Raw genomic sequence first — 72,089 nt, forward strand, 5'->3', positions numbered from 1 at the left:
CATCTGATCAAACCTGAACAATGTCCTAAGACTGCCACAGCTTACGAAGCAACTGTACCAGTGCAAGCTATGTTTCACGATTCTTGCGGTGTTTTAGTAGTATTAGGTGTCGTTGTGCTCTACGGTCAACTATAGTGCATTTAAAATTAGTTGCGACTTATGACGTTTGGCACAGCGGAGTGGACGTGACGCCGTTGCCCAGGTAACACCAATGGCGAGCAGGCTTTCCCTACCACGCCACCAGCACTTCGACTGGTAAAGCGCCTCTGTTGCCACATCGTGGATAAACATTACCATGTGGTGTCGCGCAATAGATGCATCTATGTTCGTCATCTCTCGTTGGAGCGTGGTATTTTCTGGTGCTGAAGTGTTATGCCCTCATCAGGTGTTATGAACAAGTGTTTTTGTGTTGGATTTGAATTAATAAAAACAGTGCACCACGTCTGAAAACACAAAATTCACAATGAAAGTGGACGTTCAGGAACACATTAAATGGCTTTGAAAATAATGTTCTGCTGCAAAATATTCCTCCGAATTAGACAATAATAATGTACATTGCGCCATACCACTATGTTGCGATGGATAAAGCCACAACAATTCGGCGGATGAAAGCGGATATTTCGCTCTGGGTACAAAGAAATGTTCAACTTAGTGAATGGCTCTGAGCACTATGGGACTTAACATCTATGGTCATCAGTCCCCTAGAACTTAGAACTACTTAAACCTAACTAACCTAAGGACATCACACAACATCCAGCCATCACGAGGCAGAGAAAATCCCTGACCCCGCCGGGAATCGAACCCGGGAACCCGGGCGTGGGAAGCGAGAACGCTACCGCACGACCACGAGATGCGGGCTCAACTTAGTGAAGTTGAAGGCATCATGTATAAGGCGAAGTTAATGGAACTTTGAATGCTGTACAAGCCACAAACCCCCTCGGTACCAGGTCGACAAAATGGCTGACGCTAAAGGACACAGTTTAATCAGAATTTGTCATAATCACGCTAATTTGAATCCGACTGAGAATACGCTCAGTGAGGCTAAAATGCTGAAAAAAGAAACCATTTGAAACGTTGCTCCACAGGATAAGTCTCGAGCTGTCAGCCATACCAAGAAGGTAGTTGAGGAGAGATGGATTCACGAAGGACTATGACGAGCTTTGAGTAACACGTAGCTTCTCTTGTTGGCATGTTAAAATCTGCTTCTTTTCTCAAAACAGAGCATACTTTACAAATATTTATCTCACGAAGAATCTAATGCAGTCGAAATTGAGACAGAATCATGAAATAGTATGTTATTGAAACAGCCCATTCGCAGAAATCCCATTCTCAGAATAAAATAAAAGACTAATTTCACTTATATTGTCACAAAACTCACAGCAGTTCTCATTTAACCAGCTATCGATGACCCTTACAAATTACATTATTTCACTGAAAAAAAATGTAGTTGCTCGATTATCGCGGCGGATATGAAAATATAGTATATTAATCATAAGTCAAAACACTTTGCTTTTTGTGTGTCATCATTTGCAAAATCTTGTTTCGATATTTATTTGATAAGTGGGATTTATAACTATTACTTTCTGGCGTTTCAGCTGGAGCCTGCTTGCATGACGAATTGGTTTACATACATTCCATTTTCTCGAGACTACAGACAGAGCCCTCCAAGTTTAAATAATAATTATACATTTCATATAAGACAACATAGGACCTACCACACACGAAATGCTAATTCATAGCTACCATTATTTTTCATTGCAAACTTTAAGAATTTCTTGCAGCAATATCGTAATATCACAATATCTATGAGCATTAACGGAATCATATGGCCGGCCGCTGTGACCGAGCGCTTCTAGGCGCTTCAGTCTGGAACCGCGCGACCACTACGGTCGCAGGTTCGAATCCTGCCTCGGGCATGGATGTGTGTGATGTACTTAGGTTACTTAGGTTTAAGTAGTTCTAAGATCTGGGAGACTGATGACGTCACATGTTAAGTCCCATAGTTCTCAGAACCATTTTTGGAATGTATGCAGTTCGTCATGAAGCTGATGAATTAACCTACAACATGTGCGACAATCAGATGTTTTTAGCCGAGAGTTTCTTTACAATCCTTTGAGAAAGATCGCAGACCGGCCAGCTTGCGCGGCTTTTTTCTCACGCAGCAGCTGGTGACGCACCCAGCTCACTGTAGCAACTACGCTTTCCTCCACTCGCTCCGCGCTGAACTGTCAAAAGTCGCAACTAATTTTTAACGCACTATAATGCATTCTAGTCAACGTCGCCATCCGATTTACTGAGCACCCTTTCATCCGGCGGTCCAGAGACACAGGGTTCTGTAGTTAGTATTCCTTTATAATCATCGTCGGTAGACTCGAGCACCCAGAAGCGCTTTGTTCCCCGTTGTCGAGTCCCAGAGCGAGTGGAGGCTCGTACGTTTTCCTCCTCATTATTGTCAAAGGGTCCCAGAAAAGCTTGTGCCACCAAACTGTGTCCAGATTGTAGCTCATGACATCAACGACGACACTGCCATTTCCATAACGTCATTTGTTCTGCATGCTGGAAGCCGGATCGTGAGTCAAGAACGACTATCGACGTGTTGCATGCTACCGTGCCAGTAGCCATAGCGCCAGCAGATGGGAAAGTAATGGAACAACTGTGGACAAAGGCGAGTCGTATCTCTGTTTGACGACACGTGCCGACTCATTAGCTCATCACAGCTGAGACCCCCTCAGTGCAAAGTGCCGACGTACAGTGGCCAAGTGTTTGATGACAACTAACATTTTTGCCTTTGACGCTTTTGCGCTTTTTGGGTTTTATATTCAGGAACCGGTGACTCTAGTTTCAACTGTGATACCATTCACAGAACTTGATACATTATTTGTGCAGTTTAAGCTGCTGTTTGAACCAAAATTAGATTGCGCAATAGGGAGCAAGGCCCGTGTATTCTTAAATCAGTCGGCTGTGCCTAAGTTTAAAGACCTCGTCCAGTGTCTTCCACTACGCGCGAGCAAGTTAGAGCCCAATTACACCGAAGAGCCAAAGAAACTGTTACACCTGCCCAATACCGTGTACGGCCCCGCGAGTAAGCAGAAATACCACAACACGACATCTGAAGTAGTGGTGGAAGGAACTGACACCATGAATACTGCAGGGCTGTCCATAAATCGGTAAGAGCACGAGGCGATGGATATCCTCTTCTGAACTGCATGTTGCAAGGCATACCAGATTTGCTCAGTAAGGTTCATGTCTGGGGAGTTTGGTGGCCAGCGGAAGTGCTTAAACTCAGAAAAGCAATTCTGGAAGTGTAGGGTGTCGCATTGTCCTGCTGGAATTTCCCAAGTCCGTTGGAATGTACAATGGACATGAATGGATGCAGGTGATCAGACAGGATGCTTACGTGCATGTCACCTGTCAGGATCGTATCTAGACGTATCAGTGGTCCCATATCACAACAACTGCACACGCCCCACACCATTACATAGCCTTCACAAGCTTGAACAGTCCCCTGCTGACATGTAGTGTCCAGGGATTCTTGAGGTTATTCCATACCCGTACACATCCCTGTGGTCGATACAATTTGAAACGAGACGCGTCCGACCAGGCAACATGTTTCCAGTCATCAACAGTCCTATGTCGGTGTTGAAGGGCCCAGGAGAGGCGTAAAGCTTTGCGTCGTGCAGTCATGAAGGGTACACGAGCATGCCCCCAGCTCCGAAAGACCCATATCGATGCTGTTTCGCTGAATGGTTCAGACTCTAACACTTGTTGATGGCCCATCACTGAACTCCACGTTCAAACTCACTTGATTCGTGATGACCTGCCATTGTAGCAGCAGAAACCCATCTAACAACTGCGCCAGACATTTTTTGCCTTATATAGGCGTTGCCGGCCGCAGCGCCGCATTCTGACTGTTTACATATCTCTGTGTCTGAATACAAATCCCTATACCAGTTTCTTTGGCATTTCAGTGTAGGTGGTGTCCAGAGTACTGGAGCTACACTCCTGGAAATGGAAAAAAGAACACATTGACACCGGTGTGTCAGACCCACCATACTTGTTCCGGACACTGCGAGAGGGCTGTACAAGTAATGATCACACTCACGGCACAGCGGACACACCAGGAACCGCGGTGTTGGCCGTCGAATGGCGCTAGCTGCGCAGCATTTGTGCACCGCCGCCGTCAGTGTCAGCCAGTTTGCCGTAGCATACGGAGCTCCATCGCAGTCTTTAACACTGGTAGCATGCCGCGACAGCGTGGACGTGAACCGTATGTGCAGTTGACGGACTTTGAGCGAGGGCGTATAGTGGGCATGCGGGAGGCCGGGTGGACGTACCGCCGAATTGCTCAACACGTGGGGCGTGAGGTCTCCACAGTACATCGATGTTGTCGCCAGTGGTCGGCGGAAGGTGCACGTGCCCGTCGACCTGGGACCGGACCGCAGCGACGCACGGATGCACGCCAAGACCGTAGGATCCTACGCAGTGCCGTAGGGGACCGCACCGCCACTTCCCAGCAAATTAGGGACACTGTTGCTCCTGGGGTATCGGCGAGGACCATTCGCAACCGTCTCCATGAAGCTGGGCTACGGTCCCGCACACCGTTAGGCCGTCTTCCGCTCACGCCCCAACATCGTGCAGCCCGCCTCCAGTGGTGTCGCGACAGGCGTGAATGGAGGGACGAATGGAGACGTGTCGTCTTCAGCGATGAGAGTCGCTTCTGCCTTGGTGCCAATGATGGTCGTATGCGGGTTTGGCGCCGTGTAGGTGAGCGCCACAATCAGGACTGGATACGACCGAGGCACACAGGGCCAACACCCGGGGAGCGATCTCCTACACTGGCCGTACACCACTGGTGATCGTCGAGGGGACACTGAATAGTGCACGGTACATCCAAACCGTCATCGAACCCATCGTTCTACCATTCCTAGACCGGCATGGGAACTTGCTGTTCCAACAGGACAATGCACGTCCGCATGTATCCCGTGCCACCCAACGTGCTCTAGAAGGTGTAAGTCAACTACCCTGGCCAGCAAGATCTCCGGATCTGTCCCCCATTGAGCATGTTTGGGACTGGATGAAGCGTCGTCTCACGCGGTCTGCACGTCCAGCACGAACGCTGGTCCAACTGAGGCGCCAGGTGGAAATGGCATGGCAAGCCGTTCCACAGGACTACATCCAGCATCTCTACGATCGTCTCCATGGGGTGAATAGCAGCCTGCATTGCTGCGAAAGGTGGATATACACTGTACTAGTGCCGACATTGTGCATGCTCTGTTGCCTGTGTCTATGTGCCTGTGGTTCTGTCAGTGTGATCATGTGATGTATCTGACCCCAGGAATGTGTCAATAAAGTTTCCCCTTCCTGGGACAATGAATTCACGGTGTTCTTATTTCAATTTCCAGGAGTGTATATCCCCAGTGTCGTCCATCCCGGGAGCTAAACACACATTTAAATTTTATTATTATGGTTAATGAATTTCGATACACATATTGCGTGGGGAATCTGTATCCCTTGTACATGTTAATGAGCATTGTGAACGCACCGTTTCTGCAAGAAGGGACGGTGATAGAAGTTTGGTCACGCTTTGTGGCGCCTGCTCGTTCGGCGATGCTCCATGCGGTTTTGCCCCTGCCTGAGAGACACGCTGGGCTCCATGGAACAGCACACACCGCGAAAATGTACTACTTCACGAAAGAGGCGATAGTCAAAGAATGACTCCCGTTATTTGGTAGTTTGTTTGACACAAGTAAGCACCATTTCCATGTCCAACATAGGCCAAACTGCATAGGATACGAAGTCCACGAAAGGTAGATGATGCCGGGAAGGGAGAGATGCTCCAGATAAGCAAGTCACTAATCCATACACAGCATCGGAATTATTACACGAAGCCTCCCTCTGAGCCGGCCGCTGTGGACGAGCGGTTCTGGGCACTTCAATCTGGAACCGCGCGACCTCTACGGTCGCAAGTTCGGAACCTGCCTCGGGCAAGGATGTGAGTGATGTCCTTAGGTTAGTTAGGTTTAAGTAGATCTAAGTTCTAGGGGACTGATGACCTCAGATGTTAAGTCCCATAGTGCTCAGAGCCATTTGAACCATTTTAACCTCCCTCTGAACATCCGTCAAACTCAGCAGGGAATATCCCATTTTGGCGACCTGTTTAAAGGTCATGAGACATTTCTGTGTGGGAGAGAAAACTGACGACAAATAGTGAAAATAAACTGTAATTTTCGACTGATATTTTCGTAAAATAGATCGTGGTTGTCCTGGACAACAAGATCAACTACCAGCTTGGGGGCTGTGCATAAGCTAATATTAGCACTGTATTGAGGAAAATAAGAAGAATTAGTTTCTGTGGTAACCAGTGTTAAATTTATTAAGCAAGTTTACCATGAAAAGGATTATTTAAAAGTCCACAAGTTGAAAGATAGTCGTCAGCGGTGACTGTGGGTCGTAACGACATATTTCCCTGACATCCCGATCGGCCGACTGGTGTTCCGTCTCCGGCTCATCCCAGCCATCACAGGGCGCGCTGAATCCACGCACCCACCTTCAGCTACACAGTTTGCCTGGCACATCGTCACTGCGATGTAAGTAGTTCAATGAGCGGTGTCTATATTGCTTTTAGTCATTTATTATGTGATAATTGTGTTGGTGTTGTGTGCGGTGTGGGCATTACGAGTGGTTTGACAATCGGGTTATTCGTACTGTTGTAGGATATTTGATTCTCTAATACCAAATAGTTATAAGTTACTGTCCTTAACATTTAATGCCTGTTGGGACCAAAACCACGGAGACTAACATTCCAGAATCGTTTAAGAATTTCAGGGAGAATTTAAACGTTAAACTAGATGCAAACCATGAACGTATTAAGACCTCAAAAGACTTGCACCAGGCGATCGGGTCTACCCGCCGCTAGGCCCACGCCAAACTACGTTTCATTTTCATTTAGCCTTTGCTATCAATTTCTTTCTTAGAAGGGTTGCCTGAAATGTTGGTTACAGACAACGGACCACAGTTTAGGGGTAAGGACTTTGAACAGTTTTGTACCGCCAATGGTATCACTCACCTTTACCAGTGCTTCGTTTCATCCTCAGCCAAACGCAGAAGCTGAAAGATTAGTGCGTACGTTCAAGCAACAAATAAATAAACTACACTCATGCTCATAAATTAAGGGTAATCCTGATACATGGTGAAACAACACTCCGGTGGGCTGTTTGAGGGTTTAAATCACCTCGGGGTATGACCATGCGGTGGGTTTGACCTGCGGTCGTCGCACGGTGGCGCTGGCAGCAGTCCACATACGCAGAGGTGTGTCTGTGCACGTCAGAGTAAGCGGCAACGAGTAAGTGTGCAGACGTTTTCAGACGTGCTAATAATGACTGTGTGTTGAAAATGGCTCAAAGAACGCATACTGATGACTTTATGAGAGATAGAATACTAGGGAGACTGGAGGCTGGTCAAACACAGCAGGTCGTAGCACGGGCCCTCCGTGTGCCACAAAGTGTGATCTCAAGATTATGGCAACGATTCCAGCAGATAGGAAACGTGTCCAGGCGCTGTAGTACGGGACGTCCACAGTGTACAACACCACAAGAAGACCGATATCTTACCATCAGTGCCCGCAGACGGCCACGGAGTACTGCAGGTAGCCTCGCTCGGAACCTTACCGCAGCCACTGGAACAGTTGTCTTCAGACACGCAGTCTACAGACGACTGAACACACACGGTTTATTCGCCTGGAGACCTGAAAGGTGCATTCCACTGACCCCTGGTCACAGGAGAGCCCGTAATGCCTGGTGTCAAGAACACACTACATCGCCATTGGAACAGTGGTCCCAGGTTATGTTGACGGATGAGTCCAGGTATAGTCTGAACAGTGATTCTCGTCGGGTTTTCATTTGGCGTGAACCAGGAACCAGATACCAACCTCTTAATGTCCTTGAAATGGACCTGTATGGAGGTCGTGATTTGATGGTGTGGGGTGGGATTATGGTTGGTGCACGTATACCTCTGCATGTCTTTGATTGAGGAACTGTAACAGGTCAGGTGTATTGGGACGTCATTTTGCACCAGTATGTCCGCCTTTTCAGGAATGCAGTGCTTCCCACCTTCCTCTTGATGGATGATAACGAACGGCCTTACAGAGCTGCCATCGTGGAGGAATAACTTGACACAGAAGATATTAGGCGAATGGAATGGCCTGCCTGTTCTCCAGACCTAAACTCCATCGAGCACATCTGGGGTGCTATCGGTCGACATATCGCTGCACGTCTTCAAACCCCTACGACACTTCAGGACCTCCGACAGGCACTGGTGCAAGAATGAGAGGCTGCTCGACCACCTGATCCAGAGTATGCCAACCCGTTGTGCGGCCTGTGTACGTGTGCATGGTGATCATATCCCATACTGATGTCGGGGTACATGCGCAGGAAACAGTGGCGATTTGTAGCACATGTGCTTCGGGACGGTTTCTTCAACTTATCACCAATACCGTGGACTTACAGATCAATGTCGTGTGCGTTTCCTATGTGCCTATGCTATTAGCGCCAGTTTTGTGTAGTGCCACGTTGTGTGGCACCACATTCTGCAATTATCCTTAACTTACGAGCATGAGTGTACGTGCTTCCACAAAGGGGGCAAGCGCTGTTTCTCTTCCTGGCAACGCACCGCTCCCAGGCCCGCGACGGTCCGTCCACTTCTACATGGCCGGGGCCACTGCACGCTGTCCCAGTTGCTGCACCCACCGCAGCAGCCGTCTCCTCCCACGACCCGCAAATGTCGCTTGGCGCCTGACGAGTCTATTCTTTCCAGTGTTTCTGTCGCACCAGGAACTGGGAGAGAGGAACGGTTCTTCGAAATTTTGGCGCTTGCGTGTATTTAATTCACGGTCCTGCTGGGTTGCTGCGCCACCAGCAGAACCAGATTCGTGCTTGTCGATTGCGCGGTTTTCGACGGATTTTCTGTCCCCAGATTCGCATCCTAGCGGGATCTTGCAGCCGGCGTGACCGCCCCCGGTGTGTCTCTTCCGTACCGCCTGCGAAACCGATATAGCTGGACCCATCACCTTCGCCACTGCAGCAGCTCAGCTTCCCGGCGCTCGCCCACGCGCCCGCCGTGGACTCGGCGCCTTCGCCGTCGTCGTCGCCGTCGCCACCGTCATCGCTGTCCTCTCAGTTTTTCGTCGGACCGGCCCAGGGAGCGGTTAGGCGCCCTTTGGGGAGTTATCCGAGCGACGTTCTCCTCGGAGCGCAGGACGGATGTCGGGGCGCGGCCGGGGGCTCGGCGTCGGTCCCCAGTTGCGGCTCCCCTTGCTCTCCCCCTTCCCCCCCCCCCCCCCCTTCGTTCTCATAATGTGGCTCCCTAAACGACCACGGTGAGGCGTTTGTGGGGAGGGGGGTGGGGGTGAAGAAATGTGCGGTCCTAAAGCAACAACTGTACACCGTCCAGCGCAGCTCTGCTAAATGGCATCAAGGAGGCTCTGACCCGCATGCCAATGAGAAGAGCGGGCAGCGCCGTATCTCCACGAAGACAGAGTTCACTGACCCCTGTCAACACTGATTTAACCAGCCGCCCATCGCTGGTCGGCCCAGTTCTCTCACAGACTTCGAAAGCATCAGTGCTGAGTAATAGGAAGACGATACTTAGCCTGCGTTCTGTCAGTAGTAATACCGTGTCAGTGTAATTGCATGTAGGAGGCACAGGAAGCCACTTCATAACAAGAAGTTAAGTTATGTTTCTTTGCTATTTATTTAATAAAATTGCAGCCGCGAGGGATTAGCCGAGCGGTGTAAGGCGCTGCAGTCATGGGCTGAGCGGCTGGTCCGGGCGGAGGTTCGAGTCCTCCCTCGGGCATGGCTGTGTGTGTTTGTCCTTAGGATAATTTAGGTTAAGTAGTGTGTAAGCTTAGGGACTGATGACCTTAGCAGTTAAGTCCCGTAAGATTTCACACACATTTGAACATTTCTGATTTAATAAAATTGCAGCCAAATAGCCATATACAGTTACTTTGCTTAACATTTTACATTTACATTTTACATTTTTGCATATTCATTTATCGATTTCACTCTTTTACTGCACAGTTCTATGTGATATCGTTCACAGGCTTCGTTACACAATTCACATGCACATGTTGTGGTTGGGTCGTGATGAGTTTTGTTTTTGCAGATTAGATTATGAAAGCCGTGAATAGAGAGCCTAGTTACATGTCGCTGTAGCTGTACCAAGTTTGGTGCTGTCCATGAGCGGTTCGTCATTGCTTCGGTGCCATAGAACTCCGGCCATACTTTTTCTCGTTTGTCCTCCATGATCTTCAGTTGCTTTCTGGAAGCCCTGGTGTGTGGCATCATATATCATATATCGAAGTCTGATGTCTTCAATTAAGAATGTCTCTCTCGCTAACAGGTACACTAGATCTTGTTGTCTTTGATAGACCTAGTGCTCTTTTTAGATAGGTCGATTTTACCTTTTCTAGTGTTTCTAGTTTTTTTTTTTTTTTTTTTTTTTTTTTTTTGTGTGTCAGGAGGTCCCATATAACCTCCATCCCATAGGCCAGGATTTGCAAGATTTTTGTGTTGAATAATATCATGGCTGTTTCTAGACTGAGTAGGCGGATGTTTTTGGTGTCCTGCATTGCTATTATTGCTTGGGCTGCACGTTCTGTTGTATGTTTTGTGAAGCATTTGGCTGTTGGTTGCAATGTCACTCCTAGGTATTTGAAGTCTGATGAGATTTTTTTTTTTTGTCCTCTGATGCTGATTTCCGCATTCTTGGGTGTTTTGCCTCCTTTTCTGAAAATTACCATTTCTGTCTTTGTTACGTTTATGTGTAGTTTGCTATTTAGAAATAAAGTGTTCAATTAATCTGCAAGTGTTTTGTACAGATCATCTTGGATTCCTGTCATCGGCCATCGCAGTTTCTCTCCTTCCTTGTTTGTGTTGGTACTGATTCCCACAGTAGCCGACACAACAAGTTGCATCTCTACCCGCCGGTGCACGTCTCCGCATTCTTCGTTCACCCATATCATCTGTGACCCGTGGTGAATCACACTCGTTTAAGCGCCGGTTTTGGATAGCGCCATTTTGCCGTACTCGGTATACTTTAATACTTCAACCACGGCGGCACGCGAATGGTTTATATACACTACTGGCCATTAAATTTGCTACACCACGAAGATGACGTGCTACAGACGCTAAATTTAACCGAGAGGAAGAAGATGCTGTGATATGCAAATGATTAGCTTTTCAGAGCATTCATACAAGGGTGGCGACGGTAGCTACAACTACAACGTGCTGACATGAGGAAAGTTTCCAACCGATTTCTCATACACAAACAGCAGTTGACCGGCGTTGCCTGGTGAAACGTTGTTGTGATGCCTTGTGTAAGGAAGAGAAATGCGTACCATCACGTTTCCGACTTTGATAAAGGTCGGATTGTAGCCTATCACGATTGCGGTTTATCGTATCGCGACATTGTTGCTCGCGTTGGTCGAGATCCAATGACTGTTAGCAGAATATGGAATCGGTGGGTTCAGGAGGGTAGTACGGAACGCCGTGCTGGATGCCACCGGCCTCGTATCACTAGCAGTCGAGATGACAGGCATCTTATCCGCATGGCTGTAACGGATCGTGCAGCCATGTCTGGATCCCTGAGTCAACATATGGGGACGTTTGTAAGACAACAACCATCTGCACGAACTGTTCGACTACGTTTGCAGCAGCATGGACTACCAAGTCTGGAGCCCATGGCTGCGGTTACACTTAACGCTGCATCACAGACGGGAGCGCCTGCGATGGTGTACTCGACGACGCACCTGAGTGCACGAATGGCAAAACGTCATTTTTTCGGATTAATCCAGGTTCTGTTTACAGCATAATGATGGTCGCATCCGTGTTTGGCGACATCGTGGTGAACGCACATTGGAAGCGTATATGCGTCATCGCCATACTGGCGTATCACCTGGTGTGATGGTATGTGGTGCCATTGGTTACACGTCTCGGTCACCGCATTGAAGGCACATATAACAGTGCACGTTACATTTCAGATGTGTTACGACCCGTGACTCTACCCTTCATTCGATCCCTGCGAAACCCTACATTTCAGCAGGATAATGCACGACCGCATGTTGCAGGTCCTGTGCGGGCCTTTCTGGCTACAGAAAATGTTCGACTGCTGCCCTGGCCAGCACATTCTCCATATCTCTCACCAATTGAAAACGTCTGGTCAATGGTGGCCGAGCAAGTGGCTCGTCACAATAGTCCAGTCAGTACTCTTGATGAACTGTGGTATCGTATTGAAGCTGCATGGGCAGCTGTAGCTGTACACGCCATCCAAACTCTGACTCAATGCCCAGGCCTATCAGTTCTAGTATACTATATTTGTCCAATGAATACCCGTTTATCATCTGTATTTCTTGTTGGTGTAGCAATTTTAATGGCCAGTAGTGTACTTTCTGAAATGCTTCCAACCTTGGCTAGGAATCAAACGACCATGCCCTTTTGGACGTCAGATAAATCGTTTAGTTTTCGTATTGAGACAACGGCTACACTGTTTTCCGCGTCCCCCGACCAGCTTTATTTACCCTCCACTGGCGGTTTTGGCACCTGCCGCTTTTGAGTGTTTATTGCACCTTGACGTCGTACACGGGAGGTGGTCACATTAATGAGACTGGATCATGTAACATAGTAATGCTACTTTTTTGTGTGCTTCAAAACGATAGCAAAAAGTACAGCCGATAAGAAAATTCACTAGCACTGGATCTACGAACATCTTAGAGTAGTGCGTGGTGGGATAAATCATCACTCAAGAACGGGAGAACAGGCTTTCCGCTAATAAATCTCGTAAATCACAGTCGCACATGAAGATGTCGAACATCTGCCTAGTTGGAATATTCGATTTGCACAACAGCAATGCTCGATAACCTTTTAAGCATTTACTACATCGGTAAAGTCTCAGCCATTATAAACTGACGAGTGGCTTTAAAATAATGTTTATCTTTTACTAGAACATTGATATTTAACCTTTCGACATTACGATGATGAAGGTGAAATGTTTGTATGTGCCCTGTTATTGCATACGCTTAGTAAGAGATGTCTTCGCTATGCATTTTAAAGCTACAGCTTGCATCACCACATCCTGTAAACTTAGTATTAAACTTAAGTCAGAAGTACTTGTTGACCTTACATACAAGAGAATCTATCCTGAAGCACTGAAAGTTCTGTAATAACTTTATCCTGCCGTTTTACGTAAACTATGAAAGTCGAGCCAAAGACACTGACCATGTGTAGCAGGAAGTCATTGCAATTTTAAACTGTAAATGCCTTACGTGAAGATTTGTTATGTCTAACTGGCTGTAAAGTGAATGTTACGCCGAAGAACCGTAGTCGTACCTGCATAAACAGCCAGTTTAAAGGTAACCCGATGCGGAACTAGATGATATTTATTCCTGTGCTTCGATCGAGATAACGAAACTAGTATTCCCAAGTCAGAGTGGCGTTATTTTCCCTTGCAGGACACATCTGTAGACCGTTACTGGAGTGAGCGACTTTAACGACGCAGCAGATGCTTCAGCGGCAGTTGTATTCCCACCAGCTCGGGGTAATGTCCGCGCTGTACTTTTACTCAGGCGGGAGAATGTTAACTGTTGCAGTCTTAGTTTAGCTTTCAAGTTTTGCTTATACAGGGTGTATCATAATAGGTAACAGCGAAAACTGACACCGGTGTAATTTTATGGTAACAGAGGCAGCAACATTGCAGTAAGCACGAGCTGTTTGCAAGATCATTGCAAATGTGTGGTTACGGGACGCCAATGTTTTGAGAATGAAATATCACCCAACTTGTCACATTTCTATTTGGAATGTAAACTTTTCAGTTAAGTATCCGTCTAGTCGAGCTCATACTTCACCCATGGTCTACATCAGCTAGAAATAGTATACTGGCACTGCTTTAGCACGTTACACATTATAAATATCAAAGGAGATGTTGCACGTGCCGCCTCGGCATTTTGATGCAATACTACACGCGTATCTGCAGCGAGAAACTAATTATATCAAACATCTCAAAACCATCAGTTACAGCGAGTACCTAGTGATAATATTGTATCATTCGCTGCTCCAGTTCTTCAACAGTACCGACGGGAGCACAGTACACTTCATTTTTCAGATGACGTCAGACCTACAAATGCAGAGGATTGAGGCCAAACTACAGGCCTTGTTCAACTATCCATCTTGGACCATACTGGCGCCATATACAGGGTGAGTCACCTAACATTACCGCTGGATATATTTCGTAAACCACATCAAATACTGACGAATCGATCCCACAGATCGAACGTGAGGAGAGGGGCTAGTGTAATTGGTTAATACAAACCATAAAAAAGTGCACGGAAGTATGTTTTTTAACACAAACCTACGTTTTTTTAAATGGAACCCCATTAGTTTTGTTAGCACATCTGAACATATAAACAAATACGTAATCAGTGCCGTTTGTTGCATTGTAAAATGTTAATTACATTCGGAAACATTGTAACCTAAAGTTGACGCTTGAGTACCACTCCTCCGCTGTTCGATCGTATGTATCGGAGAGACTGAATTACGTAGGTTTCCAAAGGGAACGGTGATGGACCTTAGGTACAGAAGAGACTGGAACAGCACATTACGTCCACATGCTAACACCTTTTTATTGGTCTTTTTCACTGACGCACATGTATATTATCATGAGGGGTGAGGTACACGTTCGACGGGCGTTTCATAGGACGTGGAGGACGCATAAATTGGCCAGCCCGTTCTCCTGATCTTACACCTCTGGACTTCTTTCTGTGGGGTACGTTAAAGGAGAATGTGTACCGTGATGTGCCTACAACCCCAGAGGATATGAAACAACGTATTGTGGCAGTCTGCGGCGACATTACACCAGAAGTACTGCGACGTGTACGACATTCATTACGCCAGAGATTGCAATTGTGTGCAGCAAATGATGGCCACCACATTGAACATCTATTGGCCTGACATGTCGGGACACACTCTATTCCACTCCGTAATTGAAAACGGAAACCACGTGTGTACGTGTACCTCACCCCTCATGGTAATGTACATGTGTGTCAGTGAAAAAGACCAATAAAAAGGTGTTAGCATGTGGACGTAATGTGCTGTTCCAGTCTCATCTGTACCTAAGGTCCATCACCGTTCCCTTTGGATCCCTACGTAATTCGGTGCTCTCCGATACACACGATCGAACAGCGGAGGAATGGTACTCAAGCGTCAACTTTAGGTTACAATATCTCCGGATGTAATTAACTTTTTACAATGCAACAAACGGCGCTGATTACGTATTTGTTTATATGTTCAGATGTGCTAACAAAACTAATGGGGTTCCATTTAAAAAAACGTAGGTTTGTGTTAAAAAACATACTTCCGTGCACTTTTTTATGGTTTGTATTAACCAATTACACTAGCCCCTCTCCTCACGTTCGGTCTGTGGAATCGATTCGTCAGTATTTGATGTGGTTTACGAAATATATCCAGCGGTAACGTTAGGTGACTCACCCTGTATATCGTCTTACAACAACAGAAAATATGACGATGCTCCATCATTTATCTACCACTTTCCCCAGCCGAGGATGGATGAAATATGAGCCCAGTTAGATGAGAACTATGGAAAAGTTTAAAGTTCAAATGTGTTTGTATCAAATGGAATAATGGTTACTGTAACCATTTTAGCTTCTCGTGTCGTATACTTTCAGCTGTGTCAGATTTTGGTGTTGTTTATGATACACCCTGTACAACAATACATAGTGCTGTTTTGTAATGTGATGTTCCTGTTGAGTGCCCTTAGTCAGCTGACTCAGGAATCTGCTTATTAACTTCCCTGTCTACTGTGAAGTTTAACAAGAAATCTGCGCTCTTTTCGCTGCTACGTATTTCAGAATTGTTCCTCGGACAATTCATTAAATAAAGCAAAATTTTGGGGAAATATTTATCAGATGCAAAATACATTGCTACAAGAGTCCCTGAGGGTACCATTTAGGACAACTATCGTTCATAATATGCAGCAGTGGTTATACGCAAGTTCTTAGACGTGTAAAGAAAGTCACATCGCTTGTAACACCAAGGTTGTGATGCAGAAGGTAACTGCAGCAGTACAGAATGATAACGTATCTTTTTCAGCAGCAGCAAAACAATTCAATATTGCAGGTAATACGCCAGACCGAAGAGTTCTAAGGGTAAATAGAAGTGCAGTTGGCAGAAAAAGGGTTATGGGCAGGTTAAGGGGAGTGTTCAGTGAAGATCAAAAGTAAGAATTCCTTAATTACATTTTTGAAATAGAAATGGAATTTTTTAGAATTACAGTGAATGACCTGCGACGATTAGCATTCCAGTTGGCAGATCACAACAAAATGCCACATCCTTTCAACAAAGAATCTGAAATGGCAGGCAAGGACTGGGAGGATAAGAAGTGGGGTCGTGAACTGTATACTGGATGTGAAGAGGACGATGACAACATCAAGATCAAATTTTGTACATGACTTAATATTGTTTCTTAGCGTATAAACTGTGAATAAATTAGACTGAAATAGTAACTTATAATTAATCGTTGATTTCTCTACTTATATCATTAAGAACTGTTGACCTTTCTGTGCCAACAATTTATTGTAACACATTTCTTTCTCATTTGTATTATTGTTCTCCTAATAATAATCAATGACGAAATAAAAACTATAATTCTAGTCTTTTTCTAAACATAAACAATTTATTTGAGAATTGTGGCAAAGATCTGGCCACTTTACCCCCATAAGGCAGGGAAAAGTGGCCACTATGTAAACATTCAGAAAAACGTTTATAAACCAATAAAATATACTCTTACGTTACTGTACATATTTGGTGTGATACCTTACACTATGTAGATTCGAGATGTATGTACCACAAGTTTCAGTAGCAGCCATGGATTCATGAAAATTCAATTTCACTTAGAGTGGCCATTTTATCCTTCCTTCCCCTAATAATCTTTGTCCGCGAAACATGTTAATGAACATCTAGCATCAGCGTGAACTTTGTGATGAAAAGCGCAACATCTCTTAGACAGTTCTGAAGTTGAACCGGAAACTGACTACACTGAAGAAGTTGATGATTATGAACCTGAAACAAGTGAAGACATTGTAAACGAGGAGCGATTAGTGGAAGAGGATTCGTATGCTGATCTGCATCAAGCATCACCTGTTTCATAACAGCAAACACAGTTGCAAACGTCTACAAAGATGGTTGCTGAGGTGGATCCGTGTGGGAGAGGAGGTCCCACTGCTTACGCTTGCGAACGTGAAGACATCTCTGTCGCCGGTGCCTTCAGTCTGAATTTTGACGAAGCAATGCTACGTCTCACGAAGACACACAGAGTCAAATGTTAGAAAAGCACTAAAAAACAATGACTGGACTGTGTCACTTGAGGAAATGGAGAAACTAACTGCCACCATGTGCGCTTGGGGTGTCATTTGTGCAAAAGGTATGTCTGTGGATAATCTGTGGTTGCACTCTTGGAGGCCTACTTCTATCGAGGACGTTATGCCACGGGACAGATTTCTGGAGCTTCTCAGACATTTCCGTTTCGGTGAACAATCGACAAGAGCTGAACGCCTTGCAGCCAACAAATTAGCTCTTGTACCTGAAAACTGGGGAAAATTCATTGAGAGTAGCATTTGTTCTCACCGCGCTGGAGAAAATACAACCACTGAAGAGCAACTATTATCAAGCAAAATAAGATGCAGGTTTACTTAATTCATGTCCAACAAACCAGACAAATATGGTCTAAAAACCTGGTTGGATGTCAGTGTAACGACTAAGTGTATGTTAATGATTGTCCATACATTAGCAAAGAGGAAACGCAAAGAGGGAAACAACCTCTTGGAGAGTGCGTCGTGTAAGTAGGCTGTTTAGGTTTTTATATTGGTAACGCCATGTAGCGCTCTGTATGAAAATCACTGGCTGTGCTGTGGGCAGTCTGTGACTGGGTGGCATTGTTGTAATATTCGCTATTGTAGTGTTGGGCTGTTGGCTGTTAACAGCGCGTAGCGTTGCGCAGTTGGAGGTGAACTGCCAGCAGTGGTGGATGTGGGGAGAGAGATGGCGGAGTTTTGAAATTTGTAAGACTGGATGTCATGAACTGCTATATATATTATGACTTTTGAACACTAGTAAGGTAAATACATTGTTTGTTCTCTATCAAAATCTTTCATTTGCTAACTATGCCTATTTGTAGTTAGTGCCTTCAGTAGTTTGAATCTTTTATTTAGCTGGCAGTAGTGGCGATCGCTGTATTGCAGTAGTTCGAGTAACGAAGATTTTTGGTGAGGTAAGTGATTTGTGAAAGGTATAGGTTAATGTTAGTAATGGCCATTCTTGTGTAGGGATTTTTGAAAGTCAGATTGCGTTGCGCTAAAAATATTGTGTGTCAGTTTAGTGTTGATCAGAATAGGTAAAGAGCGAAATGTCTGAGTACGTTCAGTTCTGCTCAGCTGTTTGAAAATCAAATAATGTAAGAGGTTTATCATCGCAATAATTCAATAATTCTTCTAAGGGGACGTTTCATATGTCGACCCTTAGCCGAGTATACCTCACTGGAATCTTCTGATTTTTTCTTGTAGTTTGTGTAATTAGTGTAGATTTTGTTTACTGCTAGCGCGTAATTGTAGAGAGAATCTCCTTTGTAGTTGCAGTCTTGCATTGTTGTACAGTAAAACAGGTGTGGCACGCATGTAAATTTGCACCAAGTATTTCGCAGCTGCGCTTGCAATTAACTAGATATTATTTTCAGTGCTATGTTAATGTGTTCTCTTATTTTTGCTCTTCAAATTGTGTTTTTCTGTGTTGTCGTGTGAAATATTGTGACAATAATGGCGTGTGAAAAACGTAATACTAGGCTCCAAAGTAAACTGAGAAATGACAGCGAAGACGAAAGCAGTGTGTTAGCGCCACCATGTAATGAATTAACTAATGTTCAAAGTAGTTATTTGGTAATTGTGCATAGGGAAATGGAGCGGGCTGCAAATAATGGTGTAGGCAGTGAAACAATTAGTAAACAGGGAAGCATTATCGATCGATCGGTGGGCAACAGCTCGCCTCAGGAAATGACAGGACACAATCTTGCAAATACTGTAGATTCAGGTTTTGCGTCCTCACCGTTTTCTCAAATAAATCAAGACACATTTTCTGCTTTTCACAATGCGAATATTGCCGGTTCTAATGCACAGCCGAATAGCAATAAGGAACATGTTTCAGACACCAGTGCATTGTTATTACAGTTAATGCATCAAATGGGACAAAGGCTACAAAAGTTAGACACAACACTTGAACAAAATCAGAGACAAACACAGCAAAAGCTTCAAAACTTAGACACCACACTTGAACAGACACGTGAAGATGTAACTACTGAGTTAGATAACATTGAATCGAAATGTCAAAAAGTCTGTAATGACGTAAAAACACAAATTTGTGAGCATTTCTAACCTATTTTTTCACGTCATGAAAATGTATTACAGAATCACAAAGCAGCCATAAAAGAACTGCAAACTATTGTTCATGAAAATCACGACACCTTGCAAGCTAAAATTGACTCAGTTGCATCTACCGATTCGGTTACGCAACTTGCAAAAACACAGGAAAACTTAAAGGACACAGTAGATACGATTTCAACACAAATGGCCACTCTGAAACTTGGTTCAGAAAAACACACAGAGGAAATAATTTCACTATCGGATAAAGTAGCAGAACTTTCAGGTCAGTTCACTAACTTATCTACAAAGGTGGATGATGATCTGAATGACACAAGACCTGTAGCCATCACTGACACAGAAGAGTATGAACAAATTAAGAAATTCAAACAAAATCAGAATCAAATTAATACGCAACACAAAAGAGAAATCCGGGAAGTACAAGATCAGTTGGCACAAGTAATACAAAAATTACATATTTCAGAGGACACTCGCGCTCCAACACGGGAAGAGGGACTTAGAAATACGGAACAACCACAAAATAATAACACAGGAAACTTCAGAAACTATGAAAGAAATTGGCAAGGTGCACCGAGTTTTGAAATGGAACCGCCGAAACGACGTAACAGTGACCGATATGCGACTCGCCGACATGATGATTTTGACTATAAGCTGTTCATTACTACACGTAAATTTAAAACATTTAAGAATCCTGGCAACGACATTCATCCACAAGCGTAGCTCCATCAATTCTCTCATTGTTTTCCTCCCAACTGGTCGTTAGAACACAGATTAGAATTTATGTGTGGCTACTTAGAGAATGAACCAGCTGTAAGAATGCGATCGGTCATTCACGATTGTCACAGTGAAGGAGAATTTTATCATGCCTTCCTCTCAGCATATTGGTCTCAAGCTACGCAAGACCAAGTAAAACATAGCATCATAATGATGAAACATTTCGAACAATCGGAATTTTCCAGTCTTGTGAAATATTTTGAAGACGTGTTGCACAGGAATCAGTACCTGTCAAACCCATACAGCCCCTCAGAACTCATCCGCATTTGCTTAATCAAATTACCTGAACATTTACGACATATTATTTTGGCAGGACGTTGCAAAGACGACGTTGAAGCTTCTCAGGGACTCTCACAAGAATTATAAATTGACACTGACAATCGCGGAACGCGAAAACAGGAACACAACAATTACAGGTCACATCCGTCGCAATTCCGCGATGAAAGAAATAACTGGACACGACAAGGCTATTCTCACAACACAAATCGTGATCGAAACAGACACCACCCGTATGACAACCGTTGGCACAAGAGTAATAGTTACAGAGAAAGATCGCATTTCTGTAGTAATGAATATGACAGAGACAATCATAGAAACAGACAGTATGGTAACCAGAACTATTATTATCAAGGGAGAGAGAATAATTTCAGACGCAACAGTTCAGCGCGCAGTTACGATTCAGGGAGAAGTTCTCCACCACGTGACGGACAAAGAAGAAACTACGGAATCTACCAACATGACGACAGACGATATAATCGTAACGACAGACTTGAATTGCATCAAAACTGGCGAGATTCAAACAGAGTAGGGCACTCTCGGCAAGGTGAATTTGTAGAAGTTAGGCCTCCTAATCCCAATAAGGACGCGCGCCAACAAAGAGACAGACAATGACTTGCACCGCAGGCAGCCACCTTCGCCGGCTAGCTGGGAGAAAAATAACATAGCTAACCTTGAGAAAAATTCCAGTATTCTTTACCGACGTATACCGCATGATAATTACGTTCAAGTTGAAACTCTGAGTACTGGATTGCACCACATTTCACATGTAAAACCGTTTATTGAAAGAGAATCTGTTTTTAACTTAGTCTTTGCCATAAAACTTTTCACTTTACATTACTAATATGCTTTGTCAGACTTAGAATCTGTTAACATGCAACAATGTTCGAAGTTAAATATCCAGTCAAGAACCAAGAGAACTTATTTAAACAGAAATTACGAATGCATTGTTATAGTGAACAGACGATTACGTAACGACTATAAGGCTTACATACTTAGAACATATACTGGTACTGCTAATGAGATTTTACTGCAACATTTTGGTTTACTTGAAAATACATTCTGGATTTAAAGTACTTTCTGTGAGATACCAGATGACACAGTGGTTAGTTTATGTGACAGCTACACGATTGTATCACGATGCTACTAATGAGTGACAATTTACAATGTTGCTTTTGCGGTGTTTCTGTTTCATATCTCCACAGTTTTTCTGAATTATTCTGGAAAGTAAAACATGTTCTAGTAGTAACTTTAGTGGTATAGCAACAATAAGACAGCCTTTTTCGTGGCACAACAATACGTTACTGTACAGTACTTTCTTCATCACGCCAATAAGCATAATAACTACGATATCTATACGCAAAGCATTTCACTTTTGTTTATCATGAGGTAAGTACATTGACTTCTGCAGAACTTAGCTTTCGGAGGACGATAACTACGACACTTCCACAGAGATTGTGTTGCAACAAGACGCACAGTTTAGCGCTACAGTACACGTATTTGAGTGATTAATTTTGTACTTAAAACATTTAATTTTAAAGATATTTGAAGTACAATGATACAAAGGTTTCCCGTGATACATTTCATTCCATTTCTGTAATCTGTAACACCTGAGGGTATTATTCATTTATCCTCAGTGGGGTACACGCCTACTTTGTGTACCATGTGTTTGGCAAGCACAAGGAGCCCTAGTTAATATGGTATTTGCTTATACAATTTTACACATCGGTACCATATTTCTCTAACACATAAATTACACAGCTATCTGATTATTTAACAGAGAAACAAACATTTTTTTACTACATCAGTGACACATGTTTACGCAATTACACAGTTGGGTAACTTCACATTTATGAAATTGTATTTTGTCTGTACTTCGTGAACTGTTCATATTTTTTCGGAACCATTGTGATACTACGAGAGATTTGAATGATGTATTTGGTATGGGGTCACGATTTTTAAAGTACATTTGAGGTAGATGACACTTTTGACATGAGCAGAGAATTTTTTTTCGGGTTTGAAATTATTGGAGGAAGCTACGACGATTTTGAGAATTGACTGAGGTGTTATGATGTTATTATTACGATGACTATGTGTATTATGCTGTTGTGGTATGTTTATGATCAATAAGCTGATGCTATATGAGTTATTTGATTATGCTACATATCTCTTATGATGAAATATTGAAGAAGTGTCGACGAATAAGGTAAGAAATAATAAGTAGTGGTTAGGGACACTGGTTTGTGAAAAAGGTTGTTGGAAACCAAGAATCGTATTTTAATAGTTATGAAATGTATGTAAATGCGTGAATGTATCACAATGCCGACGAAAATTTTTTGGACACTGTTATATCAATAGGATTTTATTTCTACAGATTTGTAACGCAAATTCTTGACCTGTGAAATATTTTTATATGAGACTGTCACTGTAGCGGAAACTGCTGTCGTAAATATTTCGGTAAGAAAGTTAAGTGACCACCTTCACGTAATGCGTCGTGGGCACCCAGCTGCGCGACAGACGCCTGGGAAAAAGCCATTAGTGTGTGCCTTTCAGAGGCACAGGTGGAGAAAAAAAGAGAGACTATTAACCTCGCTATTGACAGTTCTTTGTGGAAAGCATCGCAAAGACGACATGCTCAAATTTGAAAACATGATTACAATGTGGAGCTGGTAATTTATGATATTTACTAAAATGCCTCATGAAATGATGAGAAACATTTCACATCTCTTGTCTTGCTAGTTGAAAGATTGTTTACTGCATTATGAAATGCCATATGGCTAGTGAATGATGTTTCACGCCTTGCTTTGCCTATTTTGTTTAATATCTAGTTTCTAGCTGCACTGCAGCATTGGTTAAAATAAAATTTTATAGATGTACTAATATAGATACTTTATGCCTACAGATCCAGTAAATAAATAATTTAATGATCTACTTCCAAAAAAGAAAAAAACGAGGGAGCACAAAAAGACATTTCCCTTCACAGGAAGTGCATAGATAATTTTTGTCAATGACATGGTACATTTTTGGTACAGTAAGTAAAGGTGATGCATCACTCTAGTGTTAAGATGTGACATAGGTATTAGAAATGGCCATTTTAGTGTAATATTTTTTCTGCTTTAGCTATGTCATGTTTAGATATAAGTTATTGCATTTGCTGCTGCTGTTTGCCAGGCATAGTGCTACTAAATTTCACTTTACATTACTCTGTTAAGCCAGTTTTACTACGAATTTATTTTTCTTGTTTGCTGCGCATTGCCTTATATTAGTTGTAATATAGCATTTGCTTTGCTAATTTATGCTGCTTGCTTTGCCATTTGTATTTTTTATCATTGCTGTTTGTGTTAATTGTTTTGTGCTGCTGCATTGCCTCGTTCCTTAGTTTAGCATCTGAGCTCAGTAGATTTAAGTTAGCTTAAGATGAGGTAGGCTATATGAGAGAACGAGTTGTGATGAATTGGAAGAAATGCATTGAGAAGCTATAAGAAAATGGTTTGGCCAAAAAAGTATTTTGAAAGAGGATATGAGCAAAAAAGTAGGGTTTAGGGACAACAGGTTTAGGTAGGATTTTCTTGGAAATAAATGATGAGGTAAGATAATGGAAAATAAATAATGAGGTAAGAAATATGTGAACATATAAATACAGAAAGCATGCTTGGATAGGATTTTTTTGGTGGAAAAAAATGTTGAAATAAGACAAAAGATCTATGGAATGAAGTTTTTAGGTTGGACTGCAGTACCAAATGTTACACTGAAAACAAACCCTGCCCTTTCCTCTTGTGTTATTCTGCTATGTGTTTGTGTACTCTTGTATATTTGTGTTTTTCCTGTCTTTATGTGTTTATCTGATGAGAGTTACATTGTAGAATTTTTCTGATAATATGTTATTTTCTTTGTAAAGAAGTTTAGACATTATTTATTCTGTTCTGTTTTAATGCTCATGTGTGAAGGTGATGATTCAAAAGTTATTCTGATCTTTTATGTATTTAATTATGTCATAATTTCTGTAACACTGATGTATATGTTTATTTCTACTCTTTTGTAAACCCTGTGTTACTACAAATGTTATCTGTATTGTTATGTTCTTTAATGATGTACTTTGTACCTTTGTAATTGTATTCTTATGTTGTAAAATTGTAATTGACACCAGATTATCATATTATTAACTTGTAAGTTCCATTTCACTGCACACGTTTCTGTTGGTCATAGTATATGCACAATATGTGAAGAAAATGAGGATTGTTAGTGTTTGCACGTGTGTTAATAATTCAGCAAGGGACTGGATAACAGCATTGCTGGTTCTAAGGACATTTCAAAAAAAATTTTTTGTGAGTGCACATGTGGTGGTTCATGGACTTGCTATATTGTCCGCAAGACTCTTCGATGATGATTGTGCACCTGCACAGTCACAACAGATGGCTGCTGGCCGTCTCTACAATGACTACAGTGGCTCTCATCTTTGATGGTCCACCAATACCATTATTTCTACAAGGACTACAGTGGGTGTGCACGTTTGATGGCCCACCAATACCGTAATCTCTACCAGGACTACAGTGGGTCTACTCTGTGATGATCTACCTACCAATATTCTTCAAAACTTCGATTGACTCTGCTGTGGGTTTGCACTGTTGTGGCCCATTACCTGTCTGCATGTCAAGAGTCAGCACTGTCTTTGCGTTGGAAGGACAACACTACTTCTTCAAGACTGCATGGAATTCCACTATTTCCGTGTGCATTTTCTTTTGCTGCTCAGACTTTGAGAAAAACACTGCAATTTTACTGTGATGAGTAATCAGGACTGTCTTAATTGACTGTGAGAAAATTTTAGCTTTTGACCAACATTGTATCAATAAGTGTGTGCATTTGATTTCTTTGTTATTGTAATTATAAAATTTTTTTCAAATCTGTATTGGCCACTGCCCAAAACAATTTGTAAAATTTTTTGTGGGGAGCATGGGGGCTATGTAAGTAGGCTGTTTAGGTTTTTATATTGGTAACGCCATGTAGCGCTCTGTATGAAAATCACTGGCTGTGCTGTGGGCAGTCTGTGACTGGGTGGCATTGTTGTAAAATTCGCTGTTGTAGTGTTGGGCTGTTGGCTGTTAACGGCGCGTAGCGTTGCGCAGTTGGAGGTGAACTGCCAGCAGTGGTGGATGTGGAGAGAGAGATGGCGGAGTTTTGAAATTTGTAAGACTGGATGTCATGAACTGCTATATATATTATGACTTTTGAACACTAGTAAGGTAAATACATTGTTTGTTCTCTATCAAAATCTTTCATTTGCTAACTATGCCTATTAGTAGTTATTGCCTTCAGTAATTTGAATCTTTTATTTAGCTGGCAGTAGTGGCGATCGCTGTATTGCAGTAGTTCGAGTAACGAAGATTTTTGGTGAGGTAAGTGATTTGTGAAAGGTATAGGTTAATGTCAGTAAGGACCATTCTTGTGTAGGGATTTTTGAAAGTCAGATTGCGTTGCGCTAAAGATATTGTGTGTCAGTTTAAGGACAGTCATGTATAATTTTTCAAAAGGGGACGTTTCAGTCGCTCTGCATCTCATGGAGCCATTTGTAAATCAAGGAACAAATGTGACGACAGACAACTCCTATAAGTCTCTTCAACTAGCTAAGATATTCAAAAAAAGAGAACTTCATTGCTTGGTACAACGAACAATATCAATCACGAAATCCCTTATGAAGTAAGGAAGCCCGATACAGAAATATACGAGGGTGAGTCAAATGAAAACCTTAAATTTGTAATAACAAATCAAAATCTCGCGTCGTTATCCTGTAAGTTGTTAAGCCGTGCTACAAATAGCGTGCAGAATGGCCTGTAGGTAGCTGCATAGTGAAGATTCACACGTATCTTCGCAGTATCAGTTTAAAGATGGCCGCCCCACTTGCGACTTGCACCAGGGAAGAACAGCGTTCTGTTATTCGGTATTTGCGCAGTGAAGGTGTGAAACCTATTGAAATTCATCGACGAATGAAGGTTCAGTACGATGATGCATGTTTTTATCACAGCAACAAGTCTACAAATGGAGTAGTAGGAAGTTCGCAAATGGTGTGACTTCAGTGGAAGATGCTCCTCGTCCAGGTCAGGCACAACGAGTTCTGACTCCACACAACATTGCAGCAGTTGAAGCCATAGTGAAGGAAAACCGCCGAGTGACACTGAATGACTTTCCAGCATGTTTACAGATTAGTCATGGGTCAGCACACCACACTGTGCATGTTACGCTCCAGTTTCACGAAGTGTCTGCAAGATGGGTGCCACAGCATCTGACTCCTGAAATGAGAGAACGACGTGTTGATGCTTCTGAAGAACTTATTCGGCGCTTTGAACGAGAAGGCGATGGATTCCTTGCAAGAATCGTTACTGGGGACGAATCCTGGGTTCACTTGCACCAACCTGAAACGAAGAGAGCGAGCAAGGAATGGCGCCATTCCTCATCACCAAAACCAAAGAAGTTTCGAACAGGACCATCAGCAGCGAAGGTTATCCTGACTCTCTATTGCGACGAAAATGGCGTCATTTTGGAGCATTACAAGCCAGAGAGACCACTGTCACCAGTGTATCATACACAAATCTCCTAAAAATCATCTGCGGCCTGCAATCAAATCAAAGCGACGTGGATTGCTGTCAGCAGTGTCCTTTTCAAACATGACAATGCAAGGCCTCACACTGCCCGTACAACAGTTGCAACAATCACAGACCTGCATTTTGAATGTCTCCCTCATCCACCATACTCATCAGACCTTGCCCCAAGTGATTTAAATATGTTTGGACTACTCAAAGAAGCAATGGGAGGAAAGAGTTTCGTTCTGATGAAGAGGTACGCCACGCGGTGCATGAGTGGTTGCACGGACTACCAAAAGAATTTTTTTCTAAAGGAATTTATGCATTTTGTTAGCGCTGGAGGACTTGCATTGAGCGTGGGGGAGATTATATTGAAAAGTGGTACAGCTTTGTACCACTTCTGCACAATATATAACATTTTAAAAAATATTTAAGGTTTTCGTGTGACTCACTCTCGTACTTCACCACCATCCCACGCCATAGAGGCAACACAGGCTGCACCGTGACTGTATACCAACGGAAGAAGAATAAAAATGTCATTCTAATGAGTACGCTACATGCTGAAGTAGCAATAGCCAGGGAAGGAAAGAAGAAATGTACAGTGCAACAAAGTACGGGCTGGACGTGGTTGATCAAATGACTCGTAAATATACAACAGAGGTTGCTTATAGGAGATGGCCGATGCATGCCTTCTACAACATCTTGGACATGGCGGCAATAAATGCATGTGTTATCTACAACACAGTAACGAACAAGAAAATGTAAAGGAAAAAGTTTGTATTTCAGATGGCGAACAAACTATGGGGAACGAAAGAGCGAGAACATTAGGGAAGGGAATACGTTATTTTTCTTTTTTCTTTTTTTGTGTCATCAGTCTGCTGACTGATTTGATGCGGCCCCTCGAATTCCTCTCCTGTGACGACCTTTTCATCTCAGAGTAGGCATTGCAAACTACATCCTCAGTTATTTGCTGGACGTGTTCCAGTCTCTGTCTTCCTCCACAGTTTTACCCTCTACAACTCCCTCTAGTATCGTGGAAGTTATTCCCTACTGACTTAACAGATGTCCTATCATCCTGTCCCTTCTTCCTGTCAGTGTTTTCCATATATTCCTTTCCTCTCCGATCCTGCGGAGAACCTCCTCATTCCTTAACTTGTCAGTCCACCTAATTTTCAACGTTCTTCTGTAGCACCATGTCTCAAAGGCTTTGAGTCTCTTCTGTGCCGGTTTTACCGCAATCCTTGCCTCACTATCATCCAATGGTGTGCTCCAAACGTACATTCTCAGAAATTTCTTCTTCAAGTTAAGACCTATGTTTGGCACTAACAAACTCCTCTTGGCCAAGAATTCCTTTTTTGCCAGTGCTTGTGTGCTTTTTACGTCCTCCTCTCTCCGTTAGTCATGGGTTATTTTGCTGCCCAGATAGCAGAATTTCTTAACTTCGTCTGCTTCGTATTTATCGATTTTGATGCTAAGTTACTCGCTGTATTTATTCCTACTATTCATTACTTTCGTCTTTCTTCGATTAATTTTCGATGAATATTCTGTACTCATTTACGCTGCTCATTTCATTCAACTGATCCTGTAATTCTTCTTCACTTTCACTCAGGACAGCAATGTCATCAGCGAACCTTAACACTGACATTCTTTCAGTCTGAGTTTTATCCCACTCTCGAAGATTTCCCTCATTCCTTCTTCGATGTATAGCTTGAACAGCAGGGTGGAATTGCTACACCCCTGCCTTACACCATTTTTAATCTCACTATTTCTTTCTTGGTAGTTCACTCTTATTATTCTCTCTTGGTTATTGCATACGTTGTATATCACCTGTCTTTTCTTATAGCTTACACCTATTTTTCTCAGTATTTCGAACTACTTGCAGCATTTTACATTGTCGAACGCTTTTTCCATGTTGACAGATTCAATGAACGTGCCTTGATTTTTCTTCAGTCTTGCCTCCATTATCAAGAGCAACATCAGAACTGCCTCTCTGGTGCCTTTACCTTTCCTAAAGAAAAACTGGTAGTCATCTAACACATCCTCAATTTTCTTTTCCATTCTTTCACATATTATTCTTGTCAGCAGCTGTTAAGCCGATTGTGCGATAATTGCCGCATTTGTCGGCTCTTGTAATCTTCGGAATTGTGTGGATGATGTTTTTCCGAAAGTTTCAAAAACAAAACAAAAATGGCTCTGAGCACTATGGGACTTAATATCTGAGGTCATCAGTCCCCTGCAATTTAGAACTACTTAAACCTAACTAACCTGAGGACATCACACACACCCATGCCCGAGGCAGGATTCGAACCTGCGACCGTAGCAGTCGCGCAGTTCCGTCCGATAGTTTGATGGTATGTCAACAGTCTCATACATTCTACACACCAACGTGAATAGCCGTTTTGTTGACACTTCCTCCAGTGATTTCAGAAATTTCGATGGAATGTCATCTATCCCTTCTGCCTTATTTGATCTTAAATCTTCCAAAACTCGCTTAAATTCTGATTCTAATAGTGGCTTCCCCATTTCTTCCCTGTCGACTCCTGTTCCTTCTTTTATCACGTCATTAGACAAACCTTCCCCTTCGTAGAGGCCGTCATTGTACTCTTTCCACCTATCTGCTCTCTCCTGCATTTAACAATGGAATTCCTATTGCACTCTTAATGATGCTTTTAATTTCACCAAACGTTGTTTTGACTGTTTTGTATGCTGATTCTGTCCGTCCGACAATCATTCCGTTTTCGATTTCTTCAAATTTTTATGCAGCCATTTTGTCTTAGCTTCCCTGCACAAATTAAAGCACAAGGTAGCAGCATTAACAGTCAAATTAGTGTTCCTGATAATCAACTCAAAACACACGTTAGTAGCCTTAATAATCAACTGAAAACGCAAACTGATGTCATGAAAACGCAGAGCGTTAGAATCACTTAACAGATCTAAGAAGCAGATGAAGATGTAGGCGGTTTTAGTGCTGTAATCAAGGACATGAAACTTGAAATAAATACTATAGAAACCAGTGTGGCCACTATGCAGGGAGAGATCAGCGATAGCAACGAAAGGTTTAATTTATAAATCATAAAGATCGAAGAAACGGTAGAGTCATTCCATGTAGGCTTTCACGGCCGGCGTCTTTATCAGTAAACTCTTCCGGGCTAAGTTGCCGTGGTCGATCTGTAGAACTTCTTCTCCCTGACGTTTCGTTCTCAACTACGGAGAACATCTTCCGAGGTGAGTCGACGACTGGCTGCTAGGAGCTGGGGCCGCCGCTTATATAGAGATCGTAGGGGGCGCCACCACACGTCACATGGCGTCGATGTGCAGCTATCTCTGGCTATCGTCTGTTCTCTCGATTGCAGGCAATCGATTGTCACGTGATTGATGCAACGTAGACCGCCATATCTTATCCAATTTTAATCCTTCTTCTTTACGATTAAAATTGTATTGATGTTTGTGGATTTCAATTGCCTCTCTATACATACGTGTATAATAGTGCGACGTCCTCGCTAGCACGCTTGTTTCACCAAATTTTATGTCGTGATCTCCATCCTTAAAAACATGTTCCGCTACTGCCGATTTGTCGATATGTCCCAAGCGACAGTTTCTTTTGTGCTCCGTCAACCGTGTATTGATGCTTCTTTTGGTAGTTCCTATGTAAACCCTGCCGCAACTACAGGGAATTTTATATACCCCTGGGGTGGCTAGGGGGTGACGAGCATCTTTTGTTGATCTTAGGCATTCACTAATTTTCTTAGTAGGTCTAAAAATGGTCTCTACCTGAAACTTGGCTAGTACTTTTCCAATGCGATCCGTGATATTATGGATGAACGGAAGAAATACTTTTCCAGCTGATGGTTGTTGCTGTCTCCTATTTTTAGGCATTTTTCTATTTGGATGAAGTGCTCGATTAATCTCGTTTTTTGTATAACCATTTTTCGCAAAGGCCATTCGTAAATGATTTAATTCTTCTTGTAAGTAGCCTGGTTCACAAATATTATTGGCCCTATCCACTAGTGTTTTTATGACCCCCCTCTTTTGCCTAGGGTGGTGGTTTGAGTTCTTATGGAGGTAGCGATCGGTATGTGTACCTTTCCTGTAGACCTTATGGCCTAAGGTCCCATCCGCCCGTTTGATAACTGATACATCCATGAAGTTAAGTTGTCCATTCTTCTCCTTCTCCATAGTAAATTTAATCTTTGGGTTAATGCTATTTAAGTGTACCAGAAAATCATTCAAGTCTTCTTCCTCATGATTCCATATTACAAAGGTATCATCCACATACCGATACCACTTCGAGGGGCTTTTTTTGGCCGACTGCAATGCTTGATGTTCAAAATATTCCATGAATAAATTCGCTATTGCGGGACTTAGGGGACTTCCCATGGCTACCCCATCGATCTGTTCATAAAATTCACCATTATACTGAAAATAGGTTGAGGATAGACAGTGTTGGAACAAGGCTACTATATCAGTAGGGAACATATTGGCTATATGGGAGAGAGCTTCATCAACTGGAACCATCGTGAACAAAGACACTATATCAAAACTGACAAGTATGTCATTAGGACCGACAGTAATTTCCCTCAATTTCTCAATGAAGTGTAGAGAGTTTTTAATATGACTCTCAGTTTTGCCTATGTGAGGTTGTAACAAAGAGGCAAGGTGTCTGGCTAGTCCTTGGGTAGGAGCTCCAATTGCGCTGACTATTGGTCTCAAAGGAACATCAGGTTTATGTATCTTTGGTAATCCATATAATCTCGGAGGATAAGCCTCCGTTTCACAAAGATACTTTTTAACTTCTGTAGGAATTGAAGACTGTTTTATCAGACGCTTGGTGGCATTCAGCACATTCGTTGTGGGATCCTTTTTCAACTTCTTGTATGTGCTGGGTTCCAGGAGATCACTGATCTTCTTGTGATAATCCTCAGTATTCATTAAAACAGTAACATTTCCCTTGTCAGCGGCAACTATAATAACATTCTTGTCTGCATTGATCTCCCGCAATGCCTTCCTTTCCCCTTGAGACAGATTGCTGCTGGGTGGCTTAGCTTTGCGTAATATCCTGGAGGTTTCCATTCTAATTTCATCAGCAGAATATGATGGTAACTGACGAATTCCTGCCTCTATATTAGCAATAATGTCCTCCACAGGAATCTTGGATGGAGTTATTGCAAAATTCCCTCCTTTAGACAGAACAGAAAGTTCTTCCTTAGACAATTCTTTTTCCGATAAATTAATAACCGTTTGGGAATTGTTTGGAATCGCTGTTTCCTGTCGACCCTCTTGTAGACGATCAAACTTGTCCTTCTGCCTATTGGAAGACACTTCTGCACTAATCTCCATAGATCTAAATGTTAAACTGTCCACTTTGTTCCAATGACAAAACTGCATAGTATTGCTAATAAGTAAATGAAGATTTAGCAGTTGGCCATCACATACCGCCAGTCCTCGTCGTGTCTGATGTATCCGCTCACGTAGTAATGCCAGTTCCATACGAGAATAAATACGGTTAGCTTGTGGCGAATGAAACATTCTTCTCACTTTTAAAAACTTGGGAACTTTACCGGTATCACGACAGCGTAGCAGAAAAGTGAGTGAGCAAAGTTGTTGACCTTTCTTCTTGCGTAGGTTCTCCAGTCGTCGTACCCTAGTTGGATAAGATATGGCGGTCGACGTTGCATCAATCACGTGACAATCGATTGCCTGCAATCGAGAGAACAGACGATAGCCAGAGATAGCTGCACATCGACGCCATGTGACGTGTGGTGGCGCCCCCTACGATCTCTATATAAGCGGCGGCCCCAGCTCCTAGCAGCCAGTCGTCGACTCACCTCGGAAGATGTTCTCCGTAGTTGAGAACGAAACGTCAGGGAGAAGAAGTTCTACAGATCGACCACGGCAACTTAGCCCGGAAGAGTTTACTGATAAATAAACGGTAGAGTGTTTGGTGGTAATAAAAGAGGGTGAAAAAGGTTCCTGACTGAAAACCGAAATTCTTGACGAATGTAGAAATGAAAGCTCACATTTGAGTAAGACAGTGGTTGATTCTGAGATAGAAACACCCAAGTAAATGTTTGAGAACAGAAGTGTGACCAAAACACTTCACAAATTCAAGACAAAATCTGCGACCTTAAAAAGAAAAGAGAGACAAGCCCCGTTTTGTCACTGATAGGATGCCTCATAACAAAATATTAGAGGGTGAAGAACGTTGTGATCCTGCTAAAAGGTTCACTGCCTGGCACCTATTAAATTTTCTGAAAAACTGCGAAAGGATTTTTCATGAATATTTAAGAGATCAGGAAAATATTAATTAATTATCATGCACTAGCAGGTGATGTTAAACGATGGGGACTAAACTTGAACACAATAAAAACAAGACTATTTAGCTTTAAATGCGAACATTTTGGGTTAGGCTTTACCGTGACCGTTATTGACAGTGACTGAAACAACAAGCTTACTGTTACCAGTCACCGTTTTATTTATTTCCACGACACGTTTCAAAGGTTTAAACCTCCATCATCGGGTGGATTTACATTAGTTAGTATGACATTTGTGTGTGTGTTGTGTTACGATTTTTTGGAGGAACCTGTGGCACTGTCTAAGGCATGAGCATATCCTTTACAACAGACAACAAGATTGGACAGAAGTTACCCCACAACATTGGCACACGAAACCCACTTCATCACACAGGTGTGTACAAAATTGAATTTTTGGACTGCGACTGCTTCTACATAGGCCAGACATGCAGATCGTTTGCGAATAGATACGAGAAACACATGGCAACACACAAAAAAAAAAAATACCACACATCAGCAATAGCCACCGACTTGCATGAAACAAAACACCATGTTAACAACACAAGTATTAGCATCCTACACATCCAATAGAAAGGCAGAAAACTAGCCATCCTTGAAACACTTCAAACAAAACAACCTGAATCCATCTTAAATGACAAAAATGACAACATTTACAATAGTATCATCTCTGTTTTCAACAATTGCCTCCATCATTAAAATTGCACGCACACACACACACACACACACACACACACACACACACACACACACACACCTTAATATTTACCATAAATATTGACAGGCGCCAAGACTACAAGAGATTGACCTCATTTACAGATAATTCATCACACCAACAGCTTGTACCCCTTGTTAGTTTGAAATTATATGTACATCAACTACTGGCACAAATTGTATATCTATCTGCATGTTTTAAAGTATTAACCAATGTGTTACCCCAGCCTTTAAGCAGCTAAAATATGTAACATGTAATCGTAAGACCCCTTGCCATGTAAAGCTTGTTCTCATACAGTCACTCTTTCCACCCTCTCTCTCTCTCTCTCTCTCTCTCACTCACTTTCTCTCTCTCTTCCTCTCCTTCTGCCTCCAGCCTCTGTCTATTAATCACAATCAAACATTGTCATTTATGTATAATTTTACTGCTGTAGCCAATATGATTATTGTGCTTAAAGTCTGTAACATTTCACCTGATTGTTATTAACAAGTATGAAGTTTAAGCCATTTTAACATTTCACCTGACTGTATAAACTACTATGAAGTTTAAGCTGTTTTAACTTGTTAAAATCGGATTTATATGCCACCCGAAGTACATACACTTATATCCGACACCTCAAAACAAACACCTCCATATCCTTTAAATAATTATTCTGTAATAATGTTGTTACGATGTATATTTTTTGTACTTTGCGATTATGTCTTCTCTTCTGCTATACGAACCTTGCACCCAGCAGATTCCAGACGCCATATTTGTTTACACATATGAGAGTATACATGTGATGTGTTATGACAGCGAAAGGAACCTGTGACCACTGGAGGTACTCTATTTTACTTATTTTATGTTTACCCCTAGATATCAGTACAATTTTTTGTCAGAAGAAACCCAAAACCATGTTATGAAATCATGTCTTCTTTCTCCAGTAGACAGTGCCACAAGTTCCCCCAAAAAATCGTAACACAACACACACACAAATGTCATTCAAAGAATGTAAATCCACCCGATGATGGAGGTTTAAACCTTTGAAACGCGTCGTAGAAATAAATAAAACGGTGACTGGTAACAATAAACTTGTTGTTTCATTTAAAGACTATTTAGGGTGGGAATTCATAATGGCCAAATTGTATGACAATAGGGGCAGAAACTCTACGAAAAATTTATGTCAATCCTGGTATCGAAAAGTGACACACTTAAGAAGTAGAAGATCAGAATTCAAGATTAGGAGGTATGGAAAATTCTGCCAGAGGATTCGAAGAGATACGTAGGAAGCAGTCATTAAAGCATTTGGTTCACATGGCTCTGAGCACTATAGGACTTAACAGCTGAGATCATCAGTCCCATAGAAGTTAGAGCTACTTAAACCTAACTAACCTAAGGACATCACACACATCCATGCCCGAGGCAGGATTCGAACCTGCGACCGTAGCGGTCGCGCTGTTCCAGACTGAAGAGCCTAGAACCGCTCGGTCACCACGGTCGGCATAAAAGCATTTCTGCGTTTCTAGAAATAGTAGAGGATGAAGAATATTGGCGAAGTAACCGTGATTATCGCCAGAATAATAACAATAGGGTTAATCACAATGACAAAGAAGAAAATGACGGCGATATGTTAGAACCGAACAGTGACCCAGAATGGTCAGATATAGAAGATAGTTCGAATGAAGAATACACTAATTTAACAGAAATCGAGGAATGCGTGACGAAATGTTGTTTTGTGCCAACAGATGAAGCAATTTCATAACAAGACCCAGAGGCACCCACAGAACAATGAAAGAAAGAAAGAACTACCGGACGATGCTTTATAATGTCGAAAACGGATTCAATTCGCGAAAGAATTCGAAATCCCAAAACCAACGAAACTCCTGGATATAGATAAAGTACTCGTAAAAAGCAACTCTTGGGACGAAACTATACCTGTTAAAGACTTATTACGCTAATATCAGGAAAATGAAATCACACAGTGTACAGTAGCACATACTGATAGCGTAATTAGAACGCGTGGGACACACTCATTTCAAAATTAGACCCTGAAATTTCCAGTTTTAAATATATTTACAATGGCCTGTTAGACGTGCAAGGCCCTCCTCACAGTAACGTATGCTATCTGGAGTTCCCAAAATCAAAGAAGCCCTTAGATGATCATAACATAGTGGACTTAAAGCCTTACGTCCACAGAACAGAATAAAACGAACTCCCTTTGGAAACATGTCATGAGTAATATGTACTGTATTATAATATTTTTATTCTTACAAACTGTATTTTGCAACATTTGTTATCTTGTTGTGAAGACTTGCTGTTGTAGTTTTGCTAACATATATCTGTAAGTTTTAAATTCTTAACGATGTAACTATGTACAGAATAAAGTGAAATACAGACTAGAAGGCTGCACCGCATAATGAGCGATAGCTTAATAAAATGGATTTCCAATGTGTGAAATGGGTAGCATAATTTCTTGCTAAGTAAATATAGTGGGAAAGAATGCCTAAAATCTCGGTGGTCACCCAAGAGGTTCCTTGGTTTTTACCAATATATATATATATATATGTATATATATATATATATATATATATATATATACATATATATAAAGGTGTTGGAGTAGACTGCCTGAACTAATGAAGACGAGGTGAGAAAAATTATAGCCACTGTAAATAGTGTTGTTATTTTGTTGAACTGCATAAAAATTAACACAGCCAAAACACCTATCTGCTGAAAGTAATAATTTTTCCTAATTGTTTTCCTGCACACAAACTGAAAGTAAAATCTTCAGTAGTATTTTGAAAATAATAAACATTTAAAAAGTTAGTGTCTCCTTTAAAACAAGATAAACGAACTGCTCAAAAATTCTAATAAACAACTGTTAATTCCAAACCAAACTTAAATAATGTTTATATAAAAGCCTGTGTCATATTTTCTTCCTTGTATTTCTGTAGTATGTGTTCTCTTATATATGTGTCATTCTCATATGTGTGTGCCCACTGTTATCCAGTGCTATATGTAACAGAATTTCTTCTCCATGATGAAATGAGATGTAAAATATGACTAAGGCTACTCTTACATGAATGAGATGCAATGACCTTCTCCCTCTTTTTATTGCTGTTTATGTACAGTGAATGCAACTGTGATAAGTTTGCAATATTTTTCTTCGCCCAACACTATTTGAGTTAATATGGACGTTTGACTAAGCTATCCCTAAGCGGAAGTATCACTGAAACAAGGGGCATGTGTAACATGATTATCGATAAAACCTATACTTCTCTTATCTAACTTCTTTTTCAGTCATTACTCAACGTGACTTCTGTATCAACAAGCACTTTGATGTGACATCCATATAAATGTTTTATTCATTATTTATTATAATCTGTGTAATTGTAAGTACTCTATGATTGTAATTTAAAAAATAATATACTGTAAGACAATGATAATGTTAAAACTATGCTTGTAATACCGGTTCATACATGGGGAAAGAAGAATTGCAATCATGTAAAACCTGGCGGGAAGTCCTTCCTCAACAGAATTGGCTAGGCAGCAATACGAAAGGTGGATGTGGCGGTCGAAATGTAAAACTCCGATGCGGCATGAGTCAGTCGACGGCTAACAGGCAAAGCATGCGTATCTTGTGAACTGAACGAGACGAGAAGGCACGCAAAGTTTTATTACATAACTTCGGATGTGGACGTAATTTGCCTTATTATTCATGGCATACTTTAGCTGGCTCTGTTCTACGAAAATCTCACCCTAAGAAGAGAATTTTCAGAGCTACTTACACAGCAAGAGCCGTACAAACTTTTGCTCCCTTTCTTGAATAGCATAGGAGACCGACATTTCCACCTCCTTCATCTCAAATTACCAGTTGAGTACACTATAATTTTATGGACCAATTATGCTGTTTCTTTTTCAATAATAAGTTTGCGTTCTGTAAACTTTGTGTTGAGCACACGTATTTTATCATTATTCGTCTACTTAGACTGTATCCTATCCCAAGTGCTACTATATTTCCGAGTACCCTAACTTTGTTTAACTGAAAAGTCATTTCAATAAATTTTCATTGCAGTTAATAAACTTTTTACTGTAGTAAGTCTAAAAATTATTCAGTGACCATAAGTTTTTTAATACTCCACGTATTTTCACAAAAGGATAGTTAAAGTTTCATCAAAGTACAATTGTTTAGAGAAGATTCAAGGTATTGATTTTGAAGATTCTTCTTACTAAAATTACGGTGTTTCTTGGTTCATGCGTTAAATAGTGTTTCTAATATTGGGTTGTGACTAAAATCTTCACCCAAGCTCCGTATTTTAAAGATAGACTAATTTCTGGGTCCCTATGCTACTAGTGCGGCCACAGTTCAATTTCATATTGCAATAACAGTACCCAGTAAGTTCAACTTCTATTCCTATAACTTGTGTGTACTGCAGAAAGCAAATAGCTGCAACTGTTCAAACTATAATAGATTCAGGAATCACATGTCCCAACTGTGTTAAATAGTATAAAGACGTGAGTTGTCCGTGCGAATAAAAATAAAAATCAGTACTAAAGATACAATTACTTGAAAACTATTTCAGTGGTAGTAATTGCCAACAACTAAATTGACAATAGAACCCTTTGTCCAAGTTTATTAATAATCATTTACCTGTAATGATTATTAGCTTCCTACTGTAATGTACAGATAGCAAGAGTTATTGAGAGCCTAAACATATTAATACTCCTCCTGTGCAGCTCATGTGAAACCAATGGTGCAGTACTTCCTAAACTGCGCTAATGTTTTACTTCTTATAAGCGTAACAGAATTTCAGTGTCAAGCAAAGTCCGCCTCGTTAGTTGCTGTAACTTGCTGTATGAACTGTGCTAGTACTTGGCACAACTTCGCCATATTAGCTAGTAACCGTTTCCTTCTTCGTAATTAAAGTTTACTTTCTTAGTAATAGAGCCTCGGTTCGATTCCTGTTTGTTTTGCTATTGTTTACTCTCAATGGGAATATTTCCAGAGACGAAAAACAATGCAATAGCCTTCCATTTCACACAGTCATGGTCACAAAATGAAAATCCTTTCACAGGATTAACATTATCGGTGCACTACTAATTTAGTTGTAGCCAGTAATGTTATAGCTGGTACTCCTGGTACTCCAGGTTGGGATTTGGGCGTGTGGTCTACAATTACACGTCGTAAAATGGAATTTTTCCTGGTACCACACGTCGGCCTCAGAAAGATACTGATTACGAGATAACGGCAAGGGAAGGAAAAATGTTGACGAGAAGAAAAACGGATAATATGATAACCAAATGGTTCAAATGGCTCTGAGCACTATGGGACTTAACATCTACCGTCAGCAGTTCCCTAGAACTTTGGACTACTTAAACCTAACCAACCTAAGCACATCACACACTTCCATGCCCGAGGCAGGAATCAAACCTGCGACCGTAGCGATCGCGCGGTTCCAGACTGAAGCGCCTAGAAGCGCTCGGCCTCAGCGGCCGGCTATGGTAACGACCTAGAATTTTAGGACAATCAGTAAAACAGAAAAATTTCAAGAAATGAGACAGTAAATGGAGAAGTAAAGAATAAAAATATCAGTACTACAAGAAATACCATGGAAGTCACAGGGACTGATAGCATCGGGGAAACATATACTGGTGTGTAGTGAGGTGATAGAGGCCAACACGCTACTGGCTTCTTTATATGTAGGTCAATAAAGGCAAATGTAACTAGTTTCACAGAAATCCGTAATAGTATTTGAGATAAAGGGGAACATTTGTATTGTTGCAGTGATGTGTGGAGGATGCAGAAGAAGATGTGAAGGATGTACACTACTGGCCATTAAAATTGCTACACCAAAAAGAAATGCAGATGATAAACGGGTATTCATTGGACAAATATATTATACTAGAACTGACATTTGATTACTTTTTCACGCAGTTTGAGCGCATAGATCCTGAGAAATCAGTACCCAGAACAACCACCTCTGGCCGTAATAACGGCCTTGAGAAGCCTGGGCATTGAATCAAACAGAGCTTGGGTGGCGTGTACAGGTACAGCTGCCCATGCAGCTTCAACACGATACCACAGTTCATCAAGAGTAGTGACTGGCGTATTGTGACGTGCCATTTGCTCGTCCACCATTCACCAGACGTTTTCAATTGGTGAGAGATCTGGAGAATGTGCTGGCCAGGGCAACAGTCGAACATTTCCTGTATCCAGACAGGCCCGTACAGGACCTGCAACATGCGGTCGTGCATTATATTGCTGAAATGCAGGATTTCGCAGGGATCGAACGAAGGGTAGAGCCACGAGTCGTAACACATCTGAAATGTAACGTCCACTGTTCAAAGTGCCGTCAATGCGAACAAGAGGTGACCGAGACGTGTAACCTATGGCACCCCATACCATCACGCCGGGTGATACGCAGGTATGGCGATGACAAATACACGCTTCCAATGTGCATTCACCGCAATGTCGCCAAACAGGGATGTGACCATCATGATGGTGTAAACAGAACCTGGATTCATCTGAAAAAATGACGTTTTGCCATTCGTGCACCCAGGTTCGTTGTCGAGTACACCATCGCAGGCGCTCCTGTCTGTGATGCAGCGTCAAGGGTAACCGCAGCCGTGGTCTCCGAGCTGATAGTCCATGTTGCTGCAAACGTCGTCGAACTGTTCGTGCAGATTGTTGTTGTCTTTCAAACGTCCCCATCTGTTGACTCAGGGATCGAGACGTGGCTGCACGATTCGTTACAGCCATGTCTATAAGATACCTGTCATCTCGACTGCTAGTGATACGAGGCCGTTGGGATCCAGCACGGCGTTCCGTATTACCCCCCAGAACCACCGATTCCATATTCTGCTAACAGTCATTGGATCTCGACCAACGCGAGCAGCAATGTTGCGATACGATAAACGCAATCGCGATAGGCTACAATCCGACCTTTATCAAAGTCGGAAACGTGATAGTACGCATTTCTCCTCCTTACACGAGGCAACACAACAGCGTTTCACCAGGCAACACCGGTCAACTGCTGTTTGTGTATGAGAAATCGGTTGGAAACTTTCCTCATGTCAACACGTTGTAGGTGTCGCCACCGGCGCCAACCTTGTGTGAATGCTCTGAAAAGCTAATCATTTGCATATCACAACATTTTCTTCCTGTAGATTAAATTTCGCGTCTGTAGCACTTCATCCTCGTGGTGTAGCAATTTTAATGGCCAGTAGTGTATTCCAAAGAGGAGAAGAAAATCAGCAAATTTCAGAGGCACGATGTGAAAATGATCCTTGGGTATCTGAATCTATAAATAGGGAAAGAAGCTTAGTATAGTAACATAATAGGAAAAGAAAGGCTATATAAAGTCAAAAATGATAATTGATGATAGACATAGCCAGTGAGAAGGAAACGATAATAGGAAAACACATGACATCCAACGGAAGATGCTGAGAAGTGCAGTTTGGCATCGCCAGACGAGACTAGACTAGGCTAGGACATATCAGACATTATGGATGCTGCACCTGTAGAGGAGCTACCTGAGACCCTTATTTAGTGTAGATCAGATACAGATAGAAGATAGCTCTGTCAACAAAAACAAAGAATATAGGTAGGGTAAAGTGAGCCGCAACATAGAAAGTCTCCAAAGTAAAGAAAAATATGAAGAATACGAGGAGAAATTTGAACAGATTTTCGAGGCAAGAAACAAACAGGCAGGAAGGGTATGCGCAAACTTAATGGGAGGTACTGGAAAAAGACAGCTTTGTTGCCACGGAGGAATTACTGAGGAGTGTAGAATACAAAAAAAGTTAATTTGTTCCACGAGTAGAGTTCACTGGTAATAAAAAAGAGAAATGAAGCGAGACGAAGAATGCTGTGGCCGAGCGGTTCTAGGCGCTTCAGTCCGGAACCACGCTGCTGCTGCGGTCGCAGGTTCGCATACTGCCTCGGGCATGGCTGTGTGTGATGTCCTTAGGTTAGTTAGGTTTAAGTAGTTCTAAGTCTAGGGGACTGTGACCTCAGATGTTAAGTCCCATAGTGCTTAGAGCCATTTGAACCATTTGAACGAAGAATGGTGCAAAGAAAAATAATACTAGCAGCGGAAGATTGTCGAGAGAAGAGGAAAAGAGCAGGTAAATTATGCAGGCTGTAGGAAAGACAGTGTGAAAGAAGGAAGACAGACCAGTTGTCGAATGAGTGACAAAAATGAGATAACTGCAAAGAGAATTCCAACTGAGACCAGTCTCCTATAAGCATAAAGGTGGAAACATAATTGAAGATAAAACAAACGCTTTGTGAAGATGACAAGACTCCTTTACTAAGTTATTTGGTGTAAAGGGTGAAGGTAACATAGCGGAAGCTTTGAATAAGGAAGAGGAGGAACCGGATTTGGAATTGGAACTTGAAGTAGCAGCTGAGGAGCACGAAGTCGAACCAGCTGACTTAGCGCAATTTCAGAATGCAAATAAAAATTTAAAAAGTAATAGAACAACAGAAAATGACACCACAGAGACCGAATTATGAAAATTTGGGGCAAAGGAATGGAGAATACTGCTAATGAATTAATAAAGGAAACATGCATAAAGGAATAAATGCCTAAAGACTAGAGTGTGGGAATAATATGCTGACGCAGTCAGAGAGCAGCAATGACCGCGGGACTACTCTCTTGGATACAACGTATAAGGTGTTTAGTGACATAAGAGCTATCAAAAAATTTCCATTCGATGGTCGTATAGTCCATAATCGGTATGCCAGTCAGACAAAATCGCCATGAGCGTTGAAGCAATCATCCCATCGATGCACCAACTTGAAAATACCAGTTAGGTAAAACGCTATATACTGCTGCGTGAAGAAGTCCATTACTACCAGCTGCACATCCTCGTCCGACATAAATCGTCGATCTTCCAAGGCCTCTTTTAAGAGAACGAAGGCGTCATAATTTCACGGGGAGAGATCAGGCCTATAGGGCGAGAGCTCGAGTGTCTCCCACTTGAGTTACTTCTGCTATACTACATTTGCGACATGGGGATGTGCGTTGTCATGAGGCAGCAGCACTTCCTGGAGCACCATTCCACAATGGTGGTTTTCGACAGTCATGCACCCCATACACATTCTTCACTCTCCGATGGATTTTTACCGGTGTTTGTCTTTCGGTAGCCAAGAAAAGAAGAAGAAAAGAAGAGAATAAATTTCTTCATTTCACGTCTACGATCACAAACTCGTAGGTCCTCAGACTATCGGTTTCGGTCTGCAATGACCATTTTCATATGTGCAACAAAACATGGGGAAAAACACATTTATTAGAAACCTGTCATTCTATAGTGAGCATTGAGAATAACATTCGTATTCTTCAAAGGGTACAAAAAGGTCGTGCTCTCAACTTGTTAGAAGAGCTTGAAATTTATAAGGCGAAAAAGCAACAGCCAACGAAAGTGCTCAATGGGTAGAGCGATTTTGTACCAAATGCCTACTTTACTTGGTCTGAGAATGTTCTTCTATATGTCTTGCCTATGTCTTTACCTAGTACAGAGTGCTTTACATATTTACTTCGTTTTCTTACGTTGAGCGCATAACTCTCATGTTTTCTTATCCCTACTCTGTTTATATAATATATTTCATTAACTAGATAATCTTGTTACTCGACTGGTATGGTGTTTCATCATTATTTCTTAGGACGGCGTGCCGCAGGATACGAGGAGCCCTTTGGCTTTTACGTTCCTCTAACCCAGTGATTCCCAACCTGGGGTTAATTACCCCCTGAGGAGTAAAATCAAATTTTCGGAGGGGTAAAGCCCAAAAGATTCGATTCTGTTTCAGTCACAAAACTAAATTATCAATACTGTTATCACAATTTTGTAAGACTCTGATATGGATTATATGAGTTGTCAATAATTAGTTTTTCTCAATTGGTAGCCCTAATGCGGTGGAGGTTACAGGTTCCTCACACATATGTTGTGCTTTGTCCCGTACATCGCTGATGATAAAAGTGAGATACATACGTAACAAATGCTAAATATCTCAAGAAAATGTCTTCTCCGTGTTGTAGATAGTACCTGCAGTAGGCCATAAATTGCTTCATTACTCGCTTCGCCGGCCGGTGTGGCCGTGCGGTTAAAGGCGCTTCAGTCTGGAACCGCGTGACCGCTGCGGTCGCAGGTTCGAATCCTGTCTCGGGCATGGATGTGTGTGATGTCCTTAGGTTAGTTAGATTTAATTAGTTCTAAGTTCTAGGCGACTGATGACCTCAGAAGTTAAGTCGCATAGTGCTCAGAGCCATTTGCACCATTTTTTTACTCGCTTTGAAACAAATAGATGAATTAATTGGCAGCACAACACAGCAGTAAATAATAAGAGCTACTATAGTGCTGTACACAGCTTTATTCTTGTTATTATTATTATTATTATTAGAGTGGTTAGGCACAAAGCGTTAACAGCTTGAAGTCTTCCAATTTCTGCCAGTTCAGAAGTAAGGAGTGCAGCAATCAAATGATTTACGAACGATATGTGTAGTGCAAACATTTCAGTGTGGTTGATTTTAAATGGGGTTGCACTGTACGTTCAAGCAAATGCCAGAATGGGGAGGAATAATGCAGGGGAATTAGGATTTATAACAAATGTCTACCTTCACCGTGGATAGATAGCTTCCTTACCTCAGAAGGAGTTGTGAGTAGCACCGTCATGCACGAGGAATTCCTTCGTCATTCATTCTAAAACACACACACAAACTAAATGTCATTCACCTTTCATCATCTTAAAAATAAAAGCGATCCAAGGAAAGTCTTTCATTCTACAGTTTAGTTGGGTGCTGAAGTCGATGATAACGTTGGGGAGGGGAGGGGAGGCAACAGACGGCGGGGGGTGGGGTGGCAGTGGGGCGTAGTAGGTAATGCTTAATTGTACTCAGGGGTAATGGTCCAAAAAAGGTTGGGAAGCAGTGGTCTCCTCCTTCTCCCATATGCGGTATTGTGGCGGTAACGCCAACAAAGGGCGCTGTGTGTTTTCATTCATTTGGCTTCTTTCGCTATTTGTTTTATCGTTTTAATGTTACTATGTGTACTCCATAAGCTTGTTATTATCGTCATATATTCATCTAAAATTCGACACAAGAGCGTATCAGAGTTATCAGCACTAAAGTACTTCCTTCTTAACAATCTAACTTTTGTCGGTTTTAATTTATTGCATTTTACTAATGTAATGACTTATACACCTGGTAATACCGCTACAGACTGTACTGTTTGTAATCCTCTTTTTCTTTTCTATTGTACAATTACATAATTGAAAAACACGTGTACGCCTACATTATCGACATATGGCAAGCTTGCGACACAAACGTTTTGTGGATTCTGTAGTGCAGTTTCTTTCGAACAGTAGAGGTGTTAACAAGATTACTTTAGTATATACCATATTTTATATACGTGTGACAATGCTGACGCTGATTCTGTGCTTATCATTTGAGGATGGCACTGTTTCTCCATTATATTAGGACATGTTTTAAAACAGGTGTGCCTCGTATATTTAAAACGCATAATTTTCACAATTATGTCAGAAATACTTTTCATCTCGGCCTATTTTATTTTTTTTAAGCTGTAAACAATCCACTAGTTGTATTTATGTTTTTTCTCATGTTCTGCTGTAGATCTGATGATCCTCATTGCTGACTGAAATCGGTATTCTGAGGATCTACAAGTTGTGACCATTGACGTGAAATAAGGAAATTTCTTCTATACCTTCTGGACCATCGTTCCGTTCGTGACCTCGTCTCAGCTTCTGTAAGAAAATAATAACAGCACGTTGGTCCTGTTTGGACGCATTTGCAAATAACGTCACCATCGTGCTGGTTTCTGCATTTACCACGCTCACGTCATAAAGACACGAATGCCACACTAATCCCTTTCCTGCAAGTCGGTGCTTATACACCAAAGCGCCAAAGAAACTGGTACAGGCATGCGTGTTCAAATACAGAGATGTGTAAACGCAAAGTACGGCGCTGCGCCCGACAACGCCCATATAAGACAACAAGTGTCTTGTGCAGTTGCTAGGTGGGTTACTGCTAATGGCAGGTTAGCAAGATTTAAGTGAGTTTGAAAGTGGTGTTTTAGCCGGCGCACGAGCGATGGGACACAGCATTCCGAGGTAGCGATGAAGTGGAGATTTTCCCGTACGATCATTTCACGAGTGTACCAAAATTTTAGGAATCCGACAAAACATCAAATCTTCGACATCGCTGCAGCCGGAAAAAGATCCTGCAAGAACGGGATCAACAACAACTGAAGACAATTATCCAACGTGAAAGAACTGCAACCCTGCCGCAAATTGTTGCAGATTTCAATGCTGGGCCGTCAACAAGTGTAAGCGTGCGAACCATTCAGCGAAACATCATCGATATGGGCTTTCGGAGCTGAAGGCCCACTCGTGTACCCTTGATGACTGCACAACACAAAGCTTTACGCCTCGCCTGGTTCTGTCAACACCGACATCGGACTGTTGATGACTGGAAACATGTTGCCTGGTCGGACGAGTCCCGTTTAAATTTGTATCGGGCGGATGGACGTGTACAGGTATGGAGAAACCTCATGAATCCGTTGAGCTGCATGTCAGTAGGAGACTGCTCAAGCTGGTGGAGGCTCTGTAATAGTGTAGGGCGTGAACAGTTGTAGTGATATGGGACCCCTGATACGTCTGCATACGACTCTAAGAGGTGACACGTACGTAAGCACACTGTCTCATCATCTGCATCCATTCATGTCCATTGTGTATTCCGACGGACTTGAGCAATTCCAGCAGGACAATGCGACACCCAACACGTCCACAGCTGCTACAGAGTGGGTCCAGGAACACTCTTCTGAGCTTAAACTCATCCGCTGGCAACCAAACTCCCCAGACATGAACATTATTGAGCATATCTGGGATGCCTTGCTGTTCAGAACAGATCTCTCCCCGTTCTTACTCTTACGTATGTATGGACAGCCATTCAGGATTCATGGTGTCATTTCCCTCCAACACTACTTCAGACAGTCAAGTCCATGCCACGTCGTGTTCCGGCACTTCTGCATGCTTACGAGGGCCCTACACGATATTAGGTAGGTGTACCAGTTTCTTTGGCTCTGCAGTGTATATTCGAATCGGAGTCGCGCTATGTTGCATATAAGCTACAACAACTGGGTGGAAAGGATACTGGAAGGTTATCAGGCTAGAAGTAGGAGAAATATATTCACAATGGACCATATATTTCCACTCAGAAAACGCTAAAGCACTTTTATGAATATGACGAGCAACTTCATCTGTTGTACTTCGATAAAAAGAAGCATACTACCGTCTAGAGAGGAATGAGAAAGAGGAATTTAGAATCCCTCTAAAATTAGTGAGGCTGACGCAAATGACGATGAAAGCAACAGTTTGCAAGGTAAGAATGGAGCAAGAGTTGTCAGGAGAGTTCCGTGTAGAGAGACGGCTGCGGCAGGGAGATGTGATCTCTGCGCTGCTCTTTTAACTTATCACTAGAGAAGGCCATTCTGCAAATGCCCACAAATTCAGGGGGAACGAAATATTTCACCGGTAGGTCCAATTGGAAGCATATTCTGATGATGGAACATTAACTGCAAGGAATGTCAGATCTTTGAAGGATAATTACGATCCATTACAAGGAGCAGCGGGGAAGCAAGGAGTGCAAGCGAATACAGGCACAATGAAGTATATGATGATAAGAGGGCCTCGTAGGGATTGAGAAAATACTTCAGTAAAAATATATGGGAAGGAATATCAAAGAGTGGAAGTGTTTAAGTACCTAGGTTCGATAACAACGCAAGAAACAGAAATTCAAAAAGGATACCAAATGTAAACTGAAGCTGTTGTTCCTTGCAGAATGTATTCAAGTCCACAAACGTTAGCAGGAATACAAAAATCAAAACGTACACTGATTCAAAAAAATTCAACACATTCAAGTGCAACTTCATTTTACTGACAAGTAAGGTGCCAGGTAGTTCATCATTGCTGGAGTATATGATAACAAATTCACTTCAAATGAACACACGTGCATAGTAAAGGGTGCCCAGACAGTCGCATCAGTACACTGTGTAACCACCCGCCCCGCCCCCTCCCTATGGAGACCAAGCAGGCTTCTATTCTCGTACTCGACCGATTATAGATTATAGAGTTGCCGAATGGCATCCTGCGATAGAATGTCCCAAGTATCTGTCGCCATTTGTTGCAGTTCGACAATGGTTCTTGCAGTCCCTGAAGAACGAGTATGTTCCCGCTTCATAATGTCCCATACGTGTTCAATTGCCGAGAGAACTGGTGATCTTGCTTATCAGGGCAGTTGTTGTACACCACGAAGAGCACAATACGTCGTAGCAAATGTGTGTGGAAGTGCACTGTCCTGCTGGTAAAGCACATTATCTTCTCTTCGAAGAAATGGCAACAGCACTGGGATACAAGCCTGTGCGATGTAGTGAGCGCTGATTACTTCACCCTGTAGAAACGCCAAATGTGATCGCGAGTTGTAAGTGATGGCTCCCCACGCCACGATGCTCAGGTGAAAGCACTCTTGAATAGGCGGCTAACCAGGTTCACGCTAGTAAGGTAGCAGTGTCGGTTCATTCCGAGTTAACGATCTTATCAAATCCGGTTTGACGTTACACATTCCGTGTCAGGTTACCGACTTCGGCTCCTTGGTGCCCCCACTCCCTCTCCCGTGAGAAACCACCGACAACTGATCGCACTCACCCAGCGCTAGTTGTATTCAAGATTATGACGTAACTCAATAGCGGTCACGTGGACATACCAACATTCCTTATGCAAGTGAACATGTACTGGTGACGTGATGTAAAATTGGTGAGAGCCCCTCTCAGCCAATGGGACCACAACAAAACTCACTGGATCAATAAAGCTCGAACTCTGCTCGTCCTCTCCCTTATCATCTTTCATAACTACACTCCTGGAAATGGAAAAAAGAACACATTGACACCGGTGTGTCAGACCCACCATACTTGCTCCGGACACTGCGAGAGGGCTGTACAAGCAATGATCACACGCACGGCACAGCGGACACACCAGGAACCGCGGTGTTGGCCGTCGAATGGCGCTAGCTGCGCAGCATTTGTGCACCGCCGCCGTCAGTGTCAGCCAGTTTGCCGTGGCATACGGTGCTCCATCGCAGTCTTTAACACTGGTAGCATGCCGCGACAGCGTGGACGTGAACCGTATGTGCAGTTGACGGACTTTGAGCGAGGGCGTATAGTGGGCATGCGGGAGGCCAGGTGGACGTACCCCCGAATTGCTCAACACGTGGGGCGTGAGGTCTCCACAGTACATCGATGTTGTCGCCAGTGGTCGGCGGAAGGTGCACGTGCCCGTCGACCTGGGACCGGACCGCAGCGACGCACGGATGCACGCCAAGACCGTAGGATCCTACACAGTGCCGTAGGGGACCGCACCGCCACTTCCCAGCAAATTAGGGACACTGTTGCTCCTGGGTCTCCATGAAGCTGGGCTACGGTCCCGCACACCGTTAGGCCGTCTGCCGCTCACGCCCCAACATCGTGCAGCCCGCCTCCAGTGGTGTCGCGACAGGCGTGAATGGAGGGACGAATGGAGACGTGTCGTCTTCAGCGATGAGAGTCGCTTCTGCCTTGGTGCCAATGATGGTCGTATGCGTGTTTGGCGCCGTGCAGGTGAGCGCCACAATCAGGACTGCATACGACCGAGGCACACAGGGCCAACACCCAGCATCATGGTGTGGGGAGCGATCTCCTACACTGGCCGTACACCACTGGTGATCGTCGAGGGGACACTGAATAGTGCACGGTACATCCAAACCGTCATCGAACCCATCGTTCTACCATTCCTAGACCGGCAAGGGAACTTGCTGTTCCAACAGGACAATGCACGTCCGCATGTATCCCGTGCCACCCAACGTGCTCTAGAAGGTGTAAGTCAACTACCCTGTCCAGCAAGATCTCCGGATCTGTCCCCCATTGAGCATGTTTGGGACTGGATGAAGCGTCGTCTCACGCGGTCTGCACGTCCAGCACGAACGCTGGTCCAACTGAGGCGCCAGGTGGAAATGGCATGGCAAGACGTTCCACAGGACTACATCCAGCATCTCTACGATCGTCTCCATGGGAGAATAGCAGCCTGCATTGCTGCGAAAGGTGGATATACACTGTACTAGTGCCGACATTGTGCATGCTCTGTTGCCTGTGTCTATGTGCCTGTGGTTCTGTCAGTGTGATCATGTGATGTATCTGACCCCAGGAATGTGTCAATAAAGTTTCCCCTTCCTGGGACAATGAATTCACGGTGTTCTTATTTCAATTTCCAGGAGTGTAGTTCAACTGTGTGTTGGCTTCTTCATTCGTGGCCAGAGTATCATCTGGGAGAGGTGCAGGTATTTTAATAAATAACATATAATCAGTAACAATAATTTTCTCTCGCTATACAGTTCAACTGCATGAGCCTAGTCAATTGTACTGTGTAGTCAAAGGGTTTCTGTATAATAACACTGACATAAAAAATAACTTATAGTTTATTGACAATAATGTTTTAGCTGACAGTTTTTTACAATAATATTTTCTGGTTTATTTAGAAGTTACTGAACAACAAACTTTCTTTTAATGTAATTTGCTGATACAGATTTTTCTTTTAAACTAATAACCTCAGCATCTAAAGTAGATGAAATTAAATACAGGACTATTCAAAAAGAAGAAACAGATTTTCACCATTTATTGCTTCCAAACTACAAGAGATAGAAACACAATCCCAATGTTCCTGGAAAGAGAAACGTTCAAATTTTTATGCATTCAATGGGAGCACCATGTGTTACACGACAAATAGCAAAACGGTGGATCATTTCCTGCCATACACAAAGCAGCTGGTCTCTCGTTATCGAATTCACAGGTTCAGCAATGCGATGTCGCCGACTTTCAAGTGTGCCCTGAAATGGTGTCATTTAGATAACGTCGGACGTCCTTGGGGAATTTCTCTAAGCACGTCGAACTTTACCTGAATAACTTTCCTCCGAGTTGGTCATGGGGACGTTGTTACCATAAACGTGATACACTTCCCATGCAAGATTTTCCAACTCAGCTAGCAGCTACCACACGGAATTATCCCCGACGAAAGATTCGAACACGGCGCGACTAGAGACGTATGTGTACATAACTTAATATACAGCCATGTATGGTATGTGCCGTTTTGTGAAGATTGTACGGGAGTGAGAGCAGTCACCTTTACAATGTGCCACATGAGCTAAAAGTCACTCGAAATCTGCGTAAACGACGCAGGGACATCGCTACTGGTGATGGGCATTCTTAGAATTTAAGAAATTTTTACCCTCTGTAGGCATTTCCACGCATACCAGTTCCTCCTTCTAGCAGTCAGTGAGGTGACTTTCAAGAGTTCATTCGTGGAAAACGAATTGAGACATCTAGGTCAAACTCATCTGGGAGTGTTGCCCATCATCCTCAGAGATAAGCAGGAGGTTAACATGTTTGGAATATTTACCGGCTAATTCGGTAATGTAGAGGGTTACAGTTACTTTGTGCTTGAATTCTTTGTTCTGCACAGTATGCTCGTGGTCGTCATCATCTTCTGGCTCATCAGCTCACAGGGTCCACTCATGAAACGAGTAACCAGTTCTAGGTTCTCGAATTTTGGAATGTCCTGAAACTTTCCAGGAAATTATAGTGCCCATGGACGTCAGATGTCTGATATGTTCTCCGATCATATGCATACTTCGGTAATTTCTACCGCTGGCCAGAAGCAACCACGCAAAGCAATGTGCTCTAAGGAAAAATGGTTCAAATGGCTCTGAGCACTATGGGACTTAACATCTGAGGGAATCAGTCCAATAGAACTTAGAACTACTTAAACCTAACTAACCTAAGGACATCACACACATCCATGCCCGAGGCAGGATTCGAACCTGCGCCCGTAAAAGCTGCGCGGTTTCAGACTGAAGCGTCTAGAACAGCTCGGCCACAACGACCGGCGTACTGTAAGGAAAATAAAGAAGCTACACACCATAAAAGAATTATTCAAATGAGACGGCAATCGGTTGATGTGTTGTACGTATACTGACAAACAAATACACACCATATCAGAAAAATTGGATGATTTAGTCAAGATAAAGAGCTTCACAAATTGAGCAAGTCAGTAACGCGCTGGTCCACCTTTTTCCCTTCTGCAAGCAGTTACATGGGATGGCGTTGATTAAAGGAGTTTTTGAATGTCCCACCAAGCGATATCGTGCCAAATTCTGTCCAGTTGGCGCGCTAGATCGTCAAAAACACGAGCTTATTGGGTGGCCCTGCCCACAGAGCTCCAGATGTTTTCATGTGGGAGAGATCCAGCGAACTTGCTGGCCAAGGTAGCATTTCGCATGCACTAAAACAAGCAGCAGAAACTCTCGCCACGTGCAGGCACGTGCAGGAGGCCATTATCTTGCTGAAATGTAAGCCCAGGATGGCTTGCCAGGAAGGGCAACGAAACAGGACGTCGAATACCGTCGACGTACCGCTGTCCTGTAAGGGTGCTGTAGATAAGATCCTAAGGGGTCCTGTTATGAGAAGAAATGGCACCCCAGACAATCACTCCTGGTTGTCGGACCGTACGGTGGCTGACAGTCAGGTTGGTATCCCACCGCTGTCTGGGCTATCTCCAAATATGTCTTCGGCCTGAAATCTCATTGAATGGAGTGTATTTGTTTTAGGATGAGTTCTGCTTCGAACTGACTCCTGATGACCGGCATAAATCATCATACGAGTCAAAGCACAGCACATTATTCCGTTTTCTCTTAATACACACAACCCATTGTGTTCCAGATCATCCTGCAACGTCTAAATTTACGATCCCACATTCATGCTGTTAGGTAATACAGTTAGAGGAATTTTCATAATAATCAGTCTAAGCCCTCTCTTGTATGGTTTTAAATTTATGCGTTTAACAGTCTCCAACATAAAAAAAAATCAAATGTTCAAATGTGTGTGAAATCTTATGGGACTTAACTGTTAAGGTCATCAGTCCCTAAGCTTACACACTACTTAACCTAAATTTTCCTAAGGACAAACACACACACCCATGTCCGAGGGAGGACTCGAACCTCCGCCGGGACCAGCCGCACAGTCCATGACTGCAGCGCCCGAGACTGCTCGGTTAATCCCGCGCGGTTATCCATCATTAGATTATGCCTTTTGATGTTCCTGTAGCTACTCCTGAAAGTTTTGAGCAGTCTTCACTGTTCACCCTACGGCAGCAGTGCCATCTGCCAAAGACCCAACTGCTGATAGCTCCACTAACGCTGCAGTTAAAAACTGGATAATTCCACCAGATGTCTTAGATATCTGCATGGCCCAAGGTGCTTTAACATGATCTCTTGTTACCCCTTGCCGCTTTCTCTTCATGACGCTTTTTGCCGCTATCCCCGCTGATCAGGTACTATTTTTAAGTATCCAGTACGTCTCTTCTTTTTTTTCAGTGTGCGACAAGTTACGTTCATTATTTGTTTGAAATTTGCTCCAGCATTCAATTTAAATTCGGTACGCACTGCTTTATGAACTGAAAAACGGAATAATGTGCTTTGCTTTGACTCGTATGGTGATTTATGTTAGTCATCAGGACTCAGTTCGAAGCAGCAGTACATTTCCTAGGTCTATATCCTTCCTGTGACGTATTTGCTTCGCCTTATCGGCTAAAATTCGATCTGCAGCATGTAGACCCGCCAAACCTAGATTTACAGTGTACGCTAAATCATGCTCTTTGCACAGTTCGCCAATTAGATTGGTCCCCTTATAACCATGAGCCAGACGCCTTTTCAGTTTCACTCTAGGTTCGTAGAAATTGCTTCTGGGAAGATGAAACTAGATTGATAGTTCATAAAGAATGCCACCATCCTTATGTGCTTCCTAGCGCTCATGGTATGCTACTGCACTGTCTAGGGTTTGAGCGCTCTGTTATATAGAAAATCACGAGCATTTACCAACTGTTTTGTGATTCTGGAAAGCCGAGTCATTTCGCTAATGCTCTGTACCAGTGTCGCCCTATGACACTCTCTACAAGAAACACCTTTGCTTCAAAACTTTTCTGTAATTGAGGTATTTATATCAACAGGGGGACTTGTTGCTCAACTGTAGTTTTGAAATTGAAAAACTGTCTAATTATGAATAGTATTATTCCCAAATCTTACAGTCACTCTCACGTGCTCACCAGGAAGAACGCAATGTTGCACCAAAATTTGTGATCATAGAATAAATACAAATAACAGAAAATGGTAATCGAAAATGACTGTCATATCCCCTTTTCGATTAAAACAACTCTCATTTTACGATAAATATCGTGTCACTAAAAAACAGTATATTTTAAAGTAAAATATTCTTTTTAATTATTTCAACATTTCATACACATACCTATTATTTGTATAAACTTTCATAATCAAACATTACATATCAAAATAGAGTACATAAAGAAAGCCAACATCTTTTTTATTGCCTTGGCTTGTAACATAGGAGAGTTAAACTACACTCCTGGAATTTGAAATAAGAACACCGTGAATTCATTGTCCCAGGAAGGGGAAACTTTATTGACACATTCCTGGGGTCATATACACTAGTACAGTGTATATCCACCTTTCGCAGCAATGCAGGCTGCTATTCTCCCATGGAGACGATCGTAGCGATGCTGGATGTAGTCCTGTGGAACGGCTTGCCATGCCATTTCCACCTGGCGCCTCAGTTGGACCAGCGTTCGTGCTGGACGTGCAGACCGCGTGAGACGACGCTTCATCCAGTCCCAAATATGCTCAATGGGGGACAGATCCGGAGATCTTGCTGGCCAGGGTAGTTGACTTACACCTTCTAGAGCACGTTAGGTGGCACGGGATACATGCGGACGTGCATTGTCCTGTTGGAACAGCAAGTTCCCTTGCCGGTCTAGGAATGGTAGAACGATGGGTTCGATGACGGTTTGGATGTACCGTGCACTATTCAGTGTCCCCTCGACGATCACCAGTGGTGTACGGCCAGTGTAGGAGATCGCTCCCCACACCATGATGCCGGGTGTTGGCCCTGTGTGCCTCGGTCGTATGCAGTCCTGATTGTGGCGCTCACCTGCACGGCGCCAAACACGCATACGACCATCATTGGCACCAAGGCAGAAGCGACTCTCATCGCTGAAGACGACACGTCTCCATTCGTCCCTCCATTCACGCCTGTCGCGACACCACTGGAGGCGGGCTGCACGATGTTGGGGCGTGAGCGGAAGACGGCCTAACGGTGTGCGGGACCGTAGCCCAGCTTCATGGAGACGGTTGCGAATGGTCCTCGCCGATACCCCAGGAGCAACAGTGTCCCTAATTTGCTGGGAAGTGGCGGTGCGGTCCCCTACGGCACTGCGTAGGATCCTACGGTCTTGGCGTGCATCCGTGCGTCGCTGCGGTCCGGTCCCAGGTCGACGGGCACGTGCACCTTCCGCCGACCACTGGCGACAACATCGATGTACTGTGGAGACCTCACGCCCCACGTGTTGAGCAATTCGGCGGTACGTCCACCCGGCCTCCCGCATGCCCACTATACGCCCTCGCTCAAAGTCCGTCAGCTGCACATACGGTTCACGTCCACGCTGTCGCGGCATGCTACCAGTGTTAAAGACTGCGATGGAGCTCCGTATGCCACGGCAAACTGGCTGACACTGACGGCGGCGGTGCACAAATGCTGCGCAGCTAGCGCCATTCGACGGCCAACACCGCGGTTCCTGGTGTGTCCGCTGTGCCGTGCGTGTGATCATTGCTTGTACAGCCCTCTCGCAGTGTCCGGAGCAAGTGTGGTGGGTCTGTTACACCGGTGTCAATGTGTTCTTTTTTCCATTTCCAGGAGTGTATTAAATCATAACACCTCCAGCTGTCTAAACGTTCAGTTTTATTTTATATTTGCTATCAGTTTCGGCGTCACTCTACGCCATCTTCAGCGCCCCCTGACAGACGTCTAGAAGAATCCCATCTCTTGTACGGTCGAACTATGGGCCACCATGCAGTCACCGTTCTCTGTACGCTTCTTTTTAGCAAAGCAATCCCTTCGATCATCACTTGCAGGCTCAGCATTCAACTTCAGGCGGTTACACTGGTTATTAATGTACCAGTATTTCACATTTGCAATCGCCTACCTCCCGCTTACATTAACCTATGATCCCACAATGTTAATCACTTACATATTTTACCTAGACATACGTGTTGGCGAAATTTCATTGCTCTACAATAATTATTTTTTCGTGGTTCGATTTTTCCATTAGTGTAATATGTGGAGAGAATGCAAACAATGAATATTACATGACTTTTTACCTGTAATCTGCACCTGTTTGCCTTTAGAAAGGATATTTCCTTTCGAGCTGTTAGGTTCCAAGCCCATGATCTTTACTTTGTTTTATCACATTTCTCCTCTACAGTTCAGAGCCTCATTTCTTCCTTGTAAATCATCTCCGAACTCATGACCAAAAACATTTTGAAATCTCATACTTGTTTATTGCATCCAGCTACAGTGCAGCCATCACGCCTCACGTTTTTTCGTGCAATATAGGATCCTGTCTCTATGACAAACCCTCTTTCTGCACGAAACGAAATTTCAACACTGGCGTAGATAGTGAAAAAAAAATCGCTCAACAAGTTTTATTTTAGAACCAACAGATCCGTATTCGTGTGAAAATAACAACTACAGTAGCAGTTCATATACCCCAAAAATGATGACAAGTAGCGTTTCAACGTCTCATTTCCTCTGCGTAAAAGCTCCCTGCGATTTCTTCACCATCACTGCCCTTTAAGACTTGAGTTTTCACGTTCGTCTGCTGTTCATTTGATGGTGTAAATAGCTCAGTTAACCAGTTAGGCAGGTAAGACTTCTCAAACGCAGTTTTTTATTTCGAAAGACTCACTAAATGACAAACTTTGAATTTCTGCTTACTTGGATCCACCAGCTAAATACGACTGTATGCTGTATTCAGAAGTCAATTGTCATTTATCACGGTAGACCAACGGACCCCATATATCGTATATAATTCGTAGGCACAGTGACTGTAGCTGAAATCAGTAGCAGAGTGGCCTTTTTCTTTTTCTTTGTCATTTTCTTTTCTTCCTCTTCTACCACCATCCTGCGCCACCATCGTCAGTGATAGCTATTTAATAGTTTCTATTTTAGGTTTAAACATTTCAGAGAAAGACTGTCCACGATCCAGCTACCCCAGTTATAAGAGTTGCAGTTTGTGATGAATGGCTTTCCACACCTCTGCGATCTTGTGTTATGTTCGCATTCTGTCGCATACTTGTCACGCTTTGAGATAGTACACGAGATCTGTACTATCTCGAAGTGTGATCTGTAAGCGACAAATTGTCGACAAAACGCAAGGCTATAGATGTACACTGCTGGCCACCGCAAATGCAACACCCTGAAGGAAGCATCCGAATCAAGTGAAATTTACACCATGGGTTTGCAGCGATGAGATATGCAACTGATTAGAATTTCAGCGCAGACGCACATCACGCGCGCCTGTGCCGCCACCTCTTAGCGCCATTTAAGGCTTGGCGATTTCGACGAGTGTACGTTCGGCACGTGTGTTTACCTTGTGGTTGTTTCACAAGACGATCAGTTATGCCTCGTAGACAACAACGAACATCTTTTGATCAAGTATCCGAGTTCGACAGAGGAAGGATAGTGGCTTACCGAGATTGTGGATTATCATACAGAGAAATCGCTAGTCGTGTTGGACGAAACAAAACAACTGTAATGCGGATATGTGACCGTTGGATGCAGGAGGGTACGACGGACCGACGTGGTCGATCGCATTCACCTCGGTGCACCACTGCACGTGCTAATAGGCAAATTGTGCGCATGGCAGTGACGGATCGCTCAGTGACATTCCGAACCATAGCACAGCGCATTGCGTCTGTAACGCATCATCCAGTGTCTGCGCGTACCATTCGACGCCGTTTACAGCAGAGTGGTCTGTCCGCAAGACGTCCATTGCTTCGTCTACCATTGACGCAGAACCACAGACGTCTCCGTCCCCAATGTTGTGATAACAGACGGATGTGGACGGCAGAATGGAATGACGTTGTCTTTACTGACGAGGCACGCTTCTGTCTGCAGCACCACGATGGTCGGATTCGAGTGTGGAGACACCGTGGAGAGAGGATGCTGGACAGCTGCATTATGCACCGCCACACTGGTCTTGTACCGGGTATTATGGTATGGGGCGGTATTGGATATTACTCTCGCACGCCTCTAGTACGCATTGCCGGTACTTTAAATAGCCGGCGCTACATATCCGAGGTGCTGGAGCCAGTTGTCCTTCCTTACCTTCAGGGCTCGGCCACAGCCATATTTCAACAGGATAATGCGCGACCACACGTGGCACGCATTGACCAAAGGTTCTTCGTCAATAACCAAATTGAATTGCTTCCCTGGCCGGCTCGCTCTCCGGATCTTTGGCCGATAGAAAACATGTGGTCCATGGTTGCTCAACGGGTGACCCAGATTACATCCCCAGCTGCCACACCAGATGATCTTTGGCAACGTGTGGAAGCTGCTTGGGCTGCTGTACCCCAGGAACACATCCAACGTCTCTTTGACTCAATGCCGAGACGTGTGGCAGCGGTGATCTCCAACAATGGCGGCTACTCTGGCTACTGATTCTGGCAGAAACCACATGTCACAGACGTCTGTAAACGTAATCATTTGATACTTGGTCAACATGTTATCTACAAAATAAATCTTGTTGTGCTACCTCTTGTCTTTCTTGGTGTTGCATTTACGGTGGCCAGCAGTGTATATTCTGGGAGGGGGGTTATGGGCTGTTCGTCTTTTTAACACTTCTATCTCAGATTTATGTGGATGGACTGTTCCATACGTATTCCTCATCAAGGATGACACTTTCATCAACTTTTAATTTTTCCGTCTACATATGCCTAACTGGTGCACCGGATGGCAACTGACTCCCACCATAAATGTAACATATTGCGTTTACATACTGTATGATTACACGATTTCAGAATAATACCAGCGAACAGTTATTTCCATAAAATATCTCTGAGTATGCGTACCGAACGATATGAAGTGGATCGATCACATAAAATTAATCACGGGTAAGGGAGATGCTAGTCTGACATTCACTGGATGAATCCTCAGGAACTGTAGCCCATTAACAAAGGAATTAAATTACAGAATACTTGTTCGACCAATTGCTCGTCAGTCTGGGATGCGTACGAGATATGATTGATAAAGGAAACACAGAAGATCCAAAGAAGAGCAACACCTTTATTTACAGGTTCATTTAGCAAGCTGCGAAAGCGTCACGGAGATGCTGAGCCAACTCCAGTGGCATGCGCTGCAAGACAGGTGTTCTGCGTCACAAAAAACCGTTAGTGTAGGTTCCTAGCAGAGTCAACCGATATTTTGCTTACTTGTATGTATATCTTGCGGAAAGACTGAGAAGAAGACTTAAAGAGATCCGAGCCTACACGGAGGATTTCTAGCAAACGTTCTTCCTGCCAACCATTCGCGACTGTAACAGGAAAAGGGGGACGTTACACTGGTAAGTACAGTGCTCTCCGCCACACACCGTAGCGTAGGTTGAGGAATATAGGTGTAGATGTAGACGCGAAGTTATTATGAAACACTATTTATCTCTCAGTTTCCTGTTTTACAAACCCTTGCAGCTTTTCACGTGCAATTCTATTTCAAGGCTCTGGCAGAAACAAGAGCCAATTCCTTTGCTTGGCATTCGTTGTCACGGTCTAACTTCGCGTAGCCAAATGTGATTAGAATCGGTTTTTAGTGAAACTTTTATCCGCTACTCCATTTTCGTAAGGAAAACAGATACGTCATAAATTCTAAATATTGTAATATCTCCAAAACTATTAGTCAGATTTCGAAGAGTGAAACAGCGTTGAATTCGCCTGTTTTAGAACCACGACACTAGCATCAAAAATTACTACAATTACAATAGAAAGAGAGAAGTTAATATCTATGAGTCCCTAACATTTTCACGCCTCTTTTTGGTGAAAACAGAATTACGATATCTTAAACGGTACATGAAATATCTGAGACGAATTGCTTTTTGCTTTATTCAATAAACACTAATATAGGGTGATCCGAAACAGTGTGAAAAGCTTGCAAGGAGGGGCAGGATAGGTTGTGCTAAAAAATAACAGTTACTAAGAAAAAACTCGATACGTTGCGGCGTGGTAATTAGCATCGAAGTTAGCCTATCAGCTTTTGCGTGTGCACATTCAAGCGGCTCGCCAGAAGATGTCGTCAAACATGTTCTTCATTTTGTCTCCTAAAACCGAACAAGAGAGCGATACAAAACTGGACATGGGTCGATCGAAACCGAGGCAAAAGCTGAGCAGTCTCGTGAGCTATCATCTACGCTATGAGAACGACTAACATAATCGTATCTCGAGGACCGCTTCAATTTGCGAGTGCAACGTTCTGACTGGCCAACTTAATGCTAATTAACTCGAAAACAGCAGAAAGTACCGAATTTTTACTGAAGAATTATTTCTCAGCAATACCTACCGTGCAACAGCCTTACAAGCTTTCGAGACTGTTTCTGGGCACCCTGTACCTACTGCAGACATGTCCCGGTTTCACACTGGGAGCACTGAATTTCTGCATCTGGACAAACACATGCACATACTTTCCTGGTCAGTCAGTGCATTTATCAGTAAAAACCGTATCAAAATACCTAGAATAGTTCCTGTGATTAGCCTTCATGTACAAACAGAAAAATGGAGTCGAGTACTGCAATTTATAATTTGTATAGATATACGTACTTACAGCTGTCTTTAATTTTACTCTCCAGGAGTGCTGAACATTGAAAGTTTCAGTTAACTATACACTCAGTTGCTCTGGTACTGACTTGCAAAATGATTTAGATAAGATATCTGTATGGTGCGAAAAGTGGCATTTGACCCTAAATAACGAAAAGTGTGAAGTTATTCACATGAGTACTAAAAGAAAACGGCTAAATTTCGATTACGCGATAAGTCACACAAATCTGAAGGCTGTAAATTCAACTAAATACTTAGGGATTACAATTACAAATAACCTAAATTGGAACGATCACATAGATAATATTGTGGGTAGAGCAAACCAAAGACTGCGATTCATTGGCAGAACACTTAGTAGGTGCAACAGGTCTACCAAAGAGACTGCTTACACTACGCTTGTCCGCCCGGTCCTGGAGTACTGCTGTGCGGTGTGGGATCCGCATCAGGTGAGACTGACGGATGACATCGAAAAAGTAGAAAGAAGGGCAGCTCGTTTTGTATTATCGCGAAATATGGGAGATAGTGTCAGAGACATGATACATGAATTGCAGTGGCAATCATTAAAATAAAGGCGTGTTTCGTTGCGACGGGGGAAATAGGGGAGATAGTGTCACAGACATGATACATGAATTGGAGTGGCAATCATTAAAACAAAGGTGTTTTTCGTTGCGACGGGGTCTTCTCATGAAATTTCAATTACCAGTTTTCTCCTCCTATTGCGAAAACATTGTGTTGGCACCCACCTACATAGAGAGAAATGATCATCACGATAAAATAAGAGAAATCAGGGCTCGCACAGAAAAATTTAAGTGGTCGTTTTTCCCGCGTGCCATTCGAGAGTGGAACGGTCGAGAGAGCTTGAAGGTGGTTCATTGAACCCTCTGCCAGGCACTTTACTGTAAATAGCAGAGTAATCACGTAGATGTAGATGTAGACCATGCACCTACGTGCCATTATTTTACTCGTTCGGCAACACGTTCACTTTCTTAGAGAATTTAATATGTCCATTCTCTGTCTAATGATGTGTCCAAAGCCGAAAACGATCGTGAGATTTAATAGAATAATAAGTGACCGAGACATCGATTTCCTTAAATTAGTTTATTACAAAGGTCACCAGTGAATCCTGCTATCTCGTTTTGTATCATTTCCCTCATCTGCGCAGATCTCTATACGCTTCATTCCACGTCATTACGATTAATCGTGTAAAAGGTCCACGGAACAGCAAAAAATAAATAAATAAAGCACTGCCTGTGAACGTTGGACAGTTGTCCTAGAAGGCCGACGAGGTTTCCTTTAGTCGGAAGCATTCAGTATGAGTTGGCGCTCCGCCTCCAGTGCTAGCGTTAGATGCTAAACTACCTCTGCCGGAGTTTACGGATGACACGGCATGACTGCATCGTATCGGAGCAGTTCTGAAATTTGCAAACTATACTGTCGTGTAAGAAGCAGAGGCAAGTGGGGCAGAGTAGTGGAGGGGAGGGGAGGGTGGCTGGCGCGTGGGAACGGGCGGCCAGCTGCAAGATTTGAGATGACAGGCGCGGCATGTGTGCGGTGACGAGGCGGCAGCGGTGATAAACAGCAGCGCAGTAGGCGGTACAGCTGCGGCGCATTACGCTGGCCCCGCCGCTCTCACGCCGCCTCCCGCATCATTCCTGCCTCCAGATTACGCATCTCCGGGGAAACCCATGTCTGCACTCGTCAAATTTATTTTCTGTGTCACGTTTCAATTTACGAGGCGTTCGTCCACTTCTGGCACGCTGTCACGATCCGCAGGCGGGTCGACACCGTATGTATTGCGAACGAAGCATTTTCACTCATTTCGGACCTCTACGTTGACAAGTGTGTCGTAATTAGTAGTGATAGCTCACGCTGGTGAAACCATTTATGAGATAACTGCGAATGTACGTTACGGGACGCCACTGAGCTCAGTATCAAATATTGTCGTAGTTACTGCAAATGCAACTTCCTGGCATATGAACACTGTGCGCCGGACCGAGACTCGAACTCGGGACCCTCGATTTCTGAAAGTCAGTCCGAGTCTCGGTCCGGCACTCAGTTTTAATCTGTCAAGAAGTTTCATATCAGCGCACACTCCGCCGCAGAGTGAAAATTTCATTCTGGAAACATCCCCCAGGCTTTGGCTAAGCCAAGTCTCCGCAATATGCTTTCCTTCAGGAATGCTAGTTCTGCAAGTTTTGCAAGAGAGCTTCTGTGAAGTTTGCAAGGTAGGAGACGAGATACTGGAAGAATTAGAGCTGTGAGTAAAGATAGTGAGCCGTGAGTAGGTAGCTCAGCGGATAGAGAACTTTTCCGCGGAAGGCAAAGGTCTCGAGATCGAGTGTCAGTCCAGCACAGTGTTTTAATCTGTTAGAAAGTTTCATATCAGCGCACACTCCGCTGCTGAGTGAAAATTTCATTCTTACTACAAATGTATTTGAAACGTAAATTTTTCGATGACGTCCCTTCCTTATTGGGCTCGAATTTCACCCTGGGGCCCATGGTTGGAGAATGCGGTGTACGTACGATGTGGCACTTGCATACATCGACACTGACGTGTAAACCGTCAGTACGGTCTGAGATGAATAGGTCGACCAGGGGTAGAGCTTTGAGCTCCAAGTTCAGCTGACCTTAATTCTCTGAGTTTTTTATGACTGGAGTAACCTCAAAAGTGACGTGCACAGCATTGCCGTTGATGCGGATGAAGAACTAGATCCCCGAACTCCACAAATCTATCTAGATTTACGAGATGATCCGGGGATATCCGAAGGAATTGGTAACTCACTAGAGAAAAGAGTGCCGTATTGCATCCAAATCTGAGGACAGCAAGTGGAAGACATCCTTTGAGAGGTACGAGTGTAACATGTAAACGCACTGAAGCGCTAATATATGTCTTGTTAGGGCAGGCCGTGGGTGAAAAATGAGCAGAGTCAGATGCGAACTTAAGAGTTTAAATTTCGAAACATTTATACTGACGAGGACACTGCTTCCTACTGAGATTTGTGGCAGCTCTAACGACACTTTTTCAACTGTCCTGTGTTTACGCTTCTCTCATCTTATACTTTTACTAATGTCAGTTTTTCCTATTAAATGTCATACAGCCGGTATACTGGTGAAATCGACGTAAAGTGTGTAGCTGGGGGTAAGATATGAAACAGAAGTCCATCCTTCGCTCACGTATGGCAAGCGAGAGCAGTTAATATCATGTCACACTGTACCAATTGCAATTCTACATTGTTATTGTCTTCTGCGAAAATGTGTATGCGGCTGCTAAATGTTGGTAGTTCTTAGTTCCCGGACACTGGACTCGTATAGCGATTCACATCCTCGTCCGGCCATCCAGATTTAGGTTATCCTCGTTTTCCCTAAATTGTTCAAAGCTGATGCTTCAATGGTTCCTTTTATTAATGGGGACGGCCTATTTTCCTGCCTTTTCTTGTCAGCAACGGTACGTTAAACTATAATATTTCTTCCTTTTTTTTAAGTTGTCAGGTAGTTAAATTTTGTAAATGTGTGGTAAGATCTTATGGGACCAAACTGCTTAGGTCATCGGTCTCTAAGCTTACACACTACTTAATCTAACTTAAACTAACTTACGCTATGTACAATACACAAACGCACCCATGCCCGAGGGAGGACTCGAACTTCCGACGGAGGGAGCAGCACGGACCGTGACAAGACGTCTCAGACCGCGCGGCTACTCCGCGTGATATCAGGTAGGATTCCGCGAGGTAGAAGAGAGATATCTTCAGCTCCGCAGCCCCGCGAAAGTTGAGATATTTCATATTACTTACGGCTCTGCTGTGAATAAAGAAACCCTCTGAGCCTTGCTACTCCCACGCCGCCATAGCCACAACTCCATGTTGTCTGCGAGACATATCAGTTGCGAATTCCATGCACTCAATCAACATTCCAGGGTATTTGGTGTAAGATTATTACAGGCAGTTACTTTTATTCTCAGACAGCAGCATCAATGAACCGAAGATTGGTACTTCGATACATCGTGGCATCCTCTTTATGGACACCGGTAATGTTAGTGGGCAATGCACAGCCATGCCTGTTAAACTGCCACCCAGTAGTTACAAAGAATGGTCGGAGGCATTTCCAAGTCGCGCATATGTCTTCCAGTGGCAACCCAGACGTACCCATTTGAGGTAAGGTGAGCCAGCCGGTGTGGCCGAGCGGTTCTAGGCGCTTCAGTCTGGAACTGCGCGACCGCTACGTTCACAGGTGCGAATCCTCCCTCCGCATGGATGCGTGTGATGTCCTTAGGTTAGTTAGGTTTAAGAAGTTCTAAGTTCTTAGGTACTGATGACCTCAGATGTTAAGGTCCATAGTGCTCAGAGCCATTTGAACCATTTGAGGTAAGGTGAGCTTGGACCATACAAGCACATTCATATACGTGAGGTACTCCTCAAATCATTCTGACACAGTTCGGAAGGGAATGTGGTGTATCGTCTCGCTGATGACGCAGGTCACCTATGGGATGGTGTAGGAGGACGAACATGATGGGTTGAGAGAGAATGTCACATCCAAACGCTGATACCCTCTGCCAATCGCCTGGCCCTTTGACAGGTGAGGTGCATGGCTTATGAAATTGGATGTACTCGTGGCACGCCATCAGTGTGTAACAACATACACCGCGACTAGCCACTCCTAGCAGTCAATTGGCGGTGTTTCTCCGCCAAACTAAATTTAATGTGCGATGAGTAGAGACATAAATTTAGTGTGGTGACTTCTCTCTCTTAGCGAAGAGTTTACCAGGACGATGTAGCAACTCATTGGTAAGTGTCCAGGTCCACTAGTTTTCATTTCACTATTGGCGACAAACCGTTGGAACACCGACCACCGCAAAACACATAGGCTCACCGACACGTACCAGTCTGATGTGAAATGACCACATAAAACAAACAGCAAATAAATCAGCTGCCAGGCTGATATTCCTTTGGAGAATCTTAAGAAAATGTAAATCATTCACTAATAAAAGACGCTTACAAAACACTTGTTCGACAGATTGTTAAGTATCATTGATCAATCTGGACCTTTTCCCCTCGTTCTGGGCCTCGTGGGCCGATTGGATCGACCGACCGCCGTGTTTTCCTCTGATAATGGCGTACGGATACGTTATCGAGGGGCGTTGGGATTCTTGACTTTGGTGCCGCTAGTTCTCTATGAAGTAGCTCCTCATTTGGGATTGCGAGGTTGTGTGCACTCCGGTCCAGTCTTCCCACCAAGGGAAAATCGCTGGCAGTAGAGAGAATCGAACCAGGGTCCTTCACACGACATCCAGAAATGCTGACCACTGAGCTACGGAGGAGACTCCTGTACCGAGTGGAAATTATAGAACAGACTGAGAAGAGCCAACAAAGAACAGCGCGTTCTGTCATTGAAGTAAGATCGTTGGTCGAAAGGTCCTGACTGACAGGGACTGAAGACGAGCGTCACGCTTTGTGAATGACAGTCGGTTTCAAACCAGACAGGAATTTTCTCTGTCAGTGAGTACAGGCCTACCTCCACTAGTTACTGATCTGACAATGCGAAGAGTATTTAAATTCCAACGGATATTTCAACTGATGCAAGGCACTGAGTGCACTGACATCCCCATGGGGCATTTAAACCGCTCTGGGTGGATGGTTTACCTCAGCTGGAGGTGTTTCTGTGATTTTGGAGTGTTTTGTTTTTCGTACCATGACGTGGGCTCACTCATTTAAGTTACCGCTAATATGATCCAGTTTGCTTATTTCATCGTTCTCGATGACCAAGTGCTGCCCTTTCTTCTACACTTCTATGATGAGTATCCTACGAACACTTCCGTCTCTCAAGGTGACAACAGTGGGGTTCACAGGTCTGGTGTGACCAGCACTCGTGCACCCTACCGCACCTCGACTTGCCAGCTAAATTATCAGATCTTAATCCCATACAAAATTTCTGCGGCTATTTGAAACGGTGGGTGAAACGTAGCAGTCAACATTCCCGCAATTTGGTAGCCCTATAGCATTTAATCTACATCTACATGTATACTCTGCAAATGACATTTACGCGCCTGGCAGAGGGTTGATCGAACCACCTTCACAATTCTCTATTATTCCAATCTCGTATAGCTCGCGGAAAGAATGAACACCTATATCTCTCCGTACGAGCTCTGATTTCCCTTATTTTATCGTGGTGATCGTTCCGCCCTATGTAGGTCGGTGTCAACAAAATATTTTCGCATTCTGAGGAGAAAGTTGGTGATTGGAATTTCGTGAAAAGACTCCGTCGCAACGAAAAACACCTTTCTTTTAATGACTTCCAGCCAAAATCCTGTATCATTTCTGTGACATTCTCTCCCATATTTCGCGATAATACAAAATGTGCTGCCTTTCTTTGAACTTTTTCGATGTACTCCGTCAGTCCTACCTGGTAAGGATCCCGCACCGCGCAGCAGTATTCTAAAAGAGGACGGACAAGCGTAGTGTAAGCAGTGTCCTTAGTAGGTCTGTTACATTTTCTAAGTGTCCTGCAAATAAAACGCAGCCTTTCGTTAGCCTTCCCCACAACATTTTCTATGTGTTCCTTCCAATTTAAGTTGTTCGTGATTGTAATACCTAGGCATTTAGTTGAATTTAGTTGAATTTTAGATTAGACTGATTTATCGTGTAACCGAAGTTTAACGAGTTCCATTTAGCACTCATGTGGATGACCTCACACTTTTCGTTATTTAGGGTCAACTGCCACTTTTCGCATCATTCAGATATTTTTCCTAAATCGTTTTGCAGTTTGTTTTGATCTTCTGATGACTTCATTAGTCGATAAACGACAGCGTCATCTTCAAACAACGGAAGACGGCTGCTCAATTTGCCTCCAAAATCGTTTATATAGATAAGGAACGGCAAAGGGCCTATAGCACTACCTTGGGGAACGCCTGAAATCACTTCTGTTTTACTCGATGACCTTCCGTCAATTACTACGAACTGTGACCTCTCTGACAGGAAATCGCAAATCCAGTCACATAACTGAGACGATATTCCATAAGCACGCAATTTCACTACGAGCCGCTTGTGTGGTACAGTGTCAAAAGCCTTCCGGAAATCCAGGAATACGGAATCGATCATTAGTCGATGGCTTCAGTTATATTTGGTTTATCAGAAGATACTTGTAGCCATCTTCTTCGCCGAATTGAGGTCATTATCTAAGCAAGAGCGGTATTACACGGTATTAGCGTGCTGTTTCCGGGGAATTACTATATCTTTACATTTTTTTGTCTTGTGGCTGATTCACCGTACCCGTTTCATGTGCTTGTAATACTCGTACCTGTTACAAAGAATTTCTTTGTGGTGACTGTTTCTGCTTCTCTGAGAATGCTGACAATCGGCTCGAAATATTTTCTGTCTTAAAAAATAAGTTTAGTATATGGAAATGATTGTTGACAGGTTTCATATCCCGTAAAACCATAGCTATGTGTGTGCTCAAAAATGTTTCACACAGTTTTGGCAGCTTTAGTAGGGATTTATTTACTTTGTCTTTACTGTTCGTTTTTCTGTGCCTGCGTACACATTTGGGCCGCAGAGAAAAATCTGAGGAAAAATGACTGTTGTGTGGCTTGTAATAAGAGTCATTTAGCTTCACACTTAATTTTATTACACTTTTATTTTACCTTGACTATGTTTTCCACCTGTTCGTTTTCAGTTTTTTTTATATATATTTTGGAAGTTTGTAGTAAGCTTCTATGGGACCAAACTGTGGAGGTCATCGGTCCCTAGACTTACACAATACTTAACCTAACTTAAACTAACACACACATCCATGCCCGAGGGAGGACTCGAACCTCCGACGGGGGGAGCCGCGCGAACCGTGACAGCCGGCCGAAGTGGCCGAGCGGCTCTAGGCGCTACAGTCTGGAACCGCGCGACCGCTACGGTCGCAGGTTTGAATCCTGCCTCGGGCATGGATGTGTGTGATGTCCTTAGGTTAGTTAGATTTAAGTAGTGCTAAGTTCTAGGGGACTGATGACCTTAGAAGTTAAGTCCCATAGTGCTCAGAGCCATTTGAACCATTTTGAACCGTGACAGGACGCCCCAGACCGCACGGCTACCCCGCGCGGCTTTCTGTATTTTGTTTGTTAGCATGATTTTTCTGTTAGTCATATTTTATGCAGGCACGGGTACAGAGATAAAACATACAAAACGGAACATAGTTTGTGTGAGGAGCTTTTAGTAATGTTATCAGAAAACGTACTAAACTCAAATGTTTGCAGGTGAATTTTGTCGTCTCTTTACTCTTACTTAAGACACTGGACTCGCATTCGGAGTTGAAACATACGTCGGGCAATCCAGATTTAGGCTTCCCATGGTTTCCCTAAATCGAGTAATGTGAATGCCGGGATAGTCCCTCTGAAAAGGATACATCCGATTTAGTTCCATCCTTAGTAATTACTTACACTTACCGCCGTTTTCTGTCGGTCAGTAGCTTACCTTTTTTCTTGCGTGCACAAAATTCTGGAAAACCAGTTATCGTTTCACAACACAATTCGCCCCTAGCGGCATTCGGTGGTACTTTTCCTGCGCTCGTTTACGCTACATTTCACCAGAGGACTGCTAGGGCGGGAATATGGTACTGATTTCAACAGGGTAGCCTTTTTTTTTTGTTCCACTCGACCAGGCCGTACAGGAAAGAGACCTTCTCTAGTCCTTCTCGTTATCTTTTTCCTCATTTTGTGTTCACTGTTATGAGGTGACAAATACACGCGTGGCAGTAATATGTAGCAGCAGCCGTTGTGGAACGGCAGAATTATGTGAGAAGGGTCGTCTGCCGTCTGGGCGAGAGGCGCTTCGCCGTGTGAACCACATTCTCGGGTTTCTCTTTTCTTGGCATTCGTATTTACCGCACTTCTACTTAAACACTAACTATGCACACTAACATTCAATGCTATGATTGTTCATAGTTCTCAACTTGTACACAACGTTTCCTTCGGCCACCCTCCCGTACTCACCAAGCACACAGTTTACCGACACTCACACTCACACACGCGCGCAACAAGAGCGACTGGTAGCCGCAGCTTTAAAACTGTCGATTGATAAGAGTCATTAAGTATCACTTTTACATAATCTATCAATTATGATCCACTGGCACATCACTGACTCTCCAGTTCTTTGCAGTAAATTTTTATTGTTTTAAACATTTGTAGTTTCTGGCACAGACTTGTAACACGAGAAACAAACGTCGCTATGTGAAGCCACAGTGCTAGTGGAAGCTTTTAAAATCAGAGACCTTTCGCATTTTCAGTTGCGGAGAGTGTAATTGTTGTGAGATTTCTAAATAAAAATGCATTCCGGCAGTTCTCAAACTAATTCTGAATTGATGTATCTGTCTGAGGGCCGGCAGAATGCCAATTCAGTATGTGAGAGTTTTTTTTCCGAGGGGGACGGGTGGAAGGGCTCTAGAAAATCAGCCAACAACTAATGTAAACGATATAAACGTGTGCAGGCGTCTGAAGATGATCGGTTGGCTCGAAACCGATAACGGCGCTATTTATGTATTGCTTACTTGACTGCCCCCCTCCCCCCCTCCCCATCCTCACCCCTTCCCCTGAACCATGGACCTTGCGTGTCTCATCGATACGAATATCCTTATCGTAGATACAACAACAACGGAGAGGTATCTGTTGAGACACCAGACGAACGTGTGGTTCCTGAAGAGGGGCAGCAGCCTTTTCAGTAGTTGCAGGGGCAACAGTCTGGATAACTGATTGACGTGCCATGAAACATCAACCAATATGGCCTTGATGTGCTGGTACTGCTAACGGCTGAAAGCAAAGTACAGTCGTAATTTTTCCCGAGGTTATGCAGCTCTTTTTCTCAGTTAAATGATGATAGCGACCTCTTGAGCAAAATATTCGGGTAACATAGCTTCCCATTCGGGTCTCCAGGAGGGACAACTCAGGAGGATGTCGTCATCAACAGAATAAAACTGGGGTTCTGTGGGTGGTAGCGTGGAACGTTAGATCACTAATCAGAAACGTAGGTCACAAAATTTAATGAGGGAAATGGACAGGCTGAAGTAAGCTATAAGTGAATATAGTGAAGTTCGGTGGCGGGAGGAACACAACTTCTGGTCACGTGTATACAGGGTTATAAATGCAAAATCAAATATGTGTAATGCAGGAGTAGGTTTAATAATGAAGAAGAAAATAGGAATGTGGGTAAGCTACTATGAACAGCATAGTGAACCCATTGTCGTAGTCAAGATAGGCACTAAGCCCACACCCACCACAGCAGTATAAGTAGTGTTCAAAGGAATAGCTACGAAACGTCGTAACAACCAAACCGGTTGAAATTTGCTAATGATGCTTTGCGTAAAACGCAGTGAAATATGTAGGGACCCGAAAGTAGTTTCGTCACCTCCCCGTGAAAATTCAAAGGCGTGTCTTCTGCAGGCAAGATGATGTTCACCTTCTTTTTCGGCGTCCGAGGACCCATACTCATCGCATTCCTCGAGCGCGGAAAAACTCCTGACAGTGTAGTGTACTGTGAGGCACACCGTAGCCCACGCATGTCCATCAAGAGCAAAAGGCCTGGGCTGCTCAGGGATGGAGTGATTCTGCTCCACAATAACACACGTCCACACGCCTCCAAGGTCACATAAAGTGTAATGGTCAAGTTCAAGTGGGTGCAGCTGTGCAGCATCCGCCCTAAAGACCGGGCACTTCGCCCTGCGACTTCCGTGTCTCTGGTCTGCGAAAAAAAAAAAAAAAAGCCTGAAAGGGAAGCACTTCAATTCGGGCGACGAACTAAAGGACACCGTGGAGACTTCTGTCACAGCCTCGTAGGAACAGTGAATCGTTCGGCTCGTAAACTGTGTGATAATTGTACTCAGGGCTCTGATGATTACTTTCGAATAAAGACTACAATTATACCTGCAGTTTTGTTTCCTACCTTTTCTATTGAACACCCCTAATACAGGTTAATACGCCAACTAGTACTTCAGATGATCAAGTGTTCAGAAAAGTGTATGATGAGACAGAATAAATTATTCAGATAGTTAAGGGAGACAAAAATTTAACTGTGATGAGGAACTGGAATTCGATAGTAGGGAAAGGAGGCGAAAGAAAAATAAAAGGTGAATATGGACTCGGGGAACGGACAGAGAGAGGAAGCCGCCCAGGTAGAATTTTGCACAGAACATAAT

The sequence above is a fragment of the Schistocerca serialis genome, chromosome 3 (genome assembly GCF_023864345.2).
Source record: "Schistocerca serialis cubense isolate TAMUIC-IGC-003099 chromosome 3, iqSchSeri2.2, whole genome shotgun sequence".
In the NCBI taxonomy this organism is placed as follows: Eukaryota; Metazoa; Arthropoda; class Insecta; order Orthoptera; family Acrididae; genus Schistocerca; species Schistocerca serialis.